We start from the raw sequence: 72,089 nt of genomic DNA, 5'->3' as shown, positions 1-72,089 counted from the left end.
TTAAAAGGCGATAACTCAACTATTATAGGAGTTCTAATACCAAAAAGTGGGTAAAAATTATGAGTCATGCATGGAGTTTTATGAATGGAATTATCCCCACATTTCATACACAAACCACTTATGGCTAAGACATGCCAAGAGAAAACAGGATAGCTTCACATACTCATCACTTTCTAACATATGGAAGGCTTGAGAAGCCCTAGTTTAATTACTGTAAGAGTGCTTTCATCAAGAAGTAAATAAGGACCATGAATTATGCTTGGAATTTATGAGTAGATTTACCCTCAAGCTCATATCATTTATTACTTAACTTGAAGACATGCCAAAAGAAAGAAAGAGATAAGCTTTACATACCTCTTACGGGTTACTCATAACCACGTTTGCGTCTTCATCCTCTGAACCTATTTAAAATGAAAATAATACTCATATTAATAACCGTCGACTATCCAGTTCATACATTTGTATTCAAGTATCCATAGGAACCATTTTCTTGTTTGCCTTCCTCGACTAGTTTATAAGTTAGTTAAGACGTTAACGGAAATCGGGCAGCACTTCCCCTATAACTTGCCCTATCCAAAATTCCATTTTAACCTCCAAACCTTAGCAGCCATATTAACAACAACAACCAGCAGCTATACAATATTGAATTACTATAATACAACGCAATACAAGTTTCGAACAACTTGCCCAAAACCACAATATCAAAATAAGGTTTTCTATCTCTATTTCATAAAACCTTTAACCACATGAATCAGAGGGTTATGTGGCTGCAACCAGAAGTACCCACACCCCTTTTACACCACGTTCCATCCCTGCAACACATAATTAAACCATCTCCAACCACAACACCAAAATCGCAACAACACTACTCAACTTCAATTTAACTAGAACGGCTCCAATTTAGTTTGTTTCTCACGTCAAGTATACTTGTGCAATTTTCCTACTTTCAGCTTCATTTAACACATGTAACATACTCCATAACAACATCATTAACTCCAACTCTAAAGGAGGAATCTTACCTTGCCAAAAATGAATTTCGGAAGCTCCTCAACATGCTGAAAGTTTGCGGGCTGTTCGCGTCACTTCTTTGTTGCCCCAAATAGAAATTTTACGTTGTTAAACACCTTCATATAACCAAGAGATACCTTATATAATTAATTTACGGAGCGAAAATCGGAGCCTTACCTTGAAAGAACCCTAGTCGTAGCTCATTTTCTTTTCTCTCTCACGTTTTCTCCCAATTCTTCCAAGTTAAAAGATGAAATGAAGTCCTTAGTCATAGTTAGACATTTATATATCACCTTTAAGACTAAGGGTGACACGTGTCAAGTCCTTAGGCAGCCACCTCACACCATCACCTACTTAGTCCAAGTAGGTGAATCACCTACTTGTTTCGAGTGGGCGAGTCGTCTCCTTATTTCTCTTCTGTGGATTCGTAATCTCATCTCACTTTAAGAGCCCATGTATTCCTTACTACTTAAGCTCGATGTGTACTCAAGTAGCTTAAGTATGTAGGACATCTAAGTTGGTAGCTTACGCAAGTAAGTCGAGTCCCACGACTCGTTATTTGGCCTCCAACTCCTTTCAAATCCTTATAATTCTATTTCCAACCTTCACTCTTATGGGGCATCACATCCTCCCTTCCTTCGAGTTATTTGATAACATTATAGATACTCTAGGTCACGTGGCATCTTTTAAGAAGTTTAAGAAAGCGTTCCAAAGTACAAAAGTACGGGGCATAACAATGCACTATTGTACAGTATACATACTAATTTATATAAGATATAATTAATTTTATTATTAATACTACATTAGATAATATATATTATTTAATTATTAATCTTTTTATTTACTTTTCTGCCCTTAGCACTTAGCAGTTAGCCTTAGGTGTTTAACTGTTCATTCCAAATTTCATAGTTTTGTAGCAACCGCCACACCTTCTCTACCAGGCTCCACCGCTCAGTGCTCTAGCATTCCAGGCTTCACTTCTCCAACGTCCGTCGGCCAACACCTGGCATCCAGCAAAGTGTCGTGATTCCAGCAAACGAGTCCTACATTTCTTCCTCCATTTCAATTTCTTCTAGTTTAAGGTATTTCATCCTATTATATTTGATGAGAAAACAGAATTTAATAAACTGAACCAAACCAAATCGAATTACAAAAATATCAAACCGAATTAATTTGATTCGGTTTTCGGTACAACAAATACAAAAACCAAAAATCGAAAACACCAAAATGGAAAAAATGAAACCAAATAGAATAACCAAATATCCACCCCTACCCAACGCGGGATCCGACTTCCAAATCGGGTTTCGACCGCAGACTAGGGACTTAACTTTTAACTTGGGACCCAACCCAAACCTCGACCCCTAACTTAGGATTCGACATCCAAATCGAGATTTGATCTAGACACCTGAATCAGGATCCAATCCAACACCCCACACGGACCAAATTTCCACATAAGAATTCGACCCCAACGCTCGATCTTGATAACCGATCCGGTATCTAAATCCAATACCTGCTATGGGATTCGACCTCGACTCTTGATCTAAAATTTAACTACCAACCTTAGACCAGACATTCAAACTCGGCCAAAACTATCTTGACACTAACACCCAACTTCGATGACTAATTTGTTATTCAAATAGGGACCCAACAGCCAAAATGGGAATCGAATTTCAAATCAGGATTCGACCTTAACATCTCACATGAGACCTATCTTTTGACATGAGACCTAACCTTGATATCCAATCTGAGACCCGACTTTCGAATTGGGATCTAACCTCGACTCTAGATTCCGAACTCGAGATTAATTTTTGGAATTGAGACCTGATTCTGATACCTGACCTAAGACCCACATTTCAAACTAGGATTCAACCCCAACATCCAACCTTGACAATGAATCCAGGACCGATCTCAATACCTGATTTGGGACATGATCCCAACTCTGATATATGATTAGGAATTAGACTTTCAAACCAAGATCTAACTCTGACACCCAATGCGATACCCAATTTTTAACCCAAGACCTGACCTCGACATCTAATCTAAGATTGAACTTGAATCTCAACTATCGACCTAAGACCCAACTTTTGAATTGGGACCCAATCCCAATATCCGATTCGAGACCCAATTTTCAAACTGAGATTTGACCCTAACATCCAACCTCAATGATTGATCTAGATCCGATCTCAATACCTAATTTTTTATCTCGACTCTCAATCCGAGACCTAACTTTCAAATTGGAATCCGACTCTAACACCCAGTCATGAATTTAATTTTTGAATCGAGATCCGACTCTAACACCCGACTATTGACTTAACTCTCAAAATGGGACCCAAATCTAACACCAACCCAAGATCCAACTTTTAGATTAGGATTCAACCTCGACACCCGACCTTAAAGACTCATTTGGGACCCAAACCCAACACTTGATCTTGGAACTGATCTCGAATCTCGACCCAAAATCCTACTCTGGCACTAGATTCAGATACCCATCCTAACGCCCAATTTAAGATCCAATTTTAAATTTTGATCTAGGACCCAACATCCAAATAGGGATCCACCCCCGAACTGATTTGAAACTCGAGAGTTGGGTGTCAAATCAAGGTCGAGATTTGGGTCTCGAATCGAGAATCATGTGTCAGATTTTGAATTTTGGATTAGTATCGAGAATCGATATTCAGACTTGAGTTAGGGTGGAAAGTTGAGGTGTGAGGTTGAAAAAAGGTTTGGAAAATATTTTCCTTGCTTTTTATGATGGGTCATTTTCAATAAATTTGAGAAAAATAAGTTGATTTAAAAATATTTTTACCTATATTATATCCATAAATACCCATATTTCTATGGGTTGAATATGGGTTTAAGTCCATATTTTATCCATGTAAAAATCACTCACCTAACTCATTAAAACATGGTCGGGTCGGCAAAATATGGGTCCATTTTGTCGGCACTAGATCTGGCCTATTTTAGATATATTTTAACAAACAAAAATAGCGTTAACTTTCACTTTCTTATATTTATCCCCGAAGATATGCACGAATCAAATTGAACCATAACAAAACCAATGCTAGATAAGCAAATTGTATTTTAAACATGACCAAAGGCATACAAATAATTAACCTTAAAAGGTCAAAATAAATATTGTCTAGTAGTATGGATATTTTTCATCACAGTCCCAATTTTGTACCTCTTTTATGACGTGAGTAATTAGTTATTCTTCTAAGTTGAATAAATAAATTTGTTATTCATTTAAAATATATTATTTATTTCTACTAAAGGGTTAGGGTTGTTTGCAACTCTATTTAATTTGTCTGTCACTTGAAAGAAAAAAAATCAAATAGGTTCAAACATACAAACAAAAAATCAATCAAATCGAACATTTTCTTGGTTTGATTTAGTAGCTTCTCTATTACTTCGATCTTTGTGCGATCTACCTATAGACCTCTCTGTGATGCTTTTTTTTATCAAGAATGACAATCCACTTTTTCACCAATAAGTGGCACTTCTCCTCGTTATTTATCGAATTTATTTCCTTACATCTTACTTGCATTCAATCGAGATTTTGCAAACGGGATTTAAATGAGCTAACAAGGATGGAGAAGTAAACTATAAATACATCTACAAACACTTCCACCATGTCAAAAAGTAGTTTAGCCATACTTTAGTTTAGCCTTACATATCTAGGATGAGTACAGGACAATCAATCTAGCAAGAAATCGCTTCACTCTCCTGAACCCTAGCCTTTTCTCCACTCCTTAGCCCTAGGTCTCTAGTTAGAATGCGTATAATGGACTTAGGAATATTTAGAAACTCTTTTAAGGTTGAAAACTACCTATATCAGTCATGGGTTAAGTATAGGAGGGGTGGAAAAAAGACTGGAAAACTCCTTTTTAAAAATAACCTCGGCAGAAAAATTTAGCATGTGGGGGAACATATGCGCAATGCGAACTTATTCCCTCATAGTTCATTTTTTTTTTGAAAATCTTCGACGGTGAAAATTGAACTATCCTGGACCAAGTCCCGACGCGGACTGATTGTGTACTCCTCTAGAATTTCAGTTTTGCTCCAAAAAATTATCTTTTGATCCGGTTGGTTTAAAATTCAATCGAGATCACTTGCCCACATGATTTTTTTCCTTGATCAATATTCTGGCCTCGGATTAACCAAAAAAGTTAAGGATAATGCGTTGTGCAAGTTTTCTTTAGTCTAGAGGTATTTTGATAATTTTACCGGGTGTAACAATTCTGTCATTGGTTTCCACCCTCATGAGAAGTCAGGGTGGTTACACCAATTCTAATTATATGTGTTACCGCAGTTTTGATTTCCACCTCTCTGTGCATCGATTAGTACCACGTACCTCAGATGAATGATGTCCTCTGCATGTTTCACACTAACCAAAATTTGTTGCATTACATTCATTAGAACCTGCAACTAAGCTGAACTGTGTAATCATTTTATTCTGCAAGGCTAATAATTGTGTTCTTAATGTAGTGATCTCATCAACCTCTAACATGCATGTGGTCTTGTTTACCAAAACCCTCGATCTATCACCATTTCAATATGAATTACCTTATATATTCGATTTAGAATCACGTATAACTCATCATATGTCTTTTTCAAAGCTTGATCACTTGTTGTTGAATCTAGCAATATCTTCATATGTGGTTCCAGACTCTAGATGAATATATGAACCAACACCCCATTCCTCTAATGGTAATGCAAGAAATCTTTGAAGAGAGATTTGAACCCTCTCCGTGCTTGGTATAGATTCTCCCTCTCTTGTTGTTTAAATTTCAATATCTCAATTCTCAACCTTTGAATCATCAAGATGGAAAAATGAATTAGAATTTTTTTTATTTTTTTCCAAGATCATTTCACAAGGTAATAACGTTTGGTGGATCAACCTTCAACCTTGCAAGATCATTTCACAAGGTAATAGAGTTTGGTGGATCAACCTTCAACCACCTCTTTGCTTCTTAAAAAGAGGAAAATGAGAATAGAGTGACTCTCACATGATTGGTTGAAACTCCATGCTTCAGAACACTAGAGTAGAGTCATCGACCCTTGAAACAACTACAATTGTTAGTAAATTTAGAGACGTGTTACTAAAAGATTAACCAAATTTTCATTTGCTTTGAAAATGAATTTTGGCATTGATCTATTGTCAATGACTCAATTTAGTTCTATGCCATTGCTAATATGATTTTATGGAGTACATAACAATTACAAATTAACTCGAGAGTTTTTTAGAGAGAACACTCCGCCTGTTTGAATGTTTTTCAAAATGAAAGGGGAAAAAAGACTTATCATCATAAACCAAAATTTGTTACTTAAATAATATTTTTAATATATTGTTGCTTTATTAACTTTTTCGAGATAATTAATTCAACCATTTGTTTGAATGGTTTTCAAAACTTAAATTCATAATGTAGTTTTGATTGACTTGTATTTGAAAAAGTCAACTTGTTTTGAAGATTTTGCAAACCAATTCTTCAAATCTCAAAATTAGTGTTGGAGCTTTTGGAATATTTGAGTTTAAAATCTAAAAAAAGGTTGACGAAATGATGTTTTTAATACGTATAACAACTCCCCATCTACTTAATTCACTCTGTAAATCCTCTTCGGGGTTTTCAAAAAGCGACAAAAGAACAACAAGAAGAGTGTGAGATTGACATGGTGTATTCATTGATCGACTCATCTCTCAAACCATCTGGGAAGCGAATTGTGTTTATATGTTTATGATCTACTAGTTTGGTTCAAGTACAAAAATTTGAAAATCCAAAATGACAGCACAACGTTAGTCATCATATCTACTTAGGCTCTTCTTTGCCGCAGATCTACTCTAAAAGTAATTTTTTTTCTTTTAATTTAAGTAATCTGTAAATCCTCTTCGGGGTTTTCAAAAAGCGACAAAAGAACAACAAAAAGAGTGTGAGATTGACATGGTGTATTCATTGATCGACTCATCTCTCAAACCATCTGGGAAGCGAATTGTGTTTATATGTTTATGATCTACTAGTTTGGTTCAAGTACAAAAATTTGAAAATCCAAAATGACAGCACAACGTTAGTCATCATATCTACTTAGGCTCTTCTTTGCCGCAGATCTACTCTAAAAGTAATTTTTTTTCTTTTAATTTAAGGAAATTTGAATTCAAGTTACTTCCTTTTCATTTCTGTTTTTTTTCCAACCAAAATCTGAATTCAGTGATGATGATCTGCTCATTGATTCAAGATATCATCGATACTTGTTGAAAATCCAAAATGAAGGCACAATTCAATCTATCATACATCAGGAAACCCTCTTTACCATTGAGTGAATCCAATCTAGAACTCCGCTGGACTAGAAATAACTTGAATCAATAAGAAAATCTCAATTCATTGGGTTTCGATACAACCAAAGTAACTTTTTAATTAATTTTACTTCAAATTATTTTTTTCTATTATGTTTTTCATACAAAGATCAAGTATTTATGATCTAGCAATTAATTCACGTTAGAAACAAAATCAAAAGTGATTGTACAACACAAATCGTCATACCCCTGAAGACTCTATTTGTGGTAGATCCATTCTAAAACTCATTTTGTTTACCAATCTAAGTAATTTGAATTTAATTAGTTCGTTTTTTAACCTTGTTTTCTCATACTAAGGTTTGAATTTAGAAAAGGTTTGAATTAGAGTAATAATTTGGGTTCACCTAAATTGGTCCAAACACTATTTAAGAGAGTACAATGACAGTGGAGCTCATGATTGAGAGAAAATGAATGCACCGTCAAAAGCCCTTTGAAGATGTATTTTTGAAATCCGGACACATTGCTTTCTCTCTCTTTCATGTCCGGCCCCTCTTGGCCTATCCCCTTCCTCTTGCCAAATCGGAACACTGTTTTTTGTAGTACCTGTGAAGATTAAACTTTGTTTTAGTAGCGGTTTTATTCTTGAGTAGGCCTCTTTGTGGAGGGTTGGAAAAGCCCTAAATTTTCCATCTGGGTCATTGAGATTTAGGGTTTTAATTGAAAGCCACATCTGCCTTTAGAACCTCATAGAAAGTGTGTATTGAAGCTGTTATATGTTGTGTATATGATGTGCAATTACTTGTATTAGGCTTTAGATTTGTCCCGTAGTGTTGTGTTTGATTTTGAAATGGATGGGCGGAGAATATCTGCTAGTCCTCGTCCATGTTCTGGTAGGAGGGTGGTTGCTAAGAAGCGTTCTCGTGGAGGGGTTGATGGGTTTGTGAATAGCGTCAAGAAGCTACAGCGGAGGGAGATTTGTTCAAAGCGTGACCGTTCTTTCAGTATGAGCGATGCTCAGGAGCGTTTTCGAAACATTCGATTGCAGGTATGCATGGATCTTTTCTCAATTCTTGCTTTTGAATTAATTTGTTGCTTAGATTTTGCATATCTTGAGATTTCATAGCCACAGTTGAATGAAGTGAGACAGAAAATTGGCTTTATGTTGGTTGAGAGGAATTGGGGATACTAAAACAAGTCAGTTCTTGAGTTTATGAACTAAAATTTGATTACTTCGTGCTTGATCCTTATATGGGTGATCCTAAGATAGGTTTATAGTGCACTTCTTTTTTCTTGTTTGGGGTCCTTATAGGCAAAGGAACTGTGCGTCTCCACTGGAGTGGTTTTATGCGAAGAAATGAGGATTTTGCCAAATGAACTCCTAAATATATTGGAGTAAGGCTGTGATTGATGAAGTGAATGTTTATTGACAATCTTTCCGCTAAATAATTATAAGAGTTGAGATAGAAGAAGAGCTAAAAGTTGCTTACCTCTGTTGGAAAAACAGGGGAAAATAAGATGTATAGGAAATGCACCTTATTTGGATTTTAAAGGGGAAATCCTTGTGGATGATGAAGTGTATGTTCTATTTGGGTGTTATTCTATAGGAAGATGGAGATATACGGGGTTGAATTTTCGCAGATCTTAGCAGTCTTAAGGAGGACTAGGAGTATTCTTTTTGGTGTTTCTGCTGGGACAGAGTTATAGTTCAAACAGAAGTTGAGTGCACTTCACCTAATGTAGTAGGTTTGATAATTAGTTCTTTATGGCGAATGGGTTGTTCAGTAATTTCTTATGCGTTGTAGTTGTATATAAGAGGTTATATCCCTTTACAGTATTGATATTTGGTCTAAAACTAAATTCAGTATAAAAAATGGTTATCCTAAGATTTAAACTGACAATAGTCTTGGGCATTGAGGATTAACATGGGTCTTCCTGACTTGAATATGCATGCAGTTTTATGAACTGCAATTTTCTTATGAGGTTTCCAGGTCTAACAGTTGAGATTATTTCTTATGTGTTCAGACAGTTCTAATTAATCTTTTTTGTTTTTTTTCTTTTACTTTTAATGATAAGAAGTTCTACTTTCTTCCTTTTCCTGGATAAATTTCCCCGAACAGTGATATCTCTGTCATCTAAAAGTTCAACAGAATCTCTCCAGTTCCTATCTGTTCATGCTGAACAGTAGCATGAAGCTGGATAGGATAGATCCTTAACCTAGGTGAATTAATTTAACCAGCTCATTCTTTTATCTTTGTTGAGCAAACATGGCATGAATTGCTGACTCGAATAACTTTCAGTGTATTCGCTGTACCTTTTTTTTCATCATGTAGAAGTTTGAGTTATCATCTTCGATGTTATGGCGGAACACAAATTTAAAGCTCTGTGTTTTACTATGGAATGTGTCTGTTTTATTTGCGCAGTTAAGCTTCAAACTGTAATACTATGACTATATGTAAATTATAGCTTCAGTTCCCTATTTTATAGGCAAAATAATGATAGTTGCTACTTGTTATCACTCACAAAAGAAATTTTGTTCAATTAGATTTGTAATATCCAATGTCTACAATTTGATGGCATGGTACATCTGATCTTAAGTTGTTTGACTTGAAATTTGTGCAACATTTTGATTGAACTAATGAACAACCAGTTTGAAATGCAAAGTAATAGCATGAAACAGAGTTATTATTGTTGCCGAAGGGGTGCATTTTAGAGCAGGTAGTACGAGAGAGCTGATAGTTTATATCTAAGTAATAGATGTCTTTTGCATGTTTGTAATGGACTTCTTGTTGTATGATGAGAAGACTTTTGCTGATTGCCTGTTAAAAGTTTATGTTATTTGTGATTTGTTCCATTATTAATGTCCGACTAATGTGTAGATTTATTTTTTTAATTCTATCTTTTGGATTCCGGGAATTAAATATTTCCATTACTGAGTTGGCCAAGTTCACTTGAAATTCTGTCTTTTGTGTTTTCTAGAAATGTGCATGGGCTAGAAAGCTAAGAAAAAAGAACAAGTTTTACAGTTTGTCGCCTTTGAGGGTTGGTTTATGAGAAAGAAGAATTTTATTTTCTTAAGTATATGTATTTTCTTGAAAATGATTTACCACATTGTTGTTTTCTGGATGTGGTTCAGCACTCCATTTAAAATTTATTCAGTTAGTTGAAAATTCTACTTTTGTTACATATCTATTCTTGTTAATTTAGTTCTGCTGACACTTTTGTTCAATTTACCTATGATCTTAGGAGGAATATGACACCCATGACCCTAAGGGACATTGTGCCATGGTGCTTCCTTTTCTTAAGAAAAGATCAAAGATAATTGAGATAGTTGCTGCACGTGATATTGTCTTTGCGCTTGCACAATCTGGCGTCTGTGCAGCATTTAGTCGAGGTAAAGCAAATTGTTGATGTTTTTTCCTGCATATTTGTATTCTCGCTCCTATCTATCTATCTATCTATCTATCTATCTATGCACCTTTGTGCTTGTGCAGTGACTTCAAGTAATTGATCCATATTTTGTTACCAATAATGCAGAAACAAACCAGAGAATATGCTTTCTGAACATCAGTCCAGATGAAGTTATACGAAGTTTGTTTTATAATAAAAACAATGACTCGCTCATCACTGTTTCCGTCTATGCATCAGATAATTTCAGTTCCTTGAAATGCAGAACCACAAGGATTGAGTATGTGATAGCTACTACATCTTGGTTTCTCTCTTACATATGTTCTTTTATCATGTTCTGATATAGTTGATAAAAATAGATATATTCGGAGGGGTAAACCAGATGCCGGCTTTGCTTTATTCGAGTCAGAGTCATTAAAATGGCCTGGTTTTGTGGAGTTCGATGATGTCAATGGAAAAGTCCTTACTTACTCTGCCCAGGATAGGTAATTGTGCTGTTATAAAGTCCCTTTTTAATGTCAAAGAGACCCACCCCTCCCCCCAAAAAAGATCTGTTTTTTTTTATTCATGTGAAGTTGCTTTTGTACTTACGGAATTCTTTTCACTTTCATCAGCATATACAAGGTGTTTGACCTGAAGAATTACACAATGTTATATTCAATATCGGACAAAAATGTTCAAGAGATCAAAATAAGGTAAATTCATTACTTTTGCATGTATGGATAGAAACACTTGATTTGTTGATTGAGTAATTGTGTGGAAACTTGTCTACATTATAGTCTTGCTCCTTCGGGTGTCATTCCAGGTCAACAAGCCATTGCAATTATTACGTGATCCCTGATAGGCTACCATATAAATGCTTTAGCTAGTATTCAGATTAGCGTTTTCCGTGAATGGATTAAAGACCTACTCCCTCCGTTTCAATTTGTTTTACTTCCCTCTTTAGTCTGTTTAAAGAAAAATGCCTCTTTCTTTTTTTTGGCAACTCTTTATTTGATTTCTATCTTTCTACATGGCATGTTTAAGACCACAAGATTAAAGGACATTTGGTACATTCTACATATCTCTAGTTCAGGACCACAATTAAAAGTCTTCTTTATTGTCTTAAACTTCTTGGCAAGTCAAAAGCAGACAAACAAATTAAAACAGAGGGAGTATTATTTGTGTAGCATTTCATGTTTGCTTGAGTCGCTACCAATTTTTAATGTTTTATGATATCCTCAATTTTGTGTATTGTTGCTCCCTTTCTAAGCAGCCCAGGAATCATGTTGTTGATATTTACCAAAGCTAGCGGCCATGTGCCTCTGAAGATTCTGTCCATCGAGGATGGTACTGTTCTTAAATCTTTCAACCATCTTCTTCACCGGAATAAGAAGGTGGATTTCATTGAACAGTTTAATGAAAAGCTTCTTGTCAAGCAAGAGAACGAAAATCTTCAGATTCTGGATGTGAGTAACTATCTATGTTCGACAGTTCATTGTGTTCCTTTATCATTACATCTGATGAACTGCTGGATGCAGGTACGTAATTCTGAGTTGACAGAAGTTAGCAGGACTGAGTTCATGACCCCCTCTGCATTCATATTTCTGTATGAGAATCAGTTGTTCTTGACATTCAGAAACAGAACAGTAGCTGTTTGGAACTTCCGCGGGGAGCTTGTTACTTCATTTGAGGATCACCTTTTATGGCATCCTGATTGCAATACTAACAACATTTACATAACTAGTGATCAGGACCTAATTATTTCATACTGCAAAGCTGATTCTGATGATCCCTTATCTGAAGGAAATGGTATGCTGGATTTTGAGAATTCCTTAAGTCTTACTTGATGATTGAAAACAACACTGCTTATATAAATCCATTTTAAGTGAGGGTTTGCTTCTGTGCTGTTTAAGAGTAAACTCTTTGAGTGGATATTATTATTACGGCTGCTACTATTGTTATTTTTACTTGTTAGCACCATCATTAATGTTTATGTTATTATTGTTTTTATTGAAGTTGTTTTTTATTTGTTGTTATCATCATCGTCTTCAAATGTTGGATAGATACTGGTCTAAATGTATTGGCATGTTTAGTGAGGGATTCATATAGCTGACTCCGCTAGCTTGGAATTGACACATTATTGTTGTTATTTGTTTAGTATGGTATAGAAGAGTCTAAATAATCGACTGAAATGTGAAAACATAAAAGAGGTTTGTTGAAAACATGTTACATTATTTGAAATAACTTATACTAATATTTTTTTATAAAATTTGTTGGAAAAAAAAACTTGCCATTTTAATTAAGGTCAAAATTTTTTGGACCTACTCTATTTAAAGTAGGTCAATCAAAATGGCAAGGAGTTAATAGGAGTTTGGATTTGGCTGTATATCATAATCAATGTGCCATACTTGTCCTGTATTACAGATTGCCTCAACATATTTTTGTATGCATATAGCTAGGGAGTAAGTAATCTTGTTATTACCTGGAGGGCTGAACTAGTGGGGTTATTTACAGATTTGATGTTTATCTCTTCGTTTATTTGTTTTTTTTATATATTTATATCATGGATTTCTGAGTATGAGTATTCTGGTTTGGCAGCGGGATCTATTAATATCAGCAATATTCTGACTGGCAAATGCCTTGCTAAAATAAAAGCAACCAGTGGCAAGGCCACTGATGATTGTAATGCTAGTGGCAGTGTGCCTGGTAAAAAAAGTTACAACTCAAATAAGCGGGTCCAAGATTCCAGAATTAGGAGCACTGTTGCAGAAGCCCTAGAAGATATTACTGCCCTCTTCTATGACGAAGAGCGCAATGAGATCTATACTGGGAACAGGCTTGGACTGGTCCATGTATGGTCTAACTGACTAATTATCCTACTCCCCTGCTGTCTAAGGTTGTTACTGATGGAGGAATGCCTCAGGTAACATTGTACTACTAGTATGGTGTTTTTAGTCTGGTACCCAAAGGAATGGTTTGAGTTGTGTCATCTCTATTTACTTTAAACTGTACCGTTTGTTTGTAATGTTGTTGCTTGGGTGATTGCCCTTTTAGATGAAGTATTGTAGTGATTTCTAGTGTACTGTTAGTGCTTTTGTAACTTAGGGCTGTCTACTTAGTCGTAGTCAGAGCTAGTTAACCAGTAAGTCTCATTTTGATTCAGCCATTCTAATGCTTTAAATGGTTGAGTGCACAGTGCATTGTTTCAGTGACACTGCTTTTGGTTTCCTTAAGTGAATGATTCTTCTACTTCTCTTTAGTTATTGACTGTTCCTTTATTTGCGCATGGTTTTTGTTTACCGTAACTTGGTGAGCAATTTGAATGAATTATGAGGCTGGAGTTACCCTGTCCAAATCGTGGACAACGAGGTATGCTAAGTTATGCTTTAGACTTTGGTTTCGACTGTTATTTTTGTTTCGAGATAGAAGGGAAATGACCCATCTTTGAAGATTTATAATTACTTTAATCAACCCTGAGGTGAAGCTTTTTCTCCATTGTACAATGTCCAGAGTTGAACAATTGAGGAAGAGGTATCCTCCGTTGCTTAAGACCAAATTTAGACGTTCTGGGTCCTCCTAGTGTAAAAAGTCTGTCATTGAAGGTAGTTTGTGGCAAATATTAGAGAAAAAAAAATATTATTATTGTGTCTACATTATTACACAGAGAATCCTATTTATAGGCATTATATAATAATTCTTTATCAAGTAAGATGTTATATACTATTCTTATTCCTATTCTAAGTAGAATTGTGTGTATCTATATTTGTTCTAACACTCTTCCTCAAGCTGGTGCATACAAATCGTATGTATCTAGTTTGTTACAAATATAATTAATACGAGGACCAACTAGGGATTTGGTGAAGATATTTGCAAGTTGGTCACTTGACTTAACAAATTTGGTAACAATATCTCCTGAGAATATCTTTTCTCTGACAAAGTGACAATTAATCTCAATGTGTGTAGTCCTTCATGGAACATTGAATTTGATGCGATATGAAGGGCCGCTTGATTATCACACACAAGTTTTATATGATCGATTTCTCCAAACTTTAGTTCTCTCAGCAACTGTTTGATCCAAACCACCTCACAAGTTGCTATGGCCATTGCTTGATATTTTGTTTCTGCTCTAGATTGAGCAATCACACTTTGTTTCTTACTCTTTCACGACATTAAATTACCTCCTACTAAATCATATTATCCAAATTTAGAACGTGTATTAGAGAGGGTGACCTTGCCCAATCAACGTTTGTATATCCGGTGATCTGCTCATGGCCTTGATCTTCGAAGAGTAGTCTTTTATCAGGAGCTGACTTTATATATCGCTGAATACGAACAACTGCATCTCAATGATTATCACAAGAAAAATTCATAAATTGACTTACAACATTCATGGCCTTGATCTTCGAAGAGTAGTCTTTTACCAGGATTCATGGCCTTGATCTTCGAAGAGTAGTCTTTTACCAGGAGCTGACTTTATATATCGCTGAATACGAACAACTGCATCTCAATGATTATCACAAGAAAAATTCATAAATTGACTTACAACACTCATAGGAAAAAAAGATGTCAGGTTTAGTTACTGTGAGATAATTCAACTTTCCAACTAGTCGTCTATACCTTTCAGGATTACTGAGCCCCCCCCCCCCCCCCCGTCCTGGAAGAAGTTTAACATTCGGTTCCATAGGAGTGTCAATGGGTTTACATACCTTGGTTCATGTTTCCTCAAGAATGTCTAAGGCATACTTGCATTGAGAAATAACAAATCTGATCTAGACTGAGCAATCTCAATACCTAGAAAATACTTCAGTCTGCCTAGATCTTTAGTTTGAAAATGTTGAAAGAGATGTTGCTTCAAATTAGCGATACCGTCTTGATCATTGCTGATGTTAACGATATCAACATAAACAACTAAATAAATACACAGATTTGGTGCAAAATGTCTATAAAATAGAGTGATCAGCTCCACTACGAGTCATGCTGAACTCCTGAAGTACTGTGTTGAACTTTTCAAATTAGACTTGAGGAGATTGTTTCAAATCATAAAGTGACCTACGCAATCGACATACAAGGCTACTAGACTCGCCTGAGCAATAAAACTACGTGGTTGCTCCACATAGAGTTCTTCCTCAAGATCACCGTGTAGAAAAATATTCTTAATGTTCAACTGATGAATAGGCTAATGACGACCAACAACCATAGATAGAAAAAGACAGGCATATGCTATTTTAGTCACGGGAGCAAAAGTGTCATTATAATCTAGCCCAAATATTTAAGTATACCCTTTAGCAACAAGGCGAGCATTAAGCCGATCAATTTAACCATCTGAACTAATTTTGACGGCATAAATCCAACGACAACCAACAATAGATTTACCAGCAGGAAGGGAGACAACTGCCCAAGTACCACTCGAACATAAAGAAGACATCTCATCAATCATCCATCCAGAGTGAGAAAGTGCTTTACCTATAGTTTTAGGAATGGAAATAGAGGGCAAAGATGATACAAAGACATAATGGGGTGATGATGACGCTAATAACTCAAGAAAGTATAATGTGAGTTAGAATATTGAGTAGGTCGTATACCTTTTTGAAGTCTAATTGATTGGCTAGGAGGAGGCAAGTACGCAGTAAGAGCAAATTTGACGCACAACATGAATCATCTGGGACTAGTGTTGGACGAGGAGGACGATGATAAGTTAGGAGTGGTGGCACTACAACTAGAGATGTAAAAGTAACCGGAGATTCCTCAAAAGTTGGTACAAGTAAGACTTGAGGTATCGGTAAGAGCTTAGAGACATCAGGATGAACATAAGAGGTATAGTAAGGTTGAGATTCAAAGAATGTGACATTGATGAACATAAGGTATCGATGAAAATCAAGTGAATAACAACGGTACCCTTTTTGAACTCGAGAGTAACCAAGGAAGACACATTTGAGAGCACAGGGGGCTAAATTATCTTTTCCTGGGGCTAAGTTATGAACAAAGCATGTGCTCTCAAAGACACGATAGAGTAAGGGTGTGATTGAGGAAACAGTATGGAATGTGGAACCTGATTCTGAATATAAGATGAAGGCATTCTATTAATTAAATAACAAGATACAAGGACCGCATCACCCCAAAAATGCAACAGAACATGGGATTCAATGAGAAGAGTGTGAGAAGTCTCAGTTAGATGCCTATTCTTCCTTTCATCTATGTCGTTATGTTGAGGGGTGTACAAACAAGATGTTTGATGAATAATTTCTTGGTGAGTCATAAACCCCTGAAATTGGAAGGATAGGTATTCTAATGCATTATCACTACAAAATGTACTAATAGAAACACCAAGCTGATTTTGTATTTCAGCAAAGGAACTTTTGAATATAAAAAATAATACAGAGCGATCTTTCGTTACAAAAACCCAAGTGCATCTTGAATAATAATCAATGAAACTAACAAAATAAAGTTGAACTAACTCTACTAGGACCCCAAATATCATAACAAACTAATGAAAAAATAGACTTTGAACGCCTATCAATACTACGTGAAAACATAGCACGAGTGTGTTTCTCGAGTTGGCATGACTCACAATTTAATATGAATAAACTAGACAAACTAGGCACCATTTTCTGTAGCTTGGATAGACTCAGATGTCCCAAATATTTGGGAATTAGGTCTGGAAGATCTGTAACGGAGCATGCTGTGAAGGAATTTGAAGAAGTAAGATTGTAAAGACCTTGTGATTCATGTCCTGTGTCAATCATCAGTATCGTGGTGCGGTCCTGCATGAGAAAAAATCATCAAAAAATGTTATGCCATAGTGTAGGGCACACGTCAAACGACTAACTGATTCCAGATTAAAAAGAGAACCAAGAACATAAAGAATAGAGTCTAGAGTGACAGAAGATTGGGGCTTGGCTTGTCCAACCCCTTTTGGTTTTGTTTGGATTCCATTGACTAAAGTAATAGCAGGAAGAGATTGCGAATAAACAATATCGGACAGAAGTGATTTGTTACCAGTAATATGATCAGAAGCGCTTGAGTCCATGACCTATGATTCAGGAGGACTAGATTGTAAAACACAAGCAAAAGAATTACTAGCAACAGAACCATCAGGCTGAGCACCGAAGCTACTTGTGGACACGGTTAATTACTTTCTTGATATTAAAGGAACTCATCATATTTTGTCTGAGCAATATGAGTAGTATTGGATGGTCGATCAGGCGGAGAAACCGAGGCTACTTGGGGATATGTCTATTTACTTGCACGATTTTGAAGAAATTCATTATATTCCTTTATAGCAATAAGATCAACATTGGGTGGTGGATCATGCAAAATATAACATATTTCACGATTGTGTCCAAGCTTATGGCAATAACTATACTTAGATCGAGGTTTCCCAAAAGACCTCCTTTTCGCCGATTCTTCATAGACTGATATGTTCGTTTTTCTATGGCTTGTGATGCGAGAAAAGATGAGTCAACAATGGATGATGAAACGCCTTTGTGAATGGGAGGTGCGACAAGATGAAGCAATCTAAAGAATAACTCATTTATTGTAGGAACCATAGGACTAGCTAAAACCTGATGACAGACTGAATAATGGTCAGTAGACAGTCTAGCAATTGTAAGAACTAGAAATAATGTTTGTCTATGCTCTTGTTATTTTTCCACATTCGTAGTGACGAGCATCAACGTTTCAAATTCCTCCATGACTGCTTGTACTTGTCCCAAGTAAGTAGACATATCATATTCTTATTTCTTTAAGTTGGTCATTCGAGATATCACATCAGAGAAATAAGATATTTCATGTCACGAACCAAGCTAGGACCTAGGATAGACATGAAGATTAGAATATCGGAGGACCCCAACCAAGCCTCTTAGCATACCATTCAAGAGCATACATAAGGTAAATAAGCTAAAGCATAGACACCTACGCATAGTCTCGAAATAGAGCATAAGTATCAAAATACAGAATGGAAGATAACATAGACTCTAAACATCCAACATGCCTCTACTAACTAGAGGGGGGCGTAAAACAAGCTCCTAGCTCACCCAATACAAGCGACGAAAGAATGTTATAAACTTATAAGAAAGTAAAGTGTCACGTTGTCACGATCCAAAACTAAGTTCATGATGGCAACATCCCAAACCCTAATCCAATGTTTAAGCCAAAAAGTAAAATCATATGAGACTCCCAAAAGGACGTCAGACCACAAATGAACGCATAATGTAAGGACAACAACAAAATTATCGCAAAATCTGGTATCATGAGTGTAAGAGCATCTAAATACAAATCTGAGTCTAAATACATAGTGTAAGTCTCTGAATATAAAGAAGACTGTAAATAAAAGATTGACTAGTGGTGATCTGTATCTCAAGATCTAACCACTGATTTGAATAGTGAATATTTGAGAGAAAGAGATCAGCTGCCGCGCGGGATACCCTGACTAGGATCTGCATAAAAAGGGACATAGAAGTAGGGGTGAATAAAAATCCATATATACTCAATAGGTTTAACCAACTGAGTATAAAGAATTAATCAGAAATTATGAAATAAACTAAGGAACGCTTCCACCTGCACGCAGAAAAATTCCACTCCAACTACGCTGACGCAAAATTATATAGAATGATACGAATAAAAAATACATAAATACAATTCAATATCACAATTAAAAAGATAGAAAAAATATCACAGGTATTAGTGCAATGCAATGCGTTTTGACCTTGCAATGATATGTTAGTACGGTGGGATCAAGGCTGTCCCACAACCTGTCATATACACCTGCCGAGCTGTGCTACCAAAAAGGACCCATGGGGATCTCGCAGACCATATACCTCATCACAATCTCAATGTATCAACTACCTCGCCACCCAACTTGTGGCCAAGGACTCATGATACTAATATCTCATCCACTTGCCATCTACTCGTGGTCAAGGACACAAAAGATGTCACATTTTCTTTCTCAAAAAGAATTTGCATAGTTCTCAACTTCCCAATGATTAATGATGATATGAATGAGGATGAATACACTCACAACATATAAGGCATATATATTATATTCAACTCAACATGTAGTATAAGGTTCGAAGTTCTCAAAACTTAACCTAAACATGATATTCACCCTCAATAGATAGTAATGGAAAGGAAATGCCTCAAATTAAGTGTTCACCCGCTTTCTACAATATTTCAATACTCAAGTATGCCCAAAACCCCTAACTCAACCCCTCATGCAGGCATCTCAAGTCAAATAACCGTTTCACATCTCTAATTAAGTTAAGTCATAGATTACACAGTCTCAATAACAGATAAAATATCACATTAACACGGCTACACAACACATATAAGCCCCACACGGGCATCATAATATAAATTATCAGTCTCAAGCTACACTACAACCCCATCCCAGAGTCTTCAACATAGAATTTGACTAATCACTCTAACTCAACTCCAAGAAGGATAGCCAAACCTACCTCAATTGCCGAAACCGCACTCGAACGCTCTACCAAACGAACAACTTTGAATTCAATGCCCGAAATAATAACCCACTATCAAGTATGAAACATACGCGTCATAAGGAGTCAAATGCACCCATATTGATAGGTTTCGGAATCGGGGTAAAACAATCAAAAAATCTATTAATTTCGAAAAGGGTCAAATATGAAATTTTATTGCAAAATTACTTTTTGAAAATCACTCAATTGAGTTTGATTAGTACCGAAAATCACTTTTTAACCTCTTAACTCTATAAAACTCAAAAGATTGCCCAATTCACTAACTATTAAGATTTTAACACATTCAACCAAACAAACTGAGACTCGAGGGCAATACTGATAGGGGTAAAATAGTAATTTCGTGCAAATTTTTGAAAATGACCTTCAAGGTCATTACAGCATCCATCGCTAACAATGATGTTCTTCCTTGAACATAAAATAAAGAAAAGTACCTGGAGCCTAAAAAAACTGAGGGTACCAGGCTCGTATATCAGACTCTAACTCCCAAGTTGCCTCCTCAACAGGCCGTTGCCGCTGTTGCACCTTGACCAAAGCGATCTCCTTGGTCCTGAGCCTACGAAGCTTCCTGTCTAGGATAGCTACCGGTTCCTCCTCATAAGTCAAATACGAACCCAACTCCACAGCATCATAAGAAATCACATGGGACTCATATGGTATATACTTGCGAAGCATAGAGACATAAAACAACGAATGGACACCTGACAGTCTAGAAGGTAAGGCAAACTCATAAGCCACTCCTCCCACTCTCCTCAAAATATCGAATGGGCCAAAAAACCTTGGGCTAAGCTTGCCCTTCTTCTCAAACCTCGTCACCCTCTTCATGGGCGATATTTTAAGCCACACACAATCACCCACCATGAACTCTAAGGGACAAACCCTTCTATCAGCATAACTCTTCTAACGACTCTGGGTTATCAATAATCGACCTTGAATCAAATGTACCCACTCCATAGCATCCTTGAGTAAGTCAGTATCTAATGCATCAACCGTAACTGAATCAAACCACTTTATGGGTGATCGACACCTACGATCATACAATGCCTCAAATGGTGCCATCTGAATGTTGGAGTGATAACGGTTATTATAGATAAACTCCGCTAAGGCCAAGTGTTGGTCCCATCGGGCACCAAAATCAATCACACGGGACCTAAGCATATACTCCAACACCTAAATAGACCACTCAGACTGGCCATCGATCTCGGGATAAAATGCTGAACTCATCTCTAGTCACGTACCTAAACCATGCTACAATGCCTCCCAGAAGTGAGAAGTGAACACTAAACCCCAATCCGACACAATAGATATAGGCACCCTATGCAACCTAACAATCTCACAAAGATAGATCCTAACTAACTGCTCTGCATTGTAGCTAGTCTTCACCGAAAGGAAATGGGCTGATTTGGTCAATCGGTCCACAATCACCCAAACAGAGTCATACTTACCAAATGCCATGGGTAATCCAGACATAAAATCCATAGTAATACGCTCCCACTTCCACTTGGGAATGGGCATCCTTTATATAGTACCACTCGATTTCTGATGCTCATACTTCACCTGTTGGCAATTCAGACACTTAGCCACAAAATCAACAATATCCCTCTTCATGTCACACCACTAATAGTGTTACATTAAGTCATGAAACATCTTTGCCACTCTCGGGTAATTGAATACTTGGAACAATGAGCCTCCTACAATATCATATGTACTCAAACTCCAACCTTGGGCACACAAATACGATAATTAATCCTTAAAACTCCTTCTAGATCAAGAGAGGCTGATTTTGCTTCACCACTCAACACTTTGTCTCGGATGGACTTCAACTTGTCATCCTCAAATTGGTGTGTATGAATCTGGTCCATGAAAGTAGACCTAGCCTCCACAAAGGCCAAAATTCTATGATGTGTAGAAATATCAAGTCGAACCAACTATCTAGCTAATGACTGAACCTTCAAAGCCAAAGGCCTCTCATCCGCCTTAAGGAAGGCCAAACTACCCATATTAGATACTTTGCGACTCAGGGCATCTGCTAACACATTAGCTTTGCTCGGATGATAAAAAATGGTGATGTCATAGTATTTCAATAACTCCAACCACCCACGCTGCCTAATGTTCAGATTCGGCTGAGAAAAGATATATTTAAAGATATGGTGGTCAGTAAAGACCTCACAATGCATATCATAGAGATAATGCCTCCACAACTTCAAAACAAACACCACCACCGCCAATTCAAGGTCATAGGTAGGATAGTTCTTCTCTTTTACCTTTAACTATCGAGAAGCATAAGCTATAACTCTACCCTTTTGCATCAATACACCACCCAAGCTGATCCCGAAGAATCGAAAAACACAATGAAGGTCACACCCTCCTCAGGTAAGGTCACACCATAATACCATCCTTGGTCACCACATGACACAAGAATGCCACGGACTCAAGCAAAACTCACATTTGGAGAATTTTACATACAACTTCTCCTCTCTCAAACTCTAAAGGACTGTCCTCAAGTGACTAACATGATCCTCCTCATTGTTGGAATAAACCAAGATATCATCAATAAATACGATCACAAATGAGTCCAAATAAGGTCGGAATACCCGGTTCATCAACTCCATAAAAATAGCTTGGGTATTAGTCAACCCAAAAGACATAACCACAAATTCATAATGCCCATAACGAGTCGTGAATGCAGTCTTTCAGATATCAGATTCTCAAACTCTCAGCTGATGATAACCCGACCTCAAATCAATTTTTGAGAACACTAATGCCTAAAGCTGGTCAAATAAATTATCTATGCGAGGAAGATGATACTTTTTCTTGATGGTGACTTTGTTCAACTATTGATAGTCAATACACATCCTCATATTACCATTTTTCTTCTTCACAAATAAGACTGATGCACCCCACGTCGATACACTAGGCAGAATAAACCCCTTCTTCAACAAATCTTCCAATTTTTCTTTTAACTCCTCCAACTCCGTCGGAGCCATACGATAAGGAGAAATAGAGATGGGCTTGGTTCCCAACTCCAAATCAATCACAAAATCGATATCATGGTCAGGAGGAACACCCGACAAGTTTATAGAAAACACATTCATAAACTCTCTCACCATCCTCATAGTCTCTAAAGGAGGTAGCTCTGTAGTGAGATCACGTACATGATCCAAATAAGACAAACAACCCTTATTGATCAGACAATGAGCACGAATATAAGATAGTACCCCCTTCGGATATGAACTTCGATTACCCTTCCACACCAAGCTAGGCAAACTGGGATAAGCTAAGGTCACAGTCTTTGCATAACAATCTAATATAGCATGATAAGAAGATAACCAGTCCATACCCAATATCACATCAAAGTCAAGCATGTCTAATAAAATCAAGTCTTCACGGGTCTCTCTGCCCGAGAATACCACCAAACAACCCCGATATACCCGATTCACCACTAAGGACTCACCTACCAGGATAAAAATAGTAATAGGCACATAAGAAGCTCACACACATAATCACTACCCACATCAAAATAGGTAATCACATCCCTGGATCAAATAATACTGAAGCAGGATGCTGGCAAATAGGAACAATACTTGTAATAACTGCATTAGAGGCCTTCACCTAAGATCTACCTGGTATAGCATAGCACAACTGACGGTCACCTCTGGAATGTTACCCACCACGAGCGCCACATCTAGCTCCACCCTTGGCACCCTTGGTGCCACCTCTAGTGGCCTTATGCCCAAACTCATCACACACAAAGCAGCCTCGAAGCCCTGAACCCCATGGAGGATAACCAGAAATGTCAATACATCCTCTAGAGCTCAAAGAACCACTATAACCAGCCTGACATGATCTAGATACACCTGTACCATCTGAGCCCTGAATAGATGCTTAGATTGGTCTGCCCTGATAACCATAGAGACCTGAACCTAAATACTCTCTGCCTTTGAAGGAGAGACCACCAAACTGACCTTGCCAACGGAACCTTTTGGCCCCGACCTGTCTAGCATGTCGAATGCTCTATATCATCCTGGCGTGGTCAATAACACTCTAGAAGATACTACCGGATGGTACAAGGGAAGTTGTAGCCTCTTGAAGATAACCCACGAATCCCTTCACCATCTTGTGGATCCACTCAAACTCAACAGGACTACTAGACATGGCATAAAGAGAAAACTCATGGAAGCGAGCCTCGTACTCAAATACAGATAGAAAGCCCTGCTCTAATCTTTCAAACTCGCCTCTGCGCTCGTCATAGAGGCTATAAGGCACAAACATCTCAAGAAACACCTCAAAAAACTTCTCCTAACTCATCATAGGTGAACCAACAGGCCTACGAGAAATAATCGATCTCCATCACTCCTTGGCCACCCTTGTAAACTGATACAAAGTGTAGGCTACTCCATGTGCCTCAAGAATACCCGGATTGAACAACTTGTCCTGGCATTCAGTTAGAAAATCATAGGCCTTCTCCCCGGCCGTACCATCAAATCTAGGAGGTTCTAATCGAACAAATCTCTCAAAGCTCATCTGCTCAACTACTAACATGGCAGCACAAGCAGAAACTGGCGGAGCTACAAATCTCGGGGGTATGATAGAAAGCACAAATGAAGATCCCGGAGTCTGAAACCCAACATTTAGACCCTGAACTGGGGGCGTGGTACCAACTGCGATAAGGGAGCCTGAAGTACCTGGGAGAACACCAAAAGTCAGAGTACTATCCAATCTAGCCAATAGTCTAACCAATAACTCCTGAATCATCGGAGTACTATCAGGGACCACTGGAGGATAGGTTAGCCTCTGCTCTTTAGTATGCTGCTCATAATCACCCTCATGCTCATACACCAGCTCAAGCGATCTACGTACCAATCCGCAAGACTCTACTAGACACCCTACTTTTTAACTCATGAGATCGGTGAGCTTAGCACTCTGATACCAATTTGTCATGACTCGAAAATCGAGGTCATGATGGTACACATCCCAAACCTCAACCCGATGTATAAGCTGAAAATTAAAATCATATGAAACTCCCAAAGGGAAGTCAGACCATAAATAAACGCATAATTTAAGGACAATAATGAAATTATCCCAAAATCTGGTATCGTAAGTGTAAGAGCATCTAATACAAATTTGAGTCTGAATACACAGTGTAAGTCTCTGAATATAGAAAAGACTGTAAATAAAAGATGGCCTAACATCGATCTGTATCCCAAGATCTCCCTGCTGATCTGAATAATGAATATCCGCAAGAGAAGGAGATTAACTGCCGTGCAGGATACCCTGACTAGGATCTGCATCAAAAGGGACGTAGAAGTAGAGGTGAGTACAATCCACATGTACTTAGTAGGTTTAACCTACTGAGTATAAGGAATTAATCAGAAACTACGAAATAGACTAAGAAACGGTTCTACCTGTACACATAAAAATCGCACTCCGACTACGCTATCGCCAATTTATATAGAACAGTGCAAATAAAGCAAACACATAAATATAGTTCAGTATCACAATTAAACAGATAGAACAAATATCACAGGTATCAGTGCAATGCAATGATTATGAGGATACAATAATATAATGGTACGGTGGGATCAAGGCTATCACACAACCTATCGTATACACCTGCCAAGCTATGCTATCAAGCAGGACCCATGGGGGTCTCATACACCTTATAACTCGTCACAATCATAATGTATCAACTACCACGCCACCCATCTCATGGTCAAGGCCTCATGATACTAATATCTCATCCACTTACCACCTACTTATGGTCAAGGACACAAAAGATGTCACATTTTTTCTTTCTCAAAATGAATTTCCACTGTTCTCAACTTTCCAATGATTAATTATGATATGAATGAGGATGAATGCGCTCATAACATATACGGCATGGAGATAATATTCAACTCAACATGTAGTATAAGGTTTGAAGTTCTCAAAACTTAACCTAAACATGATATTCACCCTCAATAGACAGTAATGGGAAGGAAATGCCTCAAATGAAGTGTTCACCCACTTTCGATAATATTTCAATACTCAGGTATGCTCAAAACCCTTAAATCAACCCCTCATGCGGGCATCTCAAGTCAAATAATCATTTCACATCTCTAATTCAGTTAAGTGATGGATTACATAGTCTTAATAACAGATAAAATATCACATAAGGCACCCACACGGCTACACAACACATAAGCCTCCACACGAGCATCACAATATAAATTATCAGTCTCAAACTACACTACAACCCCGTACCAAAGTCTAAACCAAAGAATTTGACTAATCATCCCAACGCAGCCCCAAGGAGGATAGCCAAATCTACCTCAATTACAGAAACCGCACTCGAACGCTCTACCAGACAAATAACCTTTGAATTCAACGCCAGAAATGATAAATCGCTATCAAAAATAAAACATAAGCGTCATAAGGAGTCAAATGACACTCATATTGATAGGTTTTAGAATCAGGGTAAAATAGTCCAAAAATTGATTAATTTCGAAAATGGTCAAATTTGGAATTTATTACAAAATTACGTTCTACTAGTAATAAAGAACTCATGATTGAAAACCCCATGAAAAATAGAGTACAAAACGAGTTAGAAAATCACCAATTTTCTTAAATTTGGATTAGGGAAGAAACAAAAAGTTTTGGAGTTTAAAACTAAAATTTAGGAGTTAAAATCAACAAATAATTAATGAAAAAAGAAAGTTTTAGGTTAAAAATCACATACCCAACGATTTTACTCGAAAACCTTTTCTCAAATCGCCTCACAAAGCTCCAAAAACTCAACAATAGAGGAAATGGGGGGTTTTTCCCGAAGTTGAATATTGTTCAGGTCATTTTTACACATCGCGATCGCGAGTCATTAAACCTCGCGATCGCAAAGCACAAAGACATCACCCTTCGCGATTACGAAGATCCTCCTCGTGATTGCGAAGCACACCATAAGAAAAGACCCTTCGCGATCGCGTAACCTGTAGTGATCGCAATGAAGGAAATGTGTTGCACCAGAAAATCAAAATCTGTAATTTTTTCAAGTCTAATAACGCTCTTGGTTGGACCCTCGAAAAGCATTTGAAATTTCACATACACAAACCTTGTATGCACTCCTACTATTCAGACTCAATGGAACCATCGGAATTCAAATTCGAGGTCTCCTTGACCCAAAATTCGATAAGTTTCAACTAAACTAGTTTCGACACTTAAAATACCTAAAATACCCTCAGAAACCTCTAAAAATTACAACAAAGTCATTTCTAGCGTTAGAATCACCCCCTGAAACCATTGGAATTATCAAAAATTCAATTCGAGTTTTCGAACTCAATTTGTTGACCAAAGTCAAACTTAACTCATTTAAAATTAACTTTCCAACTTGAGACCTCAAATTCACATATCAACCCTAAATTTGATTCCGATGACTCCGCTAGACCAATTTCTACATTTCGGAGCGATGGAACTAACAGAATTCCGTTCCGAGACCCATAGCTCCGATTGGTATCGAAAACCACTTTTTCACCTCTTAACTTTATAAAACTTAAGAATTTACCTAATTCACTAACTATTAAGATTTGAACACATTCAACCACACAAACGGAACAAATGACACTTGGAGGAACTAATGATAGGGGTAAAATAGTAATTTTGCGCAAATTTCCAAAAATGACCTTCAAGGCCATTACACACATCCTCGGAACATGTGGGCTGTCGCACCCCATTTTTCTCAAAACAGGATTGCAACGACATGATAACTCTTTTTTAGGATTTTTTAAAAAGAAGAGAAGAGTCGTCACCTAACGAATTAAAGGCGTGTTAGAGCACCGTTTTAAATTAAATTGCAAATAAATTAATTTTAAAAATTCTATGAAATAATAGATCGTGTAAGGGTTCTAATAACCTCAATCGAAAGGTGTTAGGCACTAACACCTTTCGAAGTCCACAAAGGTGGGTTCCAATGGAATCTTATAATTTATGTGGAGGTTTAAAAAATATGACAAATAAATGTCTCTAATCATTATTATTAATTAAAGAAAAGCTATGTGATAAAAGAGATAAAATTATATTAGCTTAAAACAAATTAAATAACTTAACCATAAATTAACTAAATAAATATAATAAAGAATGTAAGAATTTTATAACAAGTAAATGAAATAAACATGAATCCATTTTGTTTAATCGAATTTACACAAATCTATGTTATAATATAATTAACTTATTTGTTTAATAGAAAGAAAATTTAAATATGCAAATTTAATTATTACTTAATTAACACAAATGAAATAATTAGGTGACCAATCATGTGCAATTTATAACATCAGATAAGCAAGAAGAGAGAAATAGCAAAGTTATATATGAAAAATCTATAGAAATCGCATATATACTAAACTATCACAAACAAAATAAAACATAATCATAAAATTAATTTGTAAGGATAAAATTTTAACATTTGCGAGAAAGTCACAATAGAATTTTTAGAGACTTGGAAAAAATGTTTGTTTCTTTATAGGATGATGCCACGATATTGTTAATCACGCTCCTCCACCATAGAAACATTCTTTGATTTGAGGTTGGTCTTAAAAAATAATAATAATAATTTAAATACAAGTGAAAGTTTTTGTTGAACCATGTCTGTCGGTGAAAGATATCCCTAAAGTGAGGGCACCATTGATTTAAATATAAGCACATAAATATTTACATATAAATACGCATAATCCCTTTTGAAAACTCTTGGGTAGGTGGTACTCCCGGGGACGCATTGGCTAAGTTTAAAATTTGAATTTAGACCTCGTAATTCCTTTTACTTTCCCGCTAACTATAGGTTAGGAGATATTATTTTTATAATCACTAATAATTTTGAACACACCATCTAGTTCAAGTTGTAGAAAAAGGAAGCAAGATAATGGGTTTTTTTTAAATGAGTAAAAGTGTAAATAAATATATAAGTGGTGAAAAGAAAAAAAATGTTTAGCAAACAAAAGAAAAATATTTAAGCAAATAAGCACATAATTCCCCGTCCCGAACCGAAAGCAGCCTTGCGTTATTTTATTTTATTATATGGAGAGTTTACAACATTATTACAAGACCCGAATAAAGAAGTAAGTAAATAAAGTAATACACATTATAAACAAAAGATTTAAAGTAAAAAACGATAAGATCCCGACTTTTCCACCCAAGCAAACTCTTCTTGTCTTGAACTTTTGTTCAACACCTGCTAAACCATAAAGAAAGTACAAACAAGATACGAATAACAACAATATGCAATGATCATGTAACTTTCAAGAAAGAGAAGGTAATAATGTATACATATCAAAATATAATAGAATAAACGCACACATATATAGAAGGATGCTTTCCATTTCTATTTTCTAAGATAAACTATGTAAGAAATTTAAAGTAAGAATATGCAGTAAATAAGATTATTCTGGTAAGAATAATCTGTTATTTCTGTTATTATTTATTACTTTCTATGCTTTGATTAGTCAATTTTACCTATGGCGCTTTCATTATTTATTTAATCGTTATTTGTTATTAGTATTTATTTATTTGTATTTATTTATTATCTATTCGTTATTTGTTTGTTGTTTTTCTCATAAAGCTTTTAATTTTCTATTCTTATCTAACATTTTTTTATGCATTTATGCTTTTACTGAGCCGAGGGTCTCCAGGAAACAGCCGTCCTACCTTGGTAGGAGTAAGGTCTGCGTACATTCTACCCTTCCCAGACCCCATGTTGTGGGATTTCACTGGGTTGTTGTTGTTGTTGGTAAGAAATACTAACCAGTTAAGTAGGCAATAATAAGAGAGTTTGGAGCACAATCAATCCCTATCTCCGACATGTCAAGATCACAAGAACCTCGATGATTCCGAGCAGTGCTCGTGCCAGAAAGGTAGTAGGAACAAGAAAAGAAATTTTTGAAGTGTAAGAAAACTTAGAGGAGATGTTCAGTACTCAAGTATAGTGTATTCAGTAGTGTTCCAGTGATCAAGTATAAAGTATGTCCCGTGTTATCGTATCCAAAGAGAAAATGTTGTTCTTATTATATAGTAAAGAGAACTGATCAGTTAAATAAAAGATATAAGGAAAGAAATTATTCTTGTCAATCGGCACCATATATGGGAGCTCAATTGATTGATATAAATTACCATAAATATGTACGTAAGAATCTGTCCGAATCTAAATTAAGGCAAGGAGAATTAATCATGCATGAAATACAGCTAGGATATCCAATCATGTAAAAGGTTGTTCGAACTTTTAAAAGGAAAAAATAATAAATCACTTATTTTATTCCCTCTCAAATTAGTCCAGTCAACCGCGGAGACAAATAGTATTTTCAAGAATCAATCAGTAGGCCAATTTACCATAAATATTCAGATATTCAAATAAAGAGCTGATGAATAACCATATAGCCAAAACGAGGCTGTGATCATTCAAATTCACAAAGGGAGTAAGCAAGAAAATATTCAAGATATAAGTATTAAATTAAAATCACCAAATCAATTATTTCACTCTACAAATATGTGTTTGAAAGACATAGGTGAAAGAATCGATGAGCCAACAACATAAGGAATCGCAACCAGAGTTCATAAAAGCATCAAAAAGTTTTGCATTTTAGAATTGCATTCCAGAGGGCAACAAATGCAGAATTAACAAAACCAATCATTCTTAATCAGAATAGAAAAGGCTAAACAAAACTATTAAGGATATTTAATATAACAAGTAAGAATCATTAAAACAAAGCTGAGACCTGTAAGTGAGACATAAAAGTTGAAAAGAAGATTGTGACAAACCATTAAGAAAACATACCGGGGATGAATCTTTTAAGGTCCGTTTTTATAAAGAAAAATAAAAATGATCCATCTGTCTCGTTCTTGGTCAGTCCAGCTCTGGACTCGACGGCGTCTCATCTCCTTCACTTGGTAGGAGCTGCTAAAACAGTGAGAATAGGAGGCGATGGCTGGAGCGATGAGCCAGTGGAGACATGCAGTGACTTTTAGATGAAGCTTCGCCGGAGTTTGGTGGTTCGCAGACGCGGGAGAGAGAAGAGGGTGGTGATGGATTAGAGAGAGGATAGAGGGCGGCATTCCTGTGAGTTTCACCGGCAAAGGGTGGTTGTCTCCTCTGGGGTTCATCGGAGACGAGAGAAGAGAGGAAGAGCGGTTCTCTGGGGAGAAGGGAAGAGGAAACCACGGCGGTACTTTGATCTTGCCAGTGGTGGAGCAGCGATTGAAGAGGGTGGTGTAGTGGAGAGGAGAGGGTGAGGGTGAGGGAGAGAGATCGACGGCGTGGGGAAGAGACGGAGATGGTGACGTGGGGAAGAGATGATGTTCTCCGGCTTGTTCTTGCCGGAGATGGAGCAGCGTGGAGGAGGGGTGTGGGTGGCAGTGGTTTTTGAGAGAGAGGAAATAGCGTGAGGGAGATAGGGGCGGTCCTTCTTTGAGAAGAAGAAGAGTAAATTAGTTTTAGGATTTTGAGTGTATGTAATTGAAATAGAAAATAATGAGGATTAAAATATGGACATTGATCAATACAAAATAAAAGGATGAGATTAAAATTGGGTAATAGAATTTAAAATTAGACCACATGAATTCACATTGGGTATGATTTGGTTAGAATTGATATGATTTTAAATAAAATTGACTAGGATTGAAATAAAATTGAATAGAGAATGTTATAATTTAAACAATTTGAAAGAAAATTGAATGAATTGCTATTTAATTAATAAAATACTATACATATTAAATAAGTATAATAAGTAATAACTTTTCATGTAAAAGAAATATATTTCACAATAGATTATATAATGTATACATATTACATACTAAATAAGCACTTCAAATTCAAATTTTATATAAAATCATTATTCTAAATAAAAATGAATAAATAAATGATAATAATAATAATAATAGTAAAATACTGAATAAATGCTTAAAAATTTGAAAGTACGAAAATCATTATTCGAAAAATAAAAATAATTAAATAATAATTATTATATAAAAATAATAATAATAATAATATATAATAATAATAATAATAAATAAATTTATAAATTATGAACACCAAGATATGTAAATAATCGGATAAAACTAAAACATAAAAATAAAATAGATAAGTTTTAAAATACTTACTCAATCAAATAGCAGTCCGAAAGTGGGTTTTAGGTCAATCAAAATTGGGTGTCAACAAAGACTCACCACAAGTACAAGTGTAACAAGCTCTAGCCACGAACAGGAGGATGAACACGATCCTCGAACCCTATATTATGATACAATGTAGGCAAAAAGTATGTGTTAATACATGAAATGCATTAAGTATGTGAGAAGTATGCATGAACAATAATCATAGGACATAATCAATATGAATCATGAGATGCAAGACCAATATCTTAAAATATGAATAAAACCATGAAAACATTAAAACATCATAATCATTGGGCAATGTTTCAAAACATCATCATCATGAGAACTTTATAACTTTTCTTTAATTGGTATGGGATAGGACCTTAACCGACACTTAAGACTATGCGATCTATTACATGGAATTCGATGATCCCAACATCAAAAAGGGAGAGGCTACCTTATCAAGATATACTCCATCATGGTACTTTCTTTAACTGTGCTATATGTGGATCCACTAGTTTTGTCATATTGGTATCGTTAAGCCTACGCGAGTAACATAGTTAGGGACTAAAGGTTGCTATTAGGATTTTCTTGGGTACCTACAATGGCTACCAAACTAAACCCTACCTTAAAGTCCTCTCGGTGCTAAGTCTTTATCCCAACGAAACTTTCATGAAACTATAGTCATTAACATCATTAGGAAAGATAGTAATAAATATCAATCCATCTTTATAAAGATAACATAAGAATAGCTTGTCACGCTCCGGAAGGATACCCTAGACGCGGCGGCACTCGAAGACTATTGCTGATCCCCAAGCGAACCACTTGATCCAATCACACATCCAAACTCTCAGCGGAAGGTTCAACATAACTCAAAAGACAGATAACTCAAGTGGGCACTCAAAACATCATGAATAATGAAATAATATACTAAAAAATACTCAAGCATGAAGGAACTCAATATCACATACTCAATAATGAAATTTAGTTTTTAAAACAAACTCTGGAACAAATTCATCTAACTCTACTCTGACTCTGTACGTGAAGCCTCTAACTTAATACTAGATAGGTGACAAGACAAGTCCAAGGCTACATCAACTGACAATCAAAAGAAAAATGAATGGAAGAAATATAACTGAAGTCCTCCGGATGCAAGGAGGCCTCACCAAAAGCTAGACGGGGTTTAGTCTTCAACGGTGTACCTATTGAGGACCTCTATCACCTGTATCTACATCATAAAGCGATGCAAGCTAAATAACGTCAGTACATGAAATGTATGAGTATGTAAAATGGCTGAAAGGAAACTTAATCAAGATAGTCAACTCAACTCATAGGACTCAACTCTAAAAGTAGCTCAACTCAATAAAGCATGAAGTAGAATAATATAATGATTTAAATGATATGCAATAAGAGATATACCTCAATATATGAAAGTATGATAATTTACTCTTTAGGAGGTTCTCTAACCGATAACCATCACTTATGTGCTAGTGATGATACAACGCTTAAGAGTTGTCGTTGCCACAGTCGTCCAATACCTTGCTAGGATAAAGGACTCTCAACTTCATAGATCCAGTACAAAAGTCCTCTTTTAGGACAAGAGAGGCTTGACCTTTATCCTACACAGGCTACGTAGTTTATAGGCTCACCCTATATCTGTGGTCGATACTACTCCCAAAATACTTTGTTATGCTCATAAACATATTAAGTGAGAAAATTTCTAAATTTAATCATTTAGTCCCTTTCGGACTTTAGCTCAAGACTCAACTCGTCTCAACTCAAGAAATGCATTTAAAACAATGTGAATTCTCAACTCAATCTAAAAATAGACGTTTTAATGAAATATTACTCAACTCATTTATACATTGAACACTCGTGCTTAAAATGCTACTCCGGAGATTTCTCAACTCATGCTCAAACTCTTTCTCAATCAAAGATAACACTTGTTATTCTTTAACTCAAGATAAATGCATAAAATATTTAATGCAAGATGTTCACAGTGCGTTCTTTAAAACTCCATCAATGCATAATGTACAATGAATTCTCAATTAGGGTTTATATGGATGCAAACACGAACCCACACTCTCAACAAGATTCAATTCTAGAACTCATCAAGGAATATCATAATACATGTACAATAACACAAGGAAATTTATATACGAACTCAATAGGAATGATAGATAATTCAAGAACTCACTTCATGGAACATTGACACTTATCTCAACTAAGTAAACTGAAGATGTAGGGCACACGTATGAATTCAATCCATGTTATGGGTAACCTTACTTACCTTATACATTCTTAATTCTTCAAAAAGGTGAGATCTTTGAAGGAAGAGATGGAAAGAATCCGTTTCTTGAACCTTAGAGATGGATTTTCTTGAAAACCTATAGATTCTATGGATAAAAGATATAAATTGGTGTTAAGATGAAGAAATTATGGAATTTCATGGTCAAATCTTACCTTGGATGATGGATGAACCTTGGAGGGAGTTAGTTTATTGAAAACTTCTCTTTCTAGGGTAAATATTTGAACTAGAAATATGAATTATGTCTTTGGGGTTTTATAAAAAAAAAAGGCCGGCGTGGGTGTGCGGAAAATGCTTCAGGCATGCGGCTACGGAGAGGGAAGTTGTCATTGCCTCGTTGTACGGGCGCGCGGCCGGCGTGCGAAAAGATAGTGCCTAGTAAAATGGTATAATTTTTTACTCTGAACTCCAATTGATGCAAACTTCATGGCGTTGGAAAGAAGAGTCAACGATATTTAATTTGATAGGTCATGGGCCACCCAAATTTTTATATATTGAGAGATATGGTCATTTGAAGTTGATCCAAGTAAAATCTTCTACCGAAACTCAATCCTTAAGGAAGGTTTCAACTTGATTTTGTGCTAAAGGATCTTTATGACCTTAATTTACCTCTAATAGACTTCAAAGACTTAGGAATTAATCCTAAAGGATATGTACAATTAGAAGTAATCGTGTTCGGTCCTATATGCATAAGAAGAATGGCTCGGGTCTTAGCTTAAAATTTTTAGGGGTATAACAATATCTCCCCCTTAGGATCATTCGTCCTCGAATGATGAGCGAACCAATGATGAACTTGAGGAACGAATAACAATTAATACTCAATTGTTCAACCAATCAAATACTCTAAGCAATCAACTATTCAAACCCAAGGATGGACCTACCAAATCAAATTAAGAATAGGGACATTACCTTCAACATTCTCATCGATAGGTACGAATAAGTGCAGATATTTGGCTTTCATATCTTCCTCAGCTTCCCATGTGGCTTCCTCAATAAATTGATTCCTCTACAAGAATTTGACAGAGGCTATCTCTTTGGTCCTCAATTTGCAAACCTAACGACCAAGAATTTGAACTCGAATATCTTCATAGGACAAGCTATCCTTAAATCTAATATTATTAATGGGAACTACCAATGAAGGATCTCCCAAGCACTTCTTCAACACCATGACATGAAATACCGAATGAATAGCAGCTAACTCAGAAAGTAACTCCAACCCATAAGCGACACTTCCAATCCTTCTCACAATTTTGTAGGGACCAATGTATCGAGGACTAAGCTTTTTCTTCTTCCCAAACCTCATAACACCTTTTATGGATGACACTTTCAAGTACACTCAATCATTCACTTTAAACTCTAGGTATCTCCTCCTCACATCGATGTAAGATTTCTAGCAGTTGTGGATTGTCTCCATCCTCTCTCGAATAACCTTCACCTTATCCATAGCTTGGTGAACAAAATATGGCCCACTTAATTCACTTTCACAAACTTCAAACCACCTAATTGGTGATCTACATCTCCTCCTATACAACTCTTCGTAGGGAGCCATCTGAATACTTGCATGATAGATATTGTTGTATGCAAACTCAATGAGAGGTAACTGGTCATCCCAATTAAAATCAAGTGCACATGCCCTCAACATATCCTCCAATGTCTGAATAGTGCATTCTACCTGGACATCTGTCTTGGGTGAAAGGCTATACTAAGATTCACCTTCGAACCTAATCCTTTCTGAAAGGATCTCCAAAATTGAGAGATGAATTGGCCCCCTCTATCCGAGATAATAGATAAGGAAACCCCATCCAATCTAACAATCTCTCGGATGTACAATCTCGTGTAGTCCTGTGCGGTGTCAGTAGTCTTGACTGCCAAGAAGTGAGTTGATTTAGTCATCCTATCCATAATTACCTAAATTGAATCATGCTGCTTACGGGACCTCAGAAAACCTGTAATAAAGTCCATATTGATCATTTCCCACTTCTACTCTGAAATATCTATATTCTGAGCTAACCCACATGGCCTTTGATGCTCAACTTTAATCTGTTGAAAATTCGGGCACTTGGAAACAAACTCGGTAATATCTCTTTTCATTCCACTCCACCAATAGACTTCTCTGAAGTCATGGTACATCTTTGTAGAACCATCATGAATAGAGTATTTGGAACTATGAGCTTCGACCATGATCCTTTCTCGAACATCATTGACATTTGGGACACACAATCTATCCTGGTACCTAACCACACCATCTTCCCCGTTGGATAAAACCATTACCTTCTGTTTATGGATAGCTTCCTTCAATTGAAGAAGGACATAATCTTGGTCTTTCCTCTCTTTCACCTCTACTACAAGGGATGATGCAGACCCATTTTGAACATTAACTTCTCCTTCATTATTCTCCTCAAGTTGAACTCCCAATCGAGCTAATTTGTGCACCTCTTTAGCCAATACTTTCTTTCCCTCCTCTATATGGGCAGTACTACTCATAGACAACTTGTTAAGAGCATCCGTAACAACATTAGCTTTACCTAGGTGGTCGAGAGTACTCATTTCATAATCCTTGAGCAACTTTTGCCACCTCCTCTGCCTCAGCTTGAGCTCTCTCTGACTGAAGACATATTATAGGCTCTTGTGATCGGTGAACACATCAACATGCACTCCATACAAATAATGGCGCCAAATTTTAAGGGCAAATACCACAGCTGCCAGCTTAAGATCATGAGTTGGGTAATTTCTCTCATGATTCTTAAGTTGCCTCGAAGCATAAGCTATCACCTTTCCCCTCTGCATCAACACGCAACCCAAACCAACTCTAGATGCATCACAATAGATTACAAAACCTCTATTCCATTAGGCAAAGTCAAAACAGAAGTAATGGTCAATTTGGTCTTCAATTTCTGGAAACTATTCTCATAAGCATCGGACCATTGAGACTTAGCCTTCTTTTGGGTGAGCTTAGTCAATGGAGATGTTATGGATGATATCCCTATACAAACCTTCAATAATAGCCAGTCAAACCCAAGATGCTTCTTATATCAATTGAGGAGGTGGGTCTAGGCCAATTCTTCATTGCCTTAATTTTCTGGGCATCAACCTGAATACCATCTTCGGATATAATGTGGCCTAGGAAAGCAACTGATGCAAACCAAAATTCATATTTGGAGAACTTTGCATACAACTCTTTGTCTTTCTGAGTCTGGAGGACAACTCTAAGATGATAGGCATGTTCTTCCTCATTCTTGGAGTAGACCAAAATATCATCAATAAAGATAATCACAAGCATATTAAGATATGGCTTGAACTCCCAATTCATGAGATCCATAAAGGTTGCAGGTGCATTAATCAACCCAAAGGACATGACCAAAAACTCAAAATGGCCATAACGGGTCCGAAAGGTTATTTTCAAAATATCACATTCTCTCACTTTCAGCTAATGGTAACCCGATCTAAGGTCTATCTTTGAAAATCAAGAGGCACCTTGAAGTTGGTCAAACAAATCATCTATCATGGAGAGAGGATACTTATTCTTTATTATGACCTTATTCAGTTGCCTATAGTCAATGCGCATTCTAAGGATCCATTTTTCTTTCGCACAAATAGGACAGGAGTACCCCAAGGTGAGACAATTGGCCTAATAAATCTCTTTTCTAGGAGATATTCTCAGGTACTCTTTCAACACAGCAGGATCCATCATATATGGCGGAATAGAGATAGGTTGCATATCAGGAAGGACATCAATCCCAAAATCTATCTCTCTCTCAGGAGGGACTCCAGGTAGATCCTCAGGAAATACTTCATGAAATGCATTTACAATCGGGACTGACTTAAGAGTGGGGGACTCAATACTATCATCTTTGACTCTAACAATGTAATAAATATACTCTTTAGAGATCAACTTTTTGGCTCTAAGGTAGGAGACAAATCTACCCTTTGGCACAACAAGACTACCTTTCCACTCTAAGACAAGCTCATTCGGAAAACTAAACTTAATTACATGAGTCCTATAATCAACAGAGGCATAACAAGAATAAAGTCAGTCCATGCCAAGGATCACGTCAAAATCAACCATGTCTAACTCAACTAGTCAACAATGATATCCTTGTGATAGATTGACATGATACAATTTCTATAGACCCTCTCAGCTAAGATAAACACACCAATATGAGTAGATACACTGAAAGGCTTAAAAAGATACTCGGGGTTTTTATCAAACTGATTAGCCACATAAGGGGTTACAAAAGATAAGGTGGCACACAAATCCAACAAGGCATAACAATCATGAGAAGAGACTCAAAGTATACCGGTGACAACATCTGGCGAGTTCTCTTGATCCTGGTGATTAGCCATAGCATATAGGCGGCTTGGACCTCCGCCTGTACCTGCAGTAGTACCCCTCTGATTACCCTGACTTAGTGGTTCCGCGGAATAAGATTGAGCTCTATCTCCCAACATCGGGTTATCCCTATGGAAATGACCCTCCTTACCACAGTTATAGCAACCCCTGTTACCCCCTCTATACTCTTCCAAATGGAGTCTGCCACATTTGCCGCAGGGCAGCTTCCCCTTAGGGCCTTGAGCTATACTTCCATAGGATTGGAACCCTGAGCTCTAAAATTCTGGTGACTCTGGAATTTTTTATCACACCTATTGCTGGGTGCAGGTGCATTGGCTGATAATGTGGTATAGTTGGATGACTTCTTCTGAAAGAAAAATCTGTTACCATTACTTTGCTTCTGTTGACCAGGCTCATGTTCGGTGGATTTTTCCTTCTTACTTTGTTGTTCTTCTTTATAATTTTTCTTATTATCCTCAACCTGTTGAGCATACACTATGAGCCTGGAGGTGTCCATATCCGAAATCAACATGGCCGCTTGACACTCCTTCGTCACATGCTTGCCCAAACCTGACACAAATTTCATCATCTTAGCCCTCACATCGAAAATCATCACCGGAGCATATCTGGACAACTGTTTGAACTTGAGACCATACTTTTTCACGGTCATCCCTACTTACTTCAGGTTCATGAACTCATCTGCTTTTGCCTCCCTCAACTCCCTAAGAAAGAAATGGTCAAGAAAAGAACCCTCGAACTCATTCTAAATGACAAGCTCAGCATTCTCACCCCTTCCTTCTTACCACTAGTTATACCAAACATTAGCAACTTCTTTGAGTTGGTAGGAAACCAACTCAACCCCCTCAATCTAGGTAGCATGCATAGCTCTAAATATTTTCCACATCTCATCAATGAAATTCTAAGATCCCTCCTCAACTTAGAACTCATGAAGACTGGTGGGTTCATCCTCAAGAAGTCTCGAATTCTCACTAAAGCTGACAGCTCTTGAGAGCTAGAGCTGGGAGCCGGTGAACTCTAGTTACCTCTTTGGCCAACTATCAGTTAGGTGAGCATAGTGATGACACCTCTGAACTCAGCTTCTGAAGTAGGAGCTGGCTCAGTAGTAGGCTCTTAAGGTGCCTTAGTAGACCTTGTAGGTCAGCCCATAGTCCTCACTCTAAATGGTGGTGGCATCTCAGTCTGTGGAACCTCAATGTTGGTGTTTCTCTAATTGACAGTGCATTTTGGAGGAATTATCTGCAAATGTGTAATGCATGAATTAAGAAGGAACCTTTAAAGTTAGACTCTTTAGCACGAACTCAGAGAAAGAAGAAGTGAAACAATTTCCTTGTCCTATAGCATCTTGATTATAAGTGTGGTGTACGACACACCCATAAGCAAGACTCTACTAGACATAGCTTCATAGACACCCTTGGACCCTTGAACTCTGTGCTCTGATACCAAGTTTGTCACTCCCCGGGTGGATACCCTAGATGTGGCCGGCACTCGAAGACTATTGCTGGTCTCCAAGCAAACCACTTAGTCCAATCACACATCCAAACTCTCAGCGGAAGGTTTAAAATAACTCAAAAGACAAATAACTCAAATGGGCACTCAAAACATCATGAATAATGAAAATAATATACTACAAAATACTCAAGCATAAAAGGACTCAATGTCATATACTCAATAATAAAATTTAGTTTTTAAAATAAACTTTGAAATAAATCCATCTAACTCAACACTAACTCTATCCATAAAGCCTCTAACTTAACACTATAGAGTTGTCAAGACAAGTCTAAGACTACCTCAACTGATAATCAAAAGAAAAATGAATGGAAGAAATATAACTGAAGTCATTCGGATGCAAGAAAGCCTCACCAAAAGATGGACGGCGTTTAGTCTTCAATGGTGCATCTGTTGAGGACCTCTATCACCTATATCTACATCATAAATGATGCAGGTCAAATAGTTTCAGTACATGGAATGTACGAGTATGTAAAATGGCTGAAAGGAAACTTACTTGAGATAGTCAACTCAAATCATAGAACTCAACTTTGAAAGTAGTTCAACTCAATAAAGCACGAAGTAGAATAATATAATGCTTTAAATAATATGAAATAAGAGATATAACTCAATATATAAAAGTATGATAATTTACACTTTAAGAGGTTCTCTAATCGACAACCATCACTTGTGAGCTAGTGATGATACAACACTTAAGAGTTGCTGTTGCCGCAGCCATCCAATACCTTGATAGGGTAAAGGACACTCAACCTCATAGATCCAGTACAAAATTCCTCTTTTGGGACAAGAGAGGCTAGGCCTTTATCCTATGTTGGCTATGTAGTTTATGGGCTCACCCCATATCGGTGCTCGATACAACTCCTAAAATATTCTGTTATGCTCATATACATATTAAGTGAGAAAATTTCTCAATTTAATCATTTAATCCCTTTCGAACATTAACTCAAGACTCAACTCATGAAATACATTTAAAATAAAAATATAATGTGACTTCTCAACTCAATCTCAAAATAGATGTTTTATTGAAATATTGCTCAACTCGTTTATACATAGAATACTCATGCTCAAAATGCTACTCCGGAGATTTCTCAACTCATGCTCAAACTCTTTCTCAATCAAAGATAACACTTGTTATTCTTTAACTCAAGATAAATGCATAAAATATTTAATGCAAGATGTTCACAGCTCATTCTTTAAAACTCCGTCAACGCATAATGCACAATGAATTCTCAATTAGGGTTCATATGGATGCAAACATGAACTCACACTCTCAAAAATACTCAATTCAAGAACTCATCAAGGTATATCATAATACATGTACAATAACACAAGGAAATTTATATACAAACTCAATTAGAATGATAGATAATTCAAGAACTCACTTAATGGAACATTGAAACTCATCTCAACTAAGTAAACTGAAGATGTAGGGCACGTGGATGAACTCAATCCACATTATGGGTAGCCTTACATACCTTATACATTCTTAATTCTTGAGAAAGGTGAGATCTTTGGAGGAAGAGATGGCAAGAATCCGTTTCTTGAACCTTAGAGATAGATTTTGTTCAAAACCTATAGATTCCATGGGTAAAAGATATAAATTGGTGTTAAAATGAAAAAATTATGGAATTTCATGCGTAAATCTTACCTTGGATGAACCTCGGAGGGAGTTAGTTTCTCAAGAACTTCTCTTTCTAGGGTAATCATTTGAACTAGAAAGATGAATTACGTCTTTAGGGTTTTATAAAAAAAATGTAGGCCTGCGTGGATGAGCAAAAAATGCTTTAGGCGTGCGTCCAATGCACGTAGAGGGATGTAGACACTTCCTCATTGAGTGGGCGTGTGGAAAATGCCTCGAGGGCGCGGCCGACGTGCAGCAAGACAATGCCTAGTAAAATGGGCATAACTTTTTACTCCGAACTCTAATTAATGCAACTATTTGGCGTTGGAAAGAAGACTCAAAGACATTTAATTTAATAGTTCATGGACCACATAAGTATTTATATATTGAGAGATATGGTCATTTTAAATTAACCCACGTAAAATCTTTTACCAAAACTCAATCGTTAAGGAAGCTTTCACTTGATTTTGTTCTAGGGGATCCTTATGACCTTAATTTACCTCTAATAGACTTCAAAGACTTAGGAATTGATCCTAAAGCATATATATAATTAGAAGTCATCGGGTTCGGAACTATACGCATAAGAAGAATGGCTCGGAAATTAGTTTAAAAATTTTCGGGGTATAGCATAGCTCATCTATTATCATCATAGTAAAATCATAAGAATAGGTCATTAACTAGCTTGATTCGTAAAGAATCCATGAGTTGGTGAGAATTGTCCTTGTCACCTCTTTTAACATGATAGTATAAGAATTACCCTTATTGCACCATAACTTCTTTGCTTATAGCATCATTAAACACCATTCGTAACTTCTTGCTTAAAGCATCTTTGAACATCATTCATGAAGCTTTTATTGAAATAACTTGAAAATCGTGATCATAACTCATAAATCATGCTTGAAACTAGCATATAGCATAGGTCTTTAAATTTCATCTTGAAATCATGCAATGTAATGTAAATTATGCATAGGCTAATCAATAATCATACGATATATCATAAGTAAGAAGAATCAATGCAACATCATAGAATTAGGGCTTTTAAAAGAAGAATTATAAGAGAATTTGAGAGAAAAATTGGAATTCCATAGGTGAAAAGGCCCAAGGATGAATTCCACATACCTTGACCTTTAGAAGCCCTAAATTGCAGAGAATAAAAACTTGACCTTGAAGAAATTCTTAGAATTCATTTGAGGAAGAAAGAGACTTAGAGAGCACACTTTTAGAGATAAGATTTTGATTTAAAGAGTTAGGGTGACAATGAGAGGGTTAGGAGGGCTTAGAGTAGTTAATAGGTTAGAATAAACTACCAAAACCCTTCCACATTCATTAATGAAAATATAGGAAAAGAACAAACTACCCTCAACTTAAAAACTGAAAACTGCTCCTAGACGGGCCTCCACCACGGTCCGTGAACCTCACCACGGGCTGTGGTGGTGATCTTGGTCTTGGACTTGAGTTTTGGGAAATAGGGGTTCTGAGGGGTGACTTTCTCGCCCTTGACCTATTTTGATTAAGACCAAAAACCTATTTTTAAAGTGGAGCATAGTTTAAATTGTCAAACAAGTGATGATTGAATGAAAGAAAAACCACTAGTAGGGATATGGAATGAGTCTTGCTCAGAAAAGAGAGTTGTAGGATTCGTAAAATAGGAGAAGAGAATCTCAAAGTATGGGGCAAAGGATGTCACAAAAATCACTACGGTACGTGGTGTCCACCACGACTCGTGGTACCTTCCCGTGGTAGGCACCCTGAACAGGGGCTTGGGGAGTTGGGTATCACGGACCACAACAGGTCCCATTTAATTGGTGATCTTCACGGACACTCTCCACGACTCATGGAGAGTACTACGGATCGTGAAGGGTCTCGTGAAGGATCATTTGATGACAAAAGTTGAGATTTTTTTGAGAAATTTTTTTTGAACCTCGTTCTTCTGACTTTTCAACTTTTGGGGTCTTACATGTCATTAGTGTATAAAGCATGAGCCTTTTCTCAAACTAAATAACATTTTTTGAATAGGAGAAACAAAGGCATCAACTTGAAATAAATAGAACGCCACAAGAGACTACATAAGTAAGCATCAACCTTCTCCCATTGTGTTTTGTTTATTGCATCTCCAGGACTAGACTTTGCATTTTCATCTATCACACATGATTTGTTTGTTAAGTGCTCTTGGACACCTTGAACTTTGCACCACAACTCAACCGAGGAAGCCCAAGCTAAATAATTTAAACTTTCCATTAATGGTTCAGAAGTGATCATAGAGCTTAAACTTCCAATTCCCATATTTTTTGTGCCAAAAAAGTCAACCCCAAAAGACATCTTGAAAAATCAAAATTTCTTCTAAAACAATACTAAATAAATTGAAAATAGTCTAATGGAATTTGAAAAATAAATGTCCAGTCGCTGAAAATACAATCTGGTTGCCAGAAACTTGTCAGAATCAGAAAAAACACTTACAAAATGATAAAAAGACGTAAATCAATCTTTGAATGCCACTGAAAAATCTGCACAGTGACCCTAATTTTTAGGGATATTTTTTTCACAATTGCTCTAATACCATATAAGAAATGTTAATGAAAAAATATTATTATTGTGTGTCTACATTATTAGACAAAGAACCCTATTTATAGATACTATATAACAATCATTTACCAAGTAGGATACTATATACTATTCCTATCCTAAATAGTATTGTGTATACCTATTCCTATTAGTTCTTGCAACATGTGGTATATATGCTATATCCACTACTTTATGGTTTTCATATTAGGCATTTCATTATCATTCTATCTGATAAATGTTGTAATATGCAAGTGAATAGAGGGGTTCTCCTAGTATACCTAGCGGTTCAGTTTTGGGTTCTCCTAGTATATCCAGTGGAGGATTCAAGATTTTTATGAAGGGGGTTCGAAGTATAAAGAAATAAACACGTGAAAATTATAAGATAAAAAATGAAACGAGATGGGAGGAAAATAGTAATCTTAACCCGCTAAATTTAACTTGTCTTGTCATGTTGCGTTTAGGTTCTTCCTACTTTAACCCTACTCTATCAAAGCTTTTTATATTTCTTGTCTTTTCTTTATTTTATTTTGTAGTGGTCTACTTCAATTTGAAATTTTTTTATATTCTAAATTAGTGATCATTCAATCATACGATACATTAAAAACCACCAAGATTCTTTAAAAATGTGTAAGAATTGAGTTACTAATGTTATAATAAATGACATCATCGATTTTTTAGTTCATTTAATTCAATTTATTAGGTTTGTCATTTATATATATATAAAAAGAAAAATAATAAATAAATCAAATAAATTTAGTTTAGTTTTCATCTTTTTAGAATCTAATTGAAAAAAATAAGAAAGAAATACTATAAAAGAAATTAAAAATCAATTAATTGATTTTGTTAAAAGAATATTTATGACTTTTAAATTTCTTCATTCAAATTATTTTAAAATTTACTTTATTTTATATACTATTTTTCTAACTCAATTCAAATTTAATAATAATTCATTATCTTTTAAAAGAGTTTCTACAAATTAGTACATGGAAAGAGAGTTATAAAGGAAACAACATGAGCAATATAAATATGAAAAATAAAAGACAAAAATATCAAAGATGCATCTAATAAATTTAATAAAAAAAATTGAAAAAAAGAAATAGCATAGAAAAAAAATAATAAAGTGTTATGAAATACAAAAAAATAAGGAGGCTAGAGTAAAAGATAAGAAAGGAGAACAAATAAGAAAATGTTTGTTGTGTATTGTAGTATCTCTCTATCTTCTTTACATTGAAGAAGAAGACTATTTATAGCCATATGTAAGTAGAGGAAAAACATTAGTTGCCCACTAAAAGAAAATAGAGGACTATCCACTAATGCAAAGTGGACAACCATTAATTTGGTTGATAACACTCCCCCTTGGGTGTTCACATAAAATGTGTCTCATTAAAATCTTTACAAGAAACAATATACATAGTAGTTATTTTGAATTCCCATAGATGTTGTGCCTCGTTAAAACCTTATTAGGAAAACACCCAGTGGAAAAAAATCTAATGAAGGAAAAATAGTACACACATCTGATTATACGTCTTGAGTGCTGCCTTATTAAAAACCTTATCAGGAAAACCAGTGGGACAAAACCTTGGCTAAGGGAAAAAGAGTACAACGCGTATTTTGCTCCCTCTAATGAAAACATCACTTAATATCTCAAAGACGATACATTCAAATTTTGTATCTCATTTTCTCAAAGGTTGAAGTTGGCAATGCTTTGGTGAATATATCTGTCAAATTGTCACTTGAACGAATTTGTTGGACATCTATTTTACCCTTCTTTTTAAGATCATGAGTGAAAAAGAATTTTGGTAAAATATGTTTTGTTCTTTCTTCTTTGATGTATCCTCCCTTCAGTTGAGCTATACATGCAGCATTGTCTTCATACAATATTTTTAGAACGCCTCTTTTTAAAGAAAGACCACATATTTCTTGAATGTGTAAAGTTATAGATCTTAACCAAACACATTCTCGACTTGCTTCATGAATGACTATTATCTCTGCATGATTTGAAGAAGTGAAAACCATAGTTTGCTTTGTTGAACTCCATGATATAATTGTACCACCACACGTAAATAAATAGCTTATCTGCGATCGACTTTTATGGGGATCAGACAAATATCCCGCATCAGCGTAACCAATCAATAGTGACGTGGATTCATTTGAGTAAAACAATCCCATATTTGTGGTCCCTCGGATGTATCTGAATATATGCTTAATTCCATTCCAGTATCTTCACGTTGTGAAAGAACTAAATTTTGCTAACAAGTTTACTAAGAAAGTTATATCTAGTCTAGAATTATTGACAAGATACATTAATGCACCAATTGCACTAAGGTGTGGTATTTCAGCACCAACAAGCTCTTCATCATTTTCATGAGGTCGAAATGGATCTGTATTAATATCAAGAGATCTCACAACCATTGGGGTACTTAATGGATGTGTTTTATCCATATAAAACCTCTTTAAAATATTTTCAGTATATGTTGACTGATGGACAAATATCTTATTTGTAAAATGTTCAATTTGTAGACTAAGATAAAATTTTATCTTTCCAAGGTCTTTCATTTCAAACTCTTTTTTCAGATATTTTACTGCCTTTGAAAGTTCTTCCGAAGTTCCAATAATATTTAAATCATCAACATATACTACTATTATGACAAATTCAGATTCAGACCTTTTCATAAAGACACAAGGGCAAATTGAATCATTTTTATATTCTTCTTTTAGCAAATATTCGCTAAGACGATTGTACCATATTCGCCCTGCTTATTTCAACCCATATAAAGATTTTTGAAGCTTTATTGAGCAATTTTCTCGAAAATCCTTGTATGCTTCAGGCACTTTGAACCCTTCGGGAATTTTCATAAAAATATCGTGGTCCAATGATCCATATAAATAGGCAGTGACGTCCATTAAGTGCATTTCAAACTTCCCATGAACTGCCAAATTCATTAGATACCTGAAGGTAATTGCATTCACCACAGGGGAATATGTTTCCATATAGTCAATGTCAGGTCTTTGAGAAAAACCTCGAACTACAAGTCGTGCTTTATATCTTACGACTTCACCCTTTTCATTTCATTTACGCACAAAAACCCATTTATTCCCTACTGGCTTGACACCTTCAGGTGTTCGGAGTATTGATCCGAAAACTTCACATTTTTCAAGTGAAGTTAACTCTACTTGCATTGCATCTTTCCATTTTGGCCAATTATTTCTCTGTCTGCATTCATCAACAGATTTTGGCTCAAGATCCTTATCTTGTTGTATTATTTCAATGGCAATATTATAAGCAAAAATATTATCGACCACAATATCATTTCGATTCCACCATTTTCCTGTCGAGACATAACTTATTGAGATTTCTTCATTCTTATTATTTTCAGGTACTTGGACTCCTTGGTGGTATCACCATTTGTTGTGTCTCTGGGCTCTTCTTGAGCAATTGCCTCCAAATTATGATCATCTTGATCATTTACTCCTTTCCTTTTTTCGAGGATTTTTATCTTTGGAACCAATTGGTCTTCCACGTTTTAAGCGTGGCCTAGACTCATTTGTCTGAATAAGTTGTCCTATCGGGACATCAATTCGAACTTGAGCATTAGCAGCTGGGATATGCGATTTAGTAACTCGTAAAAGGTTAGTAAATGCATCCGACAGTTGATTTGCAATATTCTGCAAATAAATCATCTTTTGAACTTCTTTCTCACATTGATTTGTTCGAGGATCTAAATGAGATAGTGACAATGAATTCCAATCTATCTCATTTTTTAACTGCTTATGTTCTCCCCCTAATGTTAGGTACACTGATTCATCAAAATGACAATCAGCGAATCTTGCCGTAAATAAATCTCCAGTCATAGGTTCCAAATATTTTATAATAGAAGGAGATTTATACCCAACATATATTCTCAAACTTCTTTGGGGACTCATCTTTGTGCGGTGCGATGGAGCAATTGGAACATATACCGCACACCCAAATATTCTAAGATGAGATATATTTGGTTCCCTTCCAAATGCCAACTGTAATGGAGAAAATTCATGATAATTTGTTGGCCTTATGCGCACAAGTGTTGCTACATGCAAAATAGCATGCCCCCATACTGAAATAAGAAGTTTTGTCCTCATTAGAAATGGTCTAGCCATCAATTGGAGGCGTTTAATCAATGATTCTGCTAGACCATTTTGAATATGGACATGAGCGACCGGATGCTCAACTTTTATTTCAACCGACATACAATAATCATTAAATAATTAAGATGTAAATTCTTCAGCATTATCAAGACGAATTGTCTTTATTGCATAATCTAGAAATTGTGGTCTTAACCTTATAATTTGAGCTAACAATCTTGCAAAAGCCATGTTGCGAGTTGATAATAAGCACACATGTGACCATCTTGTAGATGCATCTATCAAGACCATATAATATTTAAATGGTCCACATGAAGGGTGAATTGGACCACATATATTACCCTGTATACGTTCTGGAAATGCAGGGGATTCAATCCTAACCTTAGTTGCTGATGGTTTAATAATCAGTTTTTCTTGGGAACAAGCAACACAAGAGAATTCCTTAGATTGAAGAATTTTATAATTTTTTAAAGTGTGTCCATGTGAATTCTCAATAATTCTGCGCATCATATTATAACCGGGATGACCCAATCAGTCATGCCAAATGATAAAATTATTAGAATCAGTAAACCTTTTGTTTACTATGGCATGTGATTCAACATTACCAATATTTATATGGTATAATCTAGAAGAAAGTGCAGGTAATTTTTCGTGCATAATTTTCTTCTCCATATTTATTGTAGTAATATAAAGGTATTCAACCTTTCTTTCATTTGCAGTCTCAATATGATAGTCATTTTGGCGAATAACCTTGAAACTTAACAAGTTTCTTTGAGACTTACTATAATATAATGCATTATCAATTACCAATATCATTCCTCTAGGTAGTAATAAGACCGTTTTTCCAGAGCCTTTAATTAATTTTGTATTATCGGATATTGTATTGACATAAGCCTTTTTCATAATCAAATGATAGAAATATTTTTTTCTTTTAATATTGTATGAGTTGTAATACTATCCAAAAGGCACATATCTCCATTACTCATCTTGGATCCAATTGAAGACTGAAAAATTTATTTATCTTCATAAAATAAAAATACATTATAAAAAATAAGTAATAAAAATAATATGCACATAAGTTAAGTTAAAAGGTAAATAGGAGTTGTTTATTTTTTATTTTATTGAATAAATATTGTCACTACTATTTTCGTAGTTAGGTATTGGGTGTCATGGACACAATATGCAAAACCTAACTTTGTATATTTATTTATAGAATGTGGAGTGATGAGGCACACGTTATATACCAAAGTTCATTTATGGTGACTCATAAAATATATAAACTATGCAATCACAGTATAACTATGATGATAATTTTTTTTTAATATCAAAGATTGAGAATATAACTGTAAGAGTTGAAAATTAAGCATGACACGTGGAGAAGGTTAAAAAAATATAGGAAATGTGCTATAAAGACATATGAGAATGAAATAACAGAAAATGTATATTTAAAAAGTAATAATGGACACAAAAAAGAGTGAGTTTTGCTAGGAAAACATAAGTCTTCCTTTTTTTTTCTTTCTCTTTTAAATACATAAACGTAAAAACACGATAATTCAAAGTACATAAAAATGACAACATATTGAAAAATATGAAATTAAACATCAATTAAGATCCTTAAAAATATCTTCAACCTCTAAATGAGTAATATCATTGAGGTCATAAAAATCGTCATCCTTCAAAGCTAGATTTGCTTCAATATTATTATTATGCAAATTTCTTGCCTCAATATTATTTTTGAACGCCAAGTGTGACTCTATCCGAGCATTAGAAGAAGAGGCACCACCTCTATTTGCCTTTCTTTTGAAAGAATTTTGATAAAGCCTTACAAAATGTTCAGGCGTTCGACATTCATTTTTCCAGTGGTCTTTCATGCCACAACGATGACAGTTACTTCTTGAAGGGCCATTTTGAGAACTGATATTGTTCTCCCTTTTATGTTGACCACCACCACAATGATTATTATATCGTCTTCTGCCATCGCCACGTCCACGCACATTATTATGGCCATAATTTTTATTTTATCTTCTTTTAGACTGCACATGTGCTTCTATCATATTTGCTTCCGATAACGGAGCAGTTCCAGTGGGATGAGCTTCATGATTTTTCATTAAAAGGGCATTATGTAGCTCAGCCACTAGAAGGCATGAGATCAATTCAGAGTATTTTAAAAACTTTTTTCACGGTATTGCTGATGTAATATTATATTAGAGGCATGAAAAATAGTTAGTGTCTTTTCTAACATGTCCTTGTCATTTATAGTTTTCCCATATAATTTTAATTGGGAAGTAATTCTAAATACAACAGAATTATACTCAATTACAGTTTTAAAATCTTGAAACCGTAAGTGCATCCACTCATAACGAGCCCTTGGCAATACCGTTGCCCTGAGGTGGTCATACCTCCCTTTTAAGTCTTTCCATAATTCAAGTGGATCTTTCACTGTCAAGTATTTCATTTTCAGGCTTTCATCTAGATGATGACGAAGGAAAATCATAACATTTGCTTTATCCTGACTTGATGCTGTATTTTCTTCAATTATATCATCACCAAGACCCTTAGCGGTAAGGTGAATTTCAACATCAAGTATCCATGACAAATAATTTTTGCCAGAAATATCAAGTGTCATAAACTCCAATTTTGACAAATTTGACATGATGAATTTTTTTTTAAAATAACAAAGACAACTGAAAATTAAATTTCTTCAGTAGATATACCTGATATAGAAGTTAATTTTCTGAAAATTAGAGTTTCGTGCTGATAACGTGTTATGAAATACAAAAAAATAAGGAGGCTAGAGTAAAAAATAAAAAAGGAGAACAAATAAGAGAATGTTTGTTGTGTATTGTAGTATCTCTCTATCTTCTTTACATTGAAGAAGAAAGCTATTTATAGCCATATGTAAGTGGAGGAAAAATATTAGTTGCCCACTAAAAGAAAATAGAGGACTATCCCCTAATGCAAAGTGGACAACCAATTTGGTTGATAACATAAAGTTTTACATTGGTTAGCCCATCTTAGCCTTTTCATAGCAAAGCACAAAAAAAGTAGGAAATCTCATTCTTTCCAAAGCACAAAAGTGAGAAAACGTTGCATGAAGTGGGGTTCAAACTCCGACCATTTCAGTCAACAATGAATCCCTTAGCTATCGAGCCATGTCTTTCTTTAGTTTTAAGGGGGTTCATTTTAATATATATATATATTCATAAAATTAGAAATTGACCTTATATATACAGTGTAATTTTTTGACGCGAACCCCTTAAGTTTCATGTAGCTCCGCCCCTGAGTATACCTAGTGGTTCAGTTTTGAATCACATAGATAAGCTTCTACCTTCTAGGACAAAATGGTCATAGAGCGGGCGAAACGGGAAGGAAATGGATGTCTCTACGCTGTTGGAAACAGGCATATTTAGAGAAAAACTGGAGTTGGAATTGACTTCATAGAGGAAATTGCATAAATAAAATTTTAAATTAGGTGTTTTGGGGATTAATAGAGACAAATATAGTGGAAAAGCACATGATTCTGGGGTCACCAAAAACCACATGGAAATTGGAAATTAGGCATCTTCTAGGAATTACTGTTGCTTCAAGATTTACTAAAAAGAAGTGGTTGTTGTCTATGTATTGCACTTTGCCTTGTTTTCTTCCAAGTCAAGCTGTAGCCCCACCATTCCCATGCAGCTGTCTCTCTGTCACTTCCATTATTCCTATTCCTATAAGTCTTCTCCTCAATTTCCAATTGTTTGACATGACTATGTTCTTGTAATGTAGCATAATCCCAAAAAGAAGATCTAGACAACCGCAATTTGCTAAGATTTTAACGTTAACTTTTGGTTACAAATTAACAATGACCAAGAGTTTGAGCAGGGTAAAAGTGATTGGAGGGAATAACTTTTGTCATTGTGTCAAGAATTCGAGTTGCAAGTTTCCTACTGCCCAACCCTCATTCTTATGTTGGGACTTTTTCTTCCTCCAAATTCTTCATTTTTAAACTTAAAATGAAAGAATAACAAATTAAGTCCATTAGTAAAAATCAGGGTATCGTTTACAATTCAAAATGCATATTATGCTGCATGGAACATGAGTCAGTTTGACTTCCTCTCCTCAAGCATTTTCCAAAAATACCAACTGGACTTTTCCTCAGCAATATTATATAGTATATGTGTGCATTCTTTTAATTAGGGTGTACCGATTTAGTTTGGATCGGTAGATCAAAATTAAAATTAAATTAATTTAATCAATTTTTAAATTATTAAAATTAAATTAAATCATATATAATATACTTAATGCTTTGATTGTATCAAATATCAGTTGTTTGATTATTAATCATACGAAAATAAATCAAAAACAAGGCGAAACATAAAAAAAACAAATTAGTTAGCAAACAAATATATGTCAACCTTTCCGCCATAATGTGTTTTTTTCTTTCTAGTTGAGTCTTTACTCGCAAAGGAAAAAATGAAATCAAAATCAGAAGAGTCAACAATTGGATCATGTCCCCTTGTTAATTACATTAAGAACTTCGTAAATTTGTAACTAAATCTTGATAAAAACATATATAAAAGATATTTAAAATTATTTATAAAAATATATTTTATACATATATAATTATAAAAATAAATATATAATTTATCGGTTTAGTTCAATTATTTCTTTGATTTTTTAAACAAAGTTATAATCAAATCAAATATTATTAATTTCTAAAAAATGTAAAATCAAATAAAATACTTTTAGTTTTTTAAAATATAAAATCAAATCAAATTAAACTCCAAAATCAATTTATATGATCAATTTGATTCAATTTTTCAATCAATTTCTATCCAAATCTGCACACCTACACCTACACCTGCTGTTAATGGGTTAAACCCAGGTCGAATTATCATTTCTAGTTCTAATAAAATTAAGGACATATGCACTTAGGCTTTCGTTTTTCCTAATTTACTTCCTCTCTTCCTTTTTTACAACAACAACATCCCAGTAAAAATCACAATGTGGGATCTGGGGAGAGTAAAGTGTACGCAAACCTTACTCCTACCAATGTAGGACGACTGTTTTTGAGAAAACCTCGGCTCAAAAGAAGCATAAAAAGAGGTCAGATAAGGCTAGGAAGTTCAAAGCGATATGGGAAAGCAAATAACGAATAACGCAAATAACGAAAGCGACACAGGTAAAATAGAGTAATCAAAGTACAGAAAGTAATAGAAAGATAATAACAGAAGTCAGAGCACAAGATATTATAGTGCGCTAATGCGCCTACTAATACGGAAGAATAACGAGACTATGTACTAGCCTTCTACCCTAATATGGGTCCTCCACACCCTCCTTTCTAAGGTCATGTCTTCGTTAAGCTATAAATGCGTCATGTCCTGTCTAATCACTTCTCCCCAATATTTCTTCGGCCTACCCCTACCTCTTCTAAAACCATCCATTGTCAACCTCTCACACCTCCGCACTAGGGCATCTATGTCTCTCCTCTTCACATGCCCAAATTATCTCAGTCGCATTTCCCGCATCTTGTCTTCCACCGAGGTCACTCCTAGCTTATCCCGAATAGCCTCATTTCTAATCTTATCACTCCTGGTATTCCCACACATCCATCTCAACATTCTCATCTCAGCTACTTTCATCTTTTGAACGTGAGAGACCTTAACTGGCCAACACTCCACCCCATATAACATAGCCGATCTAACCACCACTTTGTATGACTTGCCCTTAAGTTGTGGTGGCACCTTCTTGTCACACAGCACACCAGAAGCGAGCCTCTATTTCATCTACCTTGCCCTAATACAATGTGTGACATCCTCGTCAATCTCTCCGCTGCCTTGCATGATAGACCCAAGTTATTGGAAACTACTTTTCTTTTGGATGGCCTAGTCACCAAGCCTAACTTCCGTGCCAATCTCATGAGGTGTCTCACTGAACTTGCACTCTAAATACTCTGTCTTGGTCCTACTCAGCTTAAACCCTTTAGACTCCAAGGTATGTCTCCAATCCTCCAGCTTAGCGTTAACTCTGCTACAAGTCTTATCGATCAGGACTATATCGTCCGCAAAAAGCATACACCATGGCACCTCACTTTGAATTTGTCGCGTCAATCCATCCATCACCAAGGAAAATAAAAAAGGGACTAAGGGCTGATCCTTGATGCAACCCCATCACAACTTGAAAGTGCTCTGAGTCACCTCCTACTGTCCTTACCCTGGTTTTGGCACCCTCATACATGTCCTTGATCACCCTAATATAGGTCGCAGGTTCACCTTTAGCCTTCAAACATCTCCATAGTATCTTTCGTGGAACTTTATCGTAAGCCTTTTCTAGATCGATGAATACCATATGCAAGTCTCTCTTCCTCTCCTTATACTGCTCCACTAGTTTTCTCATAAGATGGATGGCTTTTATAGTTGAGCATCCCGACATAAATTCAAACTGATTCTCTGAAATAGACACGCCTCTCCTAACCCTCATCTCCACCACTCTTTTCCACACTTTCATAGTATGGTTTAGAAGCTTGATACTCCTATAGTTATTGCAGCTCTGGATATCCCCCTTGTGTTTGTATAGAGGGATCATTAAGCTCGACCTCCATTCTTCGGAAATCGTTGCCGTCTTAAAGATGAAATTAAATAACCTAGTCAGCCACTCCAAATCTACTAAGCTTGCACTTTTCCAAAATTCTCTAAGAATCTCGTCAGGTCCGGTCGGTCTCTCGCAGCGCATCCTATGCACAGCACCCTTAACCTCTTCGATCGTAATACTCTTGCAACACCTAAAATCGTGAAGCCTCCCTATATTTTCCAAATCTCCCAACACAATCTCTCTGTCCCCTTCTTTATTCAAGAGTTTATGGAAGTACGAATGTCATCTCTGTTTAATGAGGGTCTCTTCTACCAATACTTTTTCATGCTCGTCCTTAAGGCACTTCACTTGATCCACGCCGCGTGCCCTTCTCTCCCACTCCCTGGCTAGCTTGAACAATTTCCTCTCCCCGCCTTTCTCTTCTAATTCAGCATAAAGGCGTTCAAAAGCTTTTTTTTTTGCCATCGAAACCACCGACTTTGCCTCTTTCCTTGCTATCTTATAAAGTTCCCTATTTCTCCACTTCTCCACCTCATTTTTGCTTTTTATCATCTTCGCATACGCTATCTTCTTTGCTTCCACCTTTCCTTGCACTTCTCCATTCTACCACCAGTCCCCTCAGTGCCGATCACGGCTACCTGTCGAGACTCTCAATACTTCCCTTGCTATAACCCTAATACAACTAGTTGTCCTATCCCATATAGTGTTCGCATCCCCACTACTATTCCAGGTCCCCATATCCTTCAATTTCTCTTCCATCTCTAAGACGCTAGCCATGGTCAAACTCCCCTATCTAATCCTAGGTCGGTCATCTTCAACCCTCTTCTTTCTCGTCATCTTGATCCCTAAATCCATCACCAAGAGCTTATGTCGGGTCGTAAGGTTGTCGATCGGAATGACCTTACAGTTTTTGTACAGACCTTTATCATTCTTCGTAAGGAGTAAAAAATCTATCTGAGTCTTAGCCACCGCATTTCAGAAGGTTACCAAGTGGTCCTCCTTCTTTGGAAAACTCGAATTGGCTATCACCAACTCAAAAGCTCTTGCGAAATCCAAAAGTAGAACTCCTCCTCCATTTCTGTCTCCGAAGCTAAAGCCTCCATGCACATCATCATGCCCTCCCAAAATAGACCTGATGTGCCCATTGAAATCCCCTCCCATGAAAAGCTTCTCAGTATGTGGTATGCCTCCTACTAACTCGTCCAAATTCTCCCAAAAGCGCCTCTTATCCTCCTCGCCTAAGCCCGCTTGCGGCGCATAGGCACTAATAATGTTCAATGTGATCCCTTCAACAACCACATTTATCGACATTATTCTATCAGTGACTCTCCTAACCTCCACCACTTGATCTCTTAAATCACTGTTTACTAAAATGCCTACTCCATTCCTATACTTCGATCTACCAGAGAACCGAAGTTTATACCCTTCTACCTCCTTAGTTTTAGAACCTACCCATTTGGTCTCTTGTACACAAGCTATATTAATCTTCCTCCTCTTTAGAATCTTAACTAGCTCTATGGATTTTCCCGTCAACATCCCAATGTTCCAAGAACCTACTCTCAGTCTAGACACTTCTTTAATCCACTTACCCCTCCTTACCCTCATCCCCGTCCCCGTTCCTGAGTGAGAACATGACCCTAGTCTACCATCACTATCCAAAGCCATGAAAACGCGTATGAACTAATAAAATATTCAAATGTTTAAAGTCAACAAAATGTAACTACAATTGTATGAGCAAAGAGTAGATATGGAAAGATATGGAAATCGGAGGTACCAACTCCAGTTGAAATGAACCTGGTTGCCGCCGGAAAACACTGTTTAATGAAGCAATATTTCGTTAAAAAATTTCGTCGAACACCTTCAAGGCATTGTCCACGGTGCGGACTTTGGGCAATACACAACAGAAGCAGCCGAGCAACAAACCAGCAGAAGAAAATCACAGGAGAGATCAGTGGAACAATGAAAAGAGAAAACCAACTTACTGTTCCAACTTCCAACACCCGATCAATTCCGCTACCACCGAAGACACACAGTGGATCTGCTAATCAAAAAGACAAAAAATCCTGTCTTCTTCTAAGCTAAAACAAGACAACAAAATCAAAAGTAACAAAGCACAAAATATTGTGCTGATTATAATACAATATGAATTAACTTGTAAAACTCAGAATTGAACTTGTAAACCGCAAAATATATATATTTTATAGAGAGGAACGTGCATTATAGTTTTAAGAGTTAAAACAATATAAAATAATTAATATTTTAAAATATATTTTCTTAATTATATTGATATGAAAAAAATTATAATTTATAGTATTTTTCGTATATTTTTTTAATATTGAATTAATTTAATCAAATTTATCTTTGAAAGTTAGTCAAATAACTTATCAAAAACGAAATGTGACAATTATTTTGGAATAGAGAGAGTACATATACTCCATTCGTTTCAATTTGATTGTCTAATTTTGACTTGAAATAAAGTTTAAAAAGTAAAAAAAAAAAGAATTTATATCTTAAACTAAAGATATGCAAAATGTTTCAAAATATTCTATAATTTTGTGGTCTTAAAATGCCACTACAAAATTATTAAAAAAGCTTTAAAAAAATTGAAACTGTTTAAGTATTTAAAAATTGATTTTCAAAATAGAAAAGAAATGAAGAACAAAAGAATAGCAATGTTTCGTAGATAAAAACAAACTAGCGGAAGAGAGAGGACAAGAAAATGACAAAAAAGTCCCTTAGGTTAGGAAATGGTTCAATATGGCCCTTAAATATATATCTCTAAGCAGTTCAAAATTTTTAAATTTACTAAAAGTAAAATTTTATTTTCCACCAAATGTTTAACAAACTCTTACTAATAGATTATTTTTTTTAAAATAAGTAATTAACCAAAAACACGTTCCATCAAATCTTACAAACCACAACACCAAAAATTGCATCATACACCAAAAATAGATAAAAAGTACTTTTACCATTTTGAGTTTGTGTCGCTCTTTCTTTTTAAATCAACTTTAAATTTTTTATTTTATTCATTATAATAAGATGAGATGATTTATAGTCCTACAAATTTATATAACTTTTTTATATTACAAATTTCAAAAATATTTAATTCTTAAACTCCACATTCAGTCAAATAGCGTTGTATTAATTGAAATGGAGAGAGACAAAAATTATACCTCAAAAAACTGCACCATATTCCAAAATAAAATAGACTCAAAATAATAGAAACTACAAAAAAAAAATACCTCCAAATATGAGTTCTTGTAAAAATAAACTTACAATTCATATTAAAATTTATTAAATAATTAATTATAATCAATCTATGGTCACTTTTAATATTGAAATGATCCCCTTTGAATTTAGCTCAAAATATAAAGGACCATTTTTGCTATTTATGAAGGGAGGACCACCAATCTACGTTTGAATTTGAATTCATGGATGAAAAAAAAGTCGTACACTCTTTACTTCGTTCTCACATTTGATATAAGAAAAACTACTCTTTGGTTTTCTCTGACACCCTTTCATTTTTAGTTTATTCTAAAAAGGTCACATTTTCTTATTTAAATATTAATTAATGATATCATCCTTATTTTATTCTTATTGGAATGCACTTAACGAAGAAAAATTAACTGAAAGTAAGCCTTAAAATAACTTTAATAAAAACAATTTGATAAACATAACAAAAGTCTTCTCTTGTTTTTAAATTCCGATCAAACAATGTCATATAAATTGAGACAAAAAGATATTTTTTTGAAATTTTGATCGTAAAATTTCAAAAAAATTAAAGTTAAATTTTTAAGAATTTAAAAAATAATAAAAATAATTTTTATTTTAAATTACTTACAAAAAAGTGAAAAGCAAACATGAAATGATATTCATGAGGTAACACAACTTCAATTTTCAAAGCGTTGGATGCCATAATAAACACATCATCATGTAGTGACTGCTGCAGTAATAAGCTTTCCTCAAACGCAATCACCACTTTTCATCCCCACTCTCCCACCCACGCACGCACCCCACCCCTAACCTTTGCTTCTCTTTCTCTCTAAACACACACACACACACACACACACACACACAGTCTCTGTAAGTTTTTGCCCACTTCCTTTTATCTTCTTCCTTGCAATCAAAGTTCTCTTATTTCTTTGTTTTTTTCTCTCAACACTCCAACTGAGTATGTGACCACAACTTTAATCAAAGAAAAAGTGAAAAGACTGTAACTCTTTTTATCTTCTTTGAATCGAACCCCCATTTGAGATCTTCACCAACAAGGCAACTACTACTTTCTTTTTCTCCAACTTTGAAGGCTGTGCTCTATTTCCACCTGCATTTTACTCTTCTGCAGAAACCCAGGTAGATTTTAGACAGTCCAAGTTTGAAACCTGACAATCTTTCTGGTGTGCATTGAGTTCTTGGACTAAGCATTTCTGGGTCAGTGGTAGTTTATTAAACCGTTGCTAAGATTTTTATTTTTTTGGATTTTGAAAGGAAGTTAAAAAATAATGATGAATTGAATCAAAAGATAAATGTTGTTTGATGGTAGATCTGATTTTGAATGAGGTTATGTGGGCTCTTCATTGCATTTTTTTAATTTCAGCTTACTGATCTATGGACAGTTGAAATTTGATTGTTTTCATGTTGTTTTGTCAGGTAAAAAATTATTTTTGGCAATGTGGGGTTGGTTCATCTTTTTTTTTTTAAGGTCAACTTGCTTGATTTTGGTCCCTCGAGGGTATAATATGTTCCCCTGATTAAAAAAAAAATGTAATATGTTCCCCTAAAATCTTGACTAGGCGCAATGTATTTGAGTTGGTAGCTAGCTGCTTTACTGCTATCTTGAGTGTAAATTTGTTATTGTTTCAGTCTTCTTGATCAAAGTGACTTATTTGTAGAAGTCAGTACACGTCAGATGACTTCCTGCTGCATATATTACTGCTACTGCTACAACGGTTGAGAGTAATCATACCATTCTTATACTGAGCTAATGAACCAGTTTCCTCTCACCAGGCTTAGTTCAAGAGACCAAAGATGGAGGATGGAATAGATGCTGATGTCTTGATGGACTATGTTGAATTTCAGATTTTCCCAAGCCAGAACAGGTCAATCAAACTTTTGTTTAAATTTCAATTGGCTGTGTCATTTTCATTTTTATTGTTGGCTTCATGAGGACCTCATTAACTTTTTGTTTTTCCCTTCTTGAAACCGGGAGTTTGTTATGGTGTCTTTAAGACATATATTTCTCCAATATACCGATTAATTGTGAAAACAAATTTAGGACCGGCAATTTAGTTTGTACCTAATGTAGCATGATATACCAGTTGGGTTTGTTGTTGGTTATTTTACAGCCCAACATTTGGGGCACTTGACATAATTCTGTAGCTTGTGTTGGGTTCTATTTTGCTGTAAACATTCATGCCTATTTATAGGATGAAGGAAAGCTCTCCATTGGGGCCAGTATTTTAACACTTATCTTCACATAAGCATTCTATTGACACCATTTGACAAGTGATGAGAGTGTTGACAATTGTAAGAATTTACTTGACTAGTTCTTTTGCTGCCACATTGCTTTCACCAGCCATGAGATTTTAACTTCTCAAATACACTTTATGTTTGGTTTCTCAAATACGCTTTAAAATAAATTCATTTGAAATAAATATTTTGCCTACCATCTTCGACGTATTTCAAAAGAATTTATAGGAAGAAACGTATAACTTGCTGGATTTGCATGGTGTAATAGGTTTGATGTCTTTTGGACTATGAATCAAATGCAGACTGATAAAATTTAATGAAAGTAGCAGACAATGATTATGTGATAATATGCTTACATGTTGATGACATGCTCATAATTGATACAAGTTAAAATATTGTGCAAAGTATCAAACTATTTTTGTCTACTAATTTTGATATGAAAGATCTAGGTGAAGTAAATGTGATATTAGGAGTTAAAGTTATAATGAAAATGGTATAACATTGTCATAAGAACATTATGTGGAAAAACTTTCTTAAGAAGTTTGAATGTTTTGATGTGATACCTGTGGTCACTCCGTCACTCCTTACGATGCTAAACTCTCAATTGAAAAAGAATAATGGTGATCCAGTTACTCAGTCTAAGTATGCTTAGATTATTGAGAGTTTGTTGCATTTAATGAATTTTACTAGGCCTGGTATAACCGATGTTGTGGGTAGATTGAGTATATATACTCATAAACTCAATAAAGAGCATTGGTTTGCATTAATTAAACTAATGAAATATTTGAGAGGATGTGAATAGTGGATTTCCTTCTACATTATAAGGGTATTGTGATGCAAATTGGATCTGGATCTTTGATTCAAATGAAACAAAATCCACTATGTGGCTATGTGTTCACCTTAGGTGGTGGTGCAATTTCATGAAAATCAACTAAGTAGACGATCATTGGTAGATCGATATGGAGTTAGAGTTTTACTTTGTAGCTCTGGAGTTAGTTGATTCTGAGGCGAGTGGCTAAGAGACTTCTTAGTGAATATCCCTTTATAATTGATGATTGCCTCCTATGATTATGCATTGTGATTGTTAAGCCACAATTGCTATTGCAAAGAACAAATCTCATAATTATAAGATTAGACATTAAAGAGGCATGATGTCATTAAGAAATTGATGAAAGATGGAATAATTTCCATTGATTATGTGAAGTCAGAAATGAATTCGGTCGATTCAGTGACGTGGGAAGAAAATTAATTCTTCAAACCTCAAAAGAGGTGGGGGGTAAGGCCAATATGATTGTCATTTAAAACGGTAACCGAACCTATGTGATTGGAGATCCCATGAAGTAGGTTCATATGGGTAATAACAAGTCATTATCGACAGTACGTACTAATAGGGAGTGCTTGAACTACTACTAATTATGAGGCATGAGTTATTAACTCTTAATGAATTCATAGTCCTTAGGATGGTGTATTTAAGGCAGTATACACTTGATGAATTCACCTATATGAGAAGTGGAGTGTCACTGCTCCTATAAGATTTTGGCCTAGTCTCTAGAACGCTCATTAATAACCAGCCATGTGCATGGCCTATTGGTGCAAAACTGCGTTGAACAACAAATTATAGAGATCGAAATGTGATTGATAAAGTCTCTGACTTACATTAAGAATTATTGGTTCATAGAAATTTTATATTTCACCAGTAATTTTGGAAGTTAAATTTTTCCGATCTATGTTTGGTTCATAGTCCAAAAGACACCAAACGTATTGCATTTTGGTCATGTTAAATCCAACAAGTACTACTCTTCGTATAAAATCTTTGAAATAGTGGGGGAATATGTGTGTTATTTGAAAGATTTTGACACTTGACTCTTGTCATTACAATCAAGTGTTGTGTAGATTCTAGTAGTGGCATTTGATGTTTGCAGTTGAAAGATAAGTGTAGGGACACTTGTCATGTGCTAAACCTTTTCTTTATTTTATAAATAATCTATCAACAAAACACACCCAATACAAGATACAATCTCATTTTTCTTCTCTCTTCTCACGTTCTCCTCCTTCATTTTGCCTTCCTTTTATTTTATTTAATTTCTTGTTGTTCCTATATTTTCCCTTCTAAAACTTATTGGTATGATTTAGTTACAGAGTACTCATCAACAAAGTTTAATTAATACCAAGAAATTTTAAAAGGGAAAATAAAAGAATAACAAGGGATAATTAAATAATATAAAAGGAAGAGGCGGAGAAGAAAGATGAGATTGTAGCTTGTATTGGGTGTGTTTTACTGATCCATTTGAGGGGTTATTTAGAGTAGAAAGAAAAGGTTTAGCACATGACAAGTGTTCCAACACTTGTCTTTCTATAGCAAACACCAAATGCCACTACCAACATATACATAATACTTGGTTATAATGACAAGAGGCCAAATGTCAATATCTTTTAAATGACACTACTAAGTGGTTGTTTTGGATTGACTTATTTTTAGTGGCTTTTAAGCTATTTTTTTGGTTTTGGAAAAAGTACCCAAAAGTTGGGTGTTCCCAAATTATGGCTTTTAGCCTTTAACATATAAGTCACCTTAATAAAGCCAATCAAAACAAGTCTGTTTGGATTGACTTTTAGCTTATAAGTTAGAAATCGTAAGAGCCTGTTTGGATTGGCTCTTAGATTATAAGTTAGAAATCGTAACTTATGGTTTTTGGCTTAACACCAAGTGCTTAAAAATACTTTATTATTTTATCCAAACAGTACAAAAGTACTTAACAACTATTTTGGCTTAAAAACACTTAAAATACCTCAATCCAAATATGCTCTAATTCTACTGTGGATCTAGGTTCTCCTGATAATACTTGTTCCTATTTTAAATATATTTTGGATGCAGGTACGAGTCACATATCTGCTACGGCAACAAGTTAGTAACAGCGGCCTCTGGACTTCTGGAGCAGTTGATACTTCATTCTCCCAAAATCAATTCTTTGCACTCAAAGGGATCAGATGCCAATTTCAAATTTAGACCTCTAGGGAATCTTAGCGATGCTAAATGGTTTACAAAATCCACATTGATCAGGTGCACTCAGTCATCACTTACTTTTTTTTTTATCAGTCATCATTTACTTCAAACTGTCTTTTAAGAATTTTTCTGAACTTCTGTATCCCCGTACTGCAATCCCTGTATTTCCAGGTTTCTTCGTATTATCAGCTCATCACCTATAATTGATATGACCAAGGCCATGGTAAATGAAATATCTCAGCTTGAAGAAGCTCGGAAGTTTCATGTTTCCTTATATTCAAAGGTGCTTTTTATCTTTCTGTATAATTGATCTGACCCTTCAATTAATCTGTAGAACCTGTAACAAGTAGTATAATAATGGGCTTATTATTCCTTTAGGGTCCTCAGGATTATATTGGGAGCAGGGAAGCAGGTTAGTCTTACTGTTCCTGCTGGACAATATAGCCTAGATTAGTCTGTTTAACGGAATTGTGGTTGCTGGTGCAACTGTCTCTCTCTTGTGGAGTTTCAATCAGAAGAAAAGGGGAAAAAATAACAACTAATATTGTTTTTCTTTCTTCTAGCAGAATGCGATTACTCAAGTGGTGCAGTGTCGTCATCGCAGCAAGTAAATTTATCCATCTCTGTTCCTGGATTATTTTTTTTATTCATTGTCTTTTTCAGAAGTTATTGCATATACACATTGAAAGATAACATGATATATGATACCACTCCAGGAAGATAATAACCCTTCATCAGATGCTTCAAAGTATGTCCCTATGCCTCTTACAATTCTAAATTTCAGAAATTAATGTACCATCTCCAAATCATCCAAATAATCTAATGGTGAACAGGAATGAATTGCTGAGGGCAATGGATTTGAGGTTGACTGCTTTAAAAGGGGAATTGGCTGCTGCTTTATGCCAAGCTGCTGGCACTGCATGCTCTTTTGAGGATATTATTAACATAGAAAAGTTTTCTTACTATTTTGGAGCTGTTGAATTGAGGTAAGTCATGGGAGAACTAGTGGTCTGGAGGATCTAATGCCTTTTAATCATTTTTAGCAGTTTCTATGCTGTAATATCCCTTTAGATTTCCACTTGCACATTGCTCTCCAGAAATCAAAACAAATGCCAGTTTTTTCCCAAAATAAAATTGTTCTCCAATTCAAGAGCCATCTTACTCCAATTGAGTTGTTTTCTGTTAGTGATGTAGTGATCACTCATTTCGATTAGTTGATACTGTTTTCCAATTTAAATGAAATAGCCCTAATAATATGGGCAAACAAATTCTGGTAAAAAAATTGTTCTTTTGTTTAATTTAGGGGCTGGGTTACTTTCTTCGAGTGAGTTGGAAGCTAAAACTTCAGCTTCAGATTCATTTTTCTTAAAATTTGTGGTTTAGTTAATGATACTCTTCTTTCACTTTTCAGCTTGTTGAACCAAATTATTCTGGAAGATAGGTGCGACAGGCTAATGACTGCATTTGTTTTGTCTGTTTCAGGAACTGTCTGCAGAAGTTTATTGCACTGAGCGAGGAGACCAGGGCTAGTGGTTTTCGGGGTAAAGAGTACTCTCTTTCAAAAGTTGATGTCAGAAATGACAAAGTTGGTTCAGAAGAGGGCAATTCTCAAACATCTGGACCAGCAAAGTTAGATACACCAGTGACATATACTGCTTCCCCTGCAAAAGCTGCACAGATGGAGAGGCAAAACTCATCAGGAAGCGAAGAAACTTCTTGTACAAGTGAGGAGGAACAACCATCAGCGGAAAGAAGTCGGACTCTCATAAGATCTGCATCTCCGAGAAGGTCTGCATCTCCCATGCGAAGAGTCCAAATTGGGCGCTCTGGGTCGCGAAGATCCACTGCTATAACGATCAAGAGTCTAAATTACTTTCCTGCAAGAGAAAGGTCAATCTCGCATAAAGATGCAGCTGCCAGCCATACTGATGAGGAAGATTCTGAGCAAACCTCAAAAAGGGTTGAGAAGGATGCCTGTAGAATGAGTGTGCAAGACGCAATCAGTCTTTTTGAAAGCAAACAGAAAGGGCAAGCTGTTGATTATCAAAGGACAAAGTCACTATTAAGCGCGTCAGTTGTTGCTAATAAAGCAGTTTTGAGAAGATGGAGTTCAGGGGTGTGTGAAAGCTCTAAAGGCTCTATTGAAGTTGCTTCTGATGATCCAGTTTCTGAGGCTATCAATAAATTGGAAGATAAAGAAACTGAGAGTATTTTAGAAAAGAAACCCGATTCATATCCTCCTCCCATAAGCCATGACACCGAGGCTGCTGCTGCTGATTTCGAACAAAACCTACCTGAAGAAAGAACATATAGTCCTAATGTTACAGCAGAGGAATCTCTCCCTGACCAAGGTGAAGAAATGGATGAAAAGTTAAATGCCTCAGTTGAATGGACTCGACAAAAGGAAGCAGAGCTAAACCAATTGCTCACAAAAATGATGGAAACCAAGCCTAGCAAATATCGGAACTTGGCAGCAAGTGATGGCAAAAACCAAAGCCGTCTCGCTGAGCGTCGAGGTGGTTTCTATGATCATTACAAAGAAAAGAGGGATGAGAAACTTCGTGGTGAAGCTGCTAGGAATAGAGCAGAGAAGGATAAACAATTTAAAGCAATGCAACAAATTCTTGATGAAAGAAAAACTGAAATTGTCACAGGAAATGCGAATAATGTTGGTAAAAAAACCAATATTAAGAGAACACAGAGAACAGTCAAGAAATCCCCTGAATCTACAAATACCAATGATGGAACTCCCAAACCTGCTGTTGCAAAGAAAGTTTCATCAAAAGCATCGCAACTGCCAGCGACACGGAAGTCATGGCCGTCTTTGCCGTCACCAAGAGTTGCAGGGACAACAACTGCTAAAACTCCTTCTATAACAAATTCTGCAGGTACTACTACACCTACCCGTAGAAGATCACAGCCAACAACAGCAGTTCCTCAGACAAGCCAAAAGGTTGAGAAGATACAACCCCAAGCAAAATCTGTGAAGACACCCCAGAGTAATATCAGAAAGAATGTTACAAATGGGAATGACAAGAAGCAGCAGACTCTGACAAAAGCTAGCAAACCTACAAAAGCCAGAGTTGAGCCTACCCCTGGAGATTCTGCATCCTCTGCTAAACCTAGACTCAGCAGGGTAACCAAGAAAAGTAGTGTGGTGCCTCTGGAATCAAAGGAGGCAAAGCCTTTTCTTCGTAAGGGGTCAGGTACTGGATCTGGTCATAGTCCAGTCATAAAGGCCAAAGTTTCATCTCAGCCTGAAAAATCTTTGAGGGAATCTACGGACTTCGTTCAAGTTGAGGAGAATGAAATAGCCTCTGTTGCTTCTAGTCCTCTTAATCAACTGCAGGACAGGGGTCTTGAGGAGTTAAAGATTCATGAAGATGAAGACTCCGTAATTAAGTTAAACAGCCCTCAAAAATATGAAGATAGGGAGAGCTGCAATAAGGTTATGCCAGATAATGAAGATATTTTTGGAAGGATGGAAGAATCTGCACTGAAACGTGAGGTTGAAGAGGAATCTAACATTTCCCCTAGTGCCTGGGTGGTAACAGAGGAGCAGGAGGATCAAGCCCTTCCATGTAATGATGGTTTTGGTCCTAATGAATCTCTGGCTGATGTTGCAACTGTAAGAATCTCAAGTCCACGAGTTCGTCATTCTCTGTCTCAAATGTTGCTTGAAGAAAGCAGTGAAGATGTTATTGACTGGGGTAATGCTGAGAATCCTCCTACCATGGTATATCAGAAGGATGTGCCGAAAGGTTTGAAGCGACTTCTAAAGTTTGCTCGTAAGAGTAAGACTGATTCAAATTCAACTGGTGTTTCAAGCCCATCTGTCTTCTCAGAAGGTGAGGAGGATCCAGAGGATTCTAAACTTCTCACCAAAAGTAGTTCTGACAATCTACTGAAAAAGGCTACACTTCATGCTAAGCATTCTGGACAAGCAAAATTGTCTTCTGAAGACTATGAGCTATCTGGTATTTCTTTGTACTTCACAGCCATCATTTTATTTTTCTATTCTAGTAGACTGTTTTATTTGTCCTTAAGTTTATTGCTTACATTTGAGATCTGTTTCATAATTCTATTATCGATAAACCTTACATAGACTGGACATTCATACTTGCAGCTCAAACAAGTATAGGCAAAATTGCTGCTCAGAAATTGCAAGCAAGCCGGCTTTCAGCTCCAGCAAGTACAACAAAAGGTTTTCTTCCTTTTTTTTCTTCCTTTTATGTTATAAGTTCTGTCTAAATTCCTGTGTTTTTGAAGATCAAACTTTTAGTGATGTATGTGTCCTTCATCTACTTAATGTTTTGGTGTTTTGTGTTTCAGCATCAAGATCGTTCTTTTCTCTTTCAGCATTCAAGGGAAGTAAATAAAAAGGAGCTACGTTCCAATGCAAAAGCAACGGCAGCCCCAATGTAGTCTTAATATTGCGACTTGCAGCTGTTGCTTCTGACTGTGGCCGGGGGTGTATGTTTCTTTTTTCCTTTCTGGTGCATTAGTCTCCCCCGGGTATGCTGTACACTTCGGAATACCTGACAAGTAGGGGCATTACATTGTTGTTACATTTGTCTCTGTACTTTGTAAATTCACTATTAGAAATGTAGTTTCTTTTGTAGGATGATTGACCACATTCAATTTGTTATCTTTGCACAGAGCATTTTGCTGTTTCTGACTGATAATTTTGCAAATATTACTTTTAAGACATCTAGCACTTTGCTTAATTTTATGTTATATAAACTGGTTTCTTGGGCTTGTTCTAGCTTTGCTCAAGCGGTTGAGTGTTTACTCGATCCAACACCGGCTGATCAATTTGTGCGGAAAATGACATTTTTAAGTTTTATGAATAAATTCTGAACTAAAATACCCTTAAGTTGAGTGGCATTGATGGTATAAAGAGGAATCAAAAATGAATTATGGTATGCAAGTCATGATAGATATGTGTAACTCAACGTTGTATTTAACTTAGTTATTGTGTTTGATTACTCAAAAATCATATGGAATCATCATGATTTTAAAGCTTTAAACAAAACAAGAAGATATATTTTAGAATGACGGCATGCAAGTTAGGGTGTACAAAATCGAGTTGAAAATCGAATCAAACAACAAATCAAGCCAAATTGAAAAAAAAATGGACTAGTGGTTTTGTCACGACCCAATCGGGGCTATTAGTGGCACCCTCACTAATCCTTTGGTGGGAGAACCATTACTACAACTCAATCATGCAATAACTCAATTATGCAATACTAATAAAAGACATGCATCTAAAGATGTGGAAATAAATTTTATAATAGATTTAATTGAGTTCCCATAAACTCAGAAAATTAAATAGATAATCACAACATAAGCGTGCAGAAGTCAACCCTTACAACCTGAAAGTCATTGTACAAAAACTCTATTTAAGGTCTAGAATAAGGGGATGCAACCCTGGAAACAATAATATAAAATGGAGTATGAAAAGGTCTAAGTCCAAAGGAATTGGACTACGATCCTAGATGAATTCACGGCAATCTGAAGAACTGGCTCACCTTTGAATTCGACTGTCAATGATCTCCTAGCTGAGGTCTGTAAGCAGTTGTCTGAAGATGCCCTGTACTCAATAAAAAAAGAGCAAGTGCAGTATCAGTATACACAACAATAGTGCACTGGTAGGATCACGCGACCAGTCCAATAAGTGCAATATACACAAGTAACCACAACATAGTAAAGACAAGCATATGCAGAAAAACATTACCAATTATCTTTCATAAGCAATATGCAGTTTCACAGTTTCAATCTCAAATACATCAGTCAGCAATAGTCCTCTCATGGAACTCATACCCAAACTGTTAGTATGTACCAGCGTGGTACCTGATCTAATAGTTAGTATGTACAACATGGTACACGATCCAATATGTGTCGGCGTGACACCCGATTCCATATATACAGTCGTGGTACCCGATCCAACCGCCACGATCACAATCACAATCACAATCAACAATGAATAATTCACACACTTGCACAATCAAGTATCAAGTTCATTGCATGCAATTGATCAAAATAGTCATTTCATTAGGTTCATTCCATCTTTTTGTATTCACAGACAAGCATGCTATAGTATTGCTGCAGTAACAGGCACATATAACACAGATGGGAAAATAAACTATAACCTACTTTGAAACAGGCCTTAGGAACTTTAACGAATCGGGGTTTTCCCTTTTTCCAAAGTCTTGGCTCGTTCTTGGTCTAAAAACAAACAAGAAATACAAAGAATCAACGAAAAAATGGCCTACTATACATGGATTATACCAAAATCCTAATCCTTGGCCGCTTTCTTGATCATCTCCCCCAACTAGGGCTTTTTTCACCATTAATTTCAGGCCAAAACCTTCCCCTAAGAGAATTCCATAAATTCTAAGGTCTAGAAATCAAATTACAAGTTAGAGGAATAATTAACTTACCTTTGATGAAGAAGTAGGTGGAAAATGAAAATAACAAGCCCTAGGTCGATTCTGATTTCTCAAAAATGAAGTAGCAGAAATACAAATCGTTTTGGGACTTTTCTTACTTAAACCCACGACAGCTCCGCCATGGCGACACTCATCCCGCCATGGAGGCCCCTCCATAGAAGGAACAATCCCGCTGTGGCGGGTTGCACAAAGACAAAAACTCATAATTCTCATATCAAATCCCTATTTCATAACACACCCTCAAATTATGACGTTCTAAAATCAACCCTTCACGTCAAGATTAATTACGGTAGTTCTACTCGTCTGAATCCAATTTCGTAAATCCATATAGTCTCCTTAATATATTGGATATCAACTCAAATGATCGAATTCATAATTAAATTCCATTTCATTACTAAATTACCTCAGACCTCATCTGACTCAGATTTTGTGCTAGTTTGGCATAGGCTTAAAATTTCCAAGTTACTACTCAGAAGTTTCTAGCCTAAATTCCTTCCCGGTTGGCTTATTCCTAACGATGGAAATAATTCATTACAATAGATATCAATTTACCCATCAATCGTCCCCGGGTGATCAAAAATAGGAAAGTTGGGATAAAGGAAGAATAGAGTAGTACATGAATCGTCAAACAACTGGATATTTGTCTCACATATCTTTCTCGATTTTCCAAGTAGCTTCCTCAATCTGACAATGCTTCAATTGGACCTTTACCGACTTAATCTCTTTAGGCCTCAACTTACGGACATCAAGATCAAGAATTGCCACCGAATTTTCCTCATACTGAAGATTTTTATCTAAGACTACGTTGCACTTGATGATATAATCTCAATCCCCATGGTACTTCTTCTATTTGGACACATAGAACACTATATATACTCCAGATAGACTAGGTGGTAGAGACAACTTATAAGCCACTGGCACTACACAATCAAAAATCTCAAATGGGTCAATATAGAGAGGACTAAGCTTTCCCTTCTTGCCGAATCTCATCACACCCATTATAGGTGACACCTTCAGAAGAACCTGTTCACCTGCCTAGAATGTCATATCTCTCACCTTGCAATCTACATACTCTTTCTGTCAACTCTAAGCTTCTAGAAGCTTAGGTTGGATACTCCTTACCTTATTTTGAGCATCCTTTATCAAATCAACCCCCAAAGGTTTCACATATTCAGCCTCAAACCATCTTATGGGTGATCTACATCCCCTCTCATAAAGTGCTTTGAATGGTTCCATGTCAATGCTGGAGTGATAATTATAGGAGAACTCACACAAAGGTAATATCCTCCAAAGTCAATTGTACATGCTCTCAACATGTCTTCCAACACTTGAATTGGTCTTTCTGACTGCCCATCAGTCTGTAAATGAAAGGATGTGCTGAAAATGAGTTGAGTGTCCAATTCTTCATTCAATTTTCCCCAAAATATCGATATAAATTGTATACCACGGTCTGAGATGATAGAAAGGGGCACCCCTACAACCTTACTATCTCATTCACATAGATCTTTGCCAACTGTTGAGCATTATAATCCACTCTAACCGAAATGCAGTGGACTGACTTTGTCAGTCTATCAACCATAACTCAAATAGAGTCAAACTTTTCCAAGGTCTTAGGAAGACCCACCATGAAATCAATAGCTATTCGTTCCCACTTTTATTCAAGATTAGGCATTCTCTGAAGTAAACCTACATGCCTTTTATGCGCATACTTCACTTGCTGACAGTGTTAACACTTAGCTACAAACCCGACTATGTATTTCTTCATGACAGGCCACCAATAGAGCCACTTCAAATTCTGTCACATCCGAATGGATAGAATATCGTGATCCATGAGACTCTGTCAACACCAT

The 72,089-nt window shown here is 36.0% G+C and overlaps 4 protein-coding genes across 8 annotated transcripts; 2 read left to right on the top strand and 2 right to left on the bottom strand.

The window, feature by feature from the left end:
* The first annotated feature begins 7,735 nt into the window (after positions 1-7,735).
* LOC129895437 (uncharacterized) lies at positions 7,736-13,940 on the top strand. The gene is made up of 8 exons (XM_055971158.1): positions 7,736-8,339; positions 10,538-10,685; positions 10,829-10,979; positions 11,059-11,184; positions 11,314-11,394; positions 11,955-12,147; positions 12,220-12,490; positions 13,280-13,940. The coding sequence occupies exons 1-8, from the start codon at positions 8,142-8,144 to the stop codon at positions 13,546-13,548; spliced, it is 1,437 nt and encodes a 478-aa protein (XP_055827133.1). The 5' UTR covers positions 7,736-8,141; the 3' UTR covers positions 13,549-13,940.
* Positions 13,941-20,613: 6,673 nt separating this feature from the next.
* On the bottom strand, positions 20,614-20,997 carry LOC129894663 (uncharacterized). Its single transcript, XM_055970332.1, has one exon. It carries the CDS (start codon positions 20,995-20,997, stop codon positions 20,614-20,616), a length of 384 nt encoding a protein of 127 aa, XP_055826307.1.
* A 17,213-nt stretch (positions 20,998-38,210) lies between these two features.
* On the bottom strand, positions 38,211-39,582 carry LOC129894662 (uncharacterized). The gene is made up of 4 exons (XM_055970331.1): positions 39,394-39,582; positions 39,224-39,279; positions 38,881-39,113; positions 38,211-38,536 (listed from the first exon to the last, which is right to left on the bottom strand). The coding sequence occupies exons 1-4, from the start codon at positions 39,580-39,582 to the stop codon at positions 38,211-38,213; spliced, it is 804 nt and encodes a 267-aa protein (XP_055826306.1).
* Positions 39,583-59,227: 19,645 nt separating this feature from the next.
* LOC129893975 (uncharacterized) lies at positions 59,228-68,501 on the top strand. Of its 5 annotated transcripts, none has more exons than XM_055969442.1 (11): positions 59,228-59,667; positions 60,322-60,413; positions 63,659-63,844; positions 63,959-64,070; positions 64,175-64,199; positions 64,354-64,394; positions 64,504-64,535; positions 64,621-64,773; positions 65,270-67,764; positions 67,914-67,991; positions 68,120-68,501. In XM_055969442.1, exons 2-11 carry the CDS (start codon positions 60,343-60,345, stop codon positions 68,164-68,166), a joined length of 3,240 nt encoding a protein of 1,079 aa, XP_055825417.1. In that variant the 5' UTR covers positions 59,228-59,667; positions 60,322-60,342; the 3' UTR covers positions 68,167-68,501. The 5 variants fall into 5 exon arrangements, with proteins under 5 accessions (XP_055825417.1, XP_055825416.1, XP_055825413.1 ...); XM_055969441.1 differs by having other exon boundaries at positions 64,351-64,394; XM_055969438.1 differs by having other exon boundaries at positions 64,166-64,199; positions 64,351-64,394.
* The last annotated feature ends 3,588 nt before the right edge of the window (positions 68,502-72,089 follow it).

The sequence above is a fragment of the Solanum dulcamara genome, chromosome 7, assembly GCF_947179165.1.
Source record: "Solanum dulcamara chromosome 7, daSolDulc1.2, whole genome shotgun sequence".
Lineage (NCBI taxonomy): Eukaryota > Viridiplantae > Streptophyta > Magnoliopsida > Solanales > Solanaceae > Solanum > Solanum dulcamara.
This window is presented reverse-complemented; position numbering and strand designations above follow the sequence as displayed.

Bases quoted from the DNA above. Each gene is read 5' to 3' on its own strand.
- LOC129894663 (XM_055970332.1), bottom strand. From the start codon at position 20,997: ATGAAGAGGGTGACGAGGTTTGAGAAGAAGGGCAAGCTTAGCCCAAGG.
- LOC129893975 (XM_055969438.1), top strand. From the start codon at position 60,343: ATGGAGGATGGAATAGATGCTGATGTCTTGATGGACTATGTTGAATTT. The intron at 64,071-64,165 runs GTGCTTTTTATC...TTATTCCTTTAG, and splicing joins ATGTTTCCTTATATTCAAAG to GGTCCTCAGGATTATATTGG. The intron at 64,200-64,350 runs GTTAGTCTTACT...TCTTTCTTCTAG, and splicing joins TATTGGGAGCAGGGAAGCAG to CAGAATGCGATTACTCAAGT.
- LOC129895437 (XM_055971158.1), top strand. From the start codon at position 8,142: ATGGATGGGCGGAGAATATCTGCTAGTCCTCGTCCATGTTCTGGTAGG. The intron at 11,185-11,313 runs GTAATTGTGCTG...CACTTTCATCAG, and splicing joins ACTTACTCTGCCCAGGATAG to CATATACAAGGTGTTTGACC. The intron at 12,491-13,279 runs GTATGCTGGATT...CTGGTTTGGCAG, and splicing joins TCCCTTATCTGAAGGAAATG to CGGGATCTATTAATATCAGC.
- LOC129894662 (XM_055970331.1), bottom strand. From the start codon at position 39,582: ATGACCGTGAAAAAGTATGGTCTCAAGTTCAAACAGTTGTCCAGATAT. The intron at 39,280-39,393 runs GTTGAGGATAAT...TTTTTCTTTCAG, and splicing joins TCATAGTGTATGCTCAACAG to AAGAAGTCATCCAACTATAC. The intron at 39,114-39,223 runs GTGTGATAAAAA...CAAATGTGGCAG, and splicing joins GCACCTGCACCCAGCAATAG to ACTCCATTTGGAAGAGTATA.